The sequence below is a fragment of the Theropithecus gelada genome, chromosome 7b (genome assembly GCF_003255815.1).
Source record: "Theropithecus gelada isolate Dixy chromosome 7b, Tgel_1.0, whole genome shotgun sequence".
NCBI classification, from domain to species: domain Eukaryota; kingdom Metazoa; phylum Chordata; class Mammalia; order Primates; family Cercopithecidae; genus Theropithecus; species Theropithecus gelada.
This window is the reverse complement of record NC_037675.1, coordinates 60,717,965-60,790,053: the sequence shown is the minus strand read 5'-3', so window position 1 is coordinate 60,790,053 and position 72,089 is coordinate 60,717,965.

Here is a 72,089-nt window from a genome sequence, read left to right as displayed (position 1 = left end):
TAATATTATAGATGACACATTGCAAAGAATCTGGATTTTATGTCTTGTTTTAAAGGGCATTTATTTAAATTGCTAGAAGGTCCTCCAAATCCTTTCAGGCTTGGTGTCATTCTGTGTTAGAGTCAGTCTCTTTTGGTTTTGTCCCTTGTCCTAGCATGTGGCTCTTATTTTAAAACTTGGCTTTTATTTTGAAGGTATTTGTTGTCTTAAACGAATGCCTGAGGTGCTCAGTGAAATCTCTGCACTCTGGAGGGACTATCACATGTACGACATCATCTAGTCCAGTGTAATTTTAGGTATCTCTGTTCACCACTCACTCCTACAGTAGCCACTTTCTCCTAGTTCTCATGGTGATTTGTTCTGCACATGTGCAACCCAGCTCTATACCCAAGATTTATGGAGAGCCTCATTGCAGACATCTGTCTCCCTCCATCACATCACTCCTTTCTCTCTCGCCCACAAATTCCAGTCACTTCAACTGTCTTGAACTCTGATCTCTGTCTTCTCAGCTTGGGAAGACCACCATTTTCTACTGGAACTCTACCTCACAGGGTCAAAGTCTGAAAAATAGTCCTAGGTAGAAGGATGAAATAATTTACATAATGCATACGCCTATGAAGCGCTTAGCATGATGTCTGCACAGAGTAAATGGCCAATAAATGTTGATTTTTATTATGAAATCCGTATTTGATACACATTTTATCTATAATATTTTATTAAAGAAAAAAGTCTTATAAAATGGTATAGAGTAACCTCATTTTTGAAAACAAACATATTGAAATAAATTAAGAAGGATATCTACCAAATAATGTTACTATCAAGTAAGAATATCTTTACCAAACAATATAATTATAGATGCTCTTCAATTGTTAATAATTTACTCCGTTATATTTTTTATAATAAGCATTACTTTTTAAAATGAAAGAATTTATTTTTGAAGAAAAATAAATTACTAAAGAGCATTTTGAGGCGTCTGTATTGAAGAAGAAGAAAGGTGTAAGTCTCTCTACTTAGCCTTGGAGGGAGTGAAATAATTTACCTATCTTCTATACACACTGGGACCTCGGCGTTTTCAGTCGTGTTGGCTGGAGGTACTGCCATTTCTGCCTTTGTAGCCTCTGAGGGAGGCCTGAGTTACTGGCTTGGTTCCCTGACAATATACCAGACTGTAGGAACCCTTCTGAGTTGTGTATTTAACTAGTTAAAAATAATCCTGGAGAAAATTCAGTTAAGTTATAAACCAGTCTTATCTTTTTATTTTTAATCATGCTGTTATATGATCCTTCTCTCTTGGATTGAGATCATTTTTACATTTAACACTCAGTTCTTTCCTCGCCACATATGAGAGAAGGAGTAGAGTATAGCCTCACCATCACTACTCCCTTGGTTCTGACACCTGAATCTCCCTGTATCATTGGCTGAGAAAGCACAAGCCATCAGATTCAAACATAAAAGTTGAGCTGGCTCAGCTGGATTGCTGCCATCTCTCTCCCCAACCTCAGGACTTTTTGAGTAAGTCTATCTTTCTTAGAGGAATGTGCTCTGGTCAAAAGTAGAGAATAACTACATGAGATTAAAACAAAACATGCATCTACCTGATTCAATATGTTCAAGGGCCCCACTACATGGGGCAGTTTAATTGTTGTTTTTTGTTTTTGTTTTTGTTTGTTTTTTTTGAGACAGTGTCTTGCTCTCACCCAAACTGGAGTGAGGTGCAGGATCATAGGTCACTGTAACCTCTAACCCTTAGGCTCAAGCAATCTTCCCACCTCAGCCTCCCAAGTAGCTAGGACTACAGGCATGCACCATCATGCCCAGCTACATTGGACAGTTTAAAAGTAAAAACAATTGTCAATCTACCTGTTTTCTCTCCAGAGAACATAATCGATTTGACTGAAAAAAATTAATACTGGTTTATCTTTAGCTACCAGGACTACAGACAAACCAAAAAAAAAGGCAGCACAGATTTCCTTACTTCCTGGTAGTCATTAAGTTCCTGCTGGTTTCTGGATGTCAGGGGTCCAGAGACAAGTACATATTTTCTTGATAGCACTGCTACAGTACATCTGTTCCCATTGTGAAGGCAGAAAATTCAAACAGCGGTTCACCTGCGATTTGAAAGCCTGAAATACTGCTGATTCCCCACAAGGAGGCTCCATTATCAAGTACAACAATTTTCAAAGCGGGAATGCCTCAACCATTTTGAAGAGCAACACATCATAGCACATTAAACTTTCATAATCTTTAAATGCTTTAACATTCTTATTGATAACAGTTTGGCTCTAATTATTACATAAAAAATTAATCTATCATTTTAGTGCTATGCGAAGCCAAGACAAATGTCTCATATATTAAATACATAATTTAATTAATCTGAGTATTTAAACAAGACCGAGTTTTTTTCTCAGTGGGAGGAAGGGAGGATGATTGTTAATTATACTAAAAACAAATGTTCTTATGCTTCGGTTATTACATGTGATCAAAGAGTTGTCACATAGGTTCAACTTTGGTTTTCTAAGTCAGACAAACAAACAAAAGCTTTACCTTGGCTAAAATTCTTTATCTTTATAAGGCAAAACATATTGACTGTTAGCTCATTGCCTAATCGATAGCACATATGTCATGGCATTATTTTAATATCACTCTTTAACAATAAAACAGTTAATATTTCCTATTGGATGGTGTAACATCTTAAAATATTGGTGATAACAGTTCCAAATGGTTATAAATGTATTTGCAGTATTTGAACAGGAAATAGAGACTAAATATATACATAAAGAATTCGTTACAATTTAGATTTCTTTCAATGCATAATGTTGAAACTAGCTTTTCCTTTTGCCTCTTTAATTCTCTGAAAAAAGAACTTAGAATGACTTTTAGTGCTATAAGTGTTCAATTAACTTTTCATTTAAATTATTTATTTTATATGATGGATGGAATGCATCAGGGCAACTGAGAAATTAGGCAAATTTCTTACATTTGGAAAATAGAGTTGGGCTTGTGATTTGAAAGTTTCTAAGACTTTATTCTTTAGAGAGTAGGATTTTGGATGTATCTAGCATTTATTGATTGCCTCTATCAAGCCCTTTGCTCGTATTATCTCATATCAATAGGCCAGATATTACTATTCCCCATTCCATAGATGGAGAAGCTGAGACTCAAAGAAAAATAACTTGTTCAAGATCATATAGCCAGCTAAACAACAGTAGGACTGGGATTAGAACTCACAGCAGGGATGGATGGGAAGAAAGGCAGACAAGGGTGGAGGTTTGGGGATGTCAGAGTGTGGAGGAGGCAGGATGAAATCAAACAAGGGTAGAATCTTATCTGGAAGTTCACAAAAGTAGTAATTTATATCCCTTAGCATGCCTCCTTTATCCTTATCAGGACCTCTGCAGCTGGATGAATCTCTATTTTTCCAGTCAGTTTGAATCTTAAGCATCAATATTATATTTGAAACATAAAAGTGAAATTGCCTTTCTGTGACATCTTTTTAACTGATTACTGGGCGCTTAGGCAACCAGCTCCTGAATGTCTGTTTACTTTTAATAAAGATCAGGATTGCACCTAGCTAGCCTCACTAATAGAGTAGACCTTGTAGCCATCTTTCATAGCAGCCTGAGGCAAGTTGTCCCGAATTCACTGGAACTTGCTGATTTCCCCTGTGCACCTGAAAGAACCTGGTTCCCTTAGTGATGTCCAGTCAGCCTGAATAACTCTACTGCTTCCCCTCTGCCAGGACACCACCCACCCTGTCGACGGTGGTGAAAATCTGCAACCTCTTATTTACCTTCATATCTGGGGAGCCTCTCCTATCCTTCTCACAAGGATAAAAGGAGATTGCATTAAAACTCACTTTGATTACTCTTAGCTTACATACAGACCCACCTCTTTAGAGGAAAGGGAAGTTTCTCCCAGTTCTGTCTTTGGAAATGGGAGGTTGGTCTTGAAGTCTTAGACTAATACAGATAGATCATTCATCACAAAGACTGTCTCTGGAAACTGAAAAAGGTAAGATTCTCTTAGAAACTGTGGGGTGGGTGTGGTGGTACATGCTCACAAACCCAGCACTTCGGGAAGCCAAGGTAAGTAGATGGCTTGGACCCAGGAGTTCAAGACCAGCCTGGGCAACGTGGTGAAATGCCATCTCTACGAAATACAAAAAAAAAAAAAATTAGTTGGGCATGGTGGTGCATGCCTGTAGTCCCAGCTACTGAGGAGGTGGAGATGGGAGGATTGCTTGAGCCCGGGGAGGTTGACACTGCAGTGAGCCAAGATCATACCACTGCATTCCAGCCTGGGTGATAGAGTGAGATCCTGCCTCAAAAAAATGAGTAAATAAATGAAAAGAAAGAAAGAAACTGCACAATAAGACAAGGGCAGGGTGGAGAGTTTGTCTTAATTACACAAGACACCCATACAACACTACGACACCCCTTTAAAACATACAAAGTCACATAACTTCAGAATTTCAAGATTTGGTTTAAAAAAAGAGAAAAGAAAGGATGGAAAATGTGATACTGTATACATTTTCTGCTCTTTTTTTGCTACTGAACATTCTCTAATGAATGTCTCCTAAACATCTTTCTGTGACCTACTTTGAAAGGAGAAGAGAAGGGAGGGAAGAACAGAGAGGAGACTAAAGAGAGGTAAGAAGAGGGAAGGAAGAAGAAGGGGCTCAGGAGGGAGTGAAGAAGATAAAGAAAATTTACAAAAGAAAGGAAGAAGGAGAGAGTTGTCTGCAATTAGGGCATATCAGGTGAGCATTGAACACTTTGTGCATTTATTCGTTTGACACACAGTTACTGAGCATCTATTATGTGTCAGGCTCTCAGATCCCAGCGGAAAGTGGTGAAACAGATAGTTGTCTTATGAAGCACATAGACTGGGCGAGTCACAAAATTTTTAAAATAAAGTAAATTAGGTTGCAAATACACTCTTAGTTCACTTTATTTTTACATTATTCCTCTCATCCTCCATAACAATGCCTCTCATTATTCTATTCATAAACCCAAGTAAATATAAATGAGCCACTCTAGACTATCAAAATATACCATTGTCTCAAAAAATATTTTTCAATGTAAGTATATTTGTGCTTTTGCTTTCTTAATTGGAGCAGTGTTTTTATATTACTGCGTGTCTACACATTTTTTAAAGAGCTGATAAGATGTTTGTTCATTTCCATATAGTCAATCGGCCTATTTGCAAAAATTTTCCTGAAAAATAGGTAGTGGAAAAAAGTCAGAGTCAAGAGTGGATTTTATTCTAAGTCAATAATTGGGATAAATGCAAACAAAAATAATCAGAAATTACACAAAGAATATTGGATTTAACATGAGATGGATAACCTGACAGCCTCTTCTAAAACAAATAAAATACTCTTGTGTATCAAAGTGCTTAAGTCCATAACAGAGGTGAACTTGAGGTCAATGCTGTCAAATAATTTTTAAATAGTTTCCAGATTTTTTTTTTTACCTTTGATGCTGAAAAGGTTAATCAACTTTATATACTTACAACATACCTTCAATTTATCAAACTGCAGGTATAATAGTCAAAATATTTAACAACCAATATGGTATGAACACAGATGCTGCTTCTATATCTTAAAATGTATTTTTCAGCATCCTGGCTGAATAAACATACTCCCTAATTATGGGAAAAGTGGTGTGTTATTAGCATGGAATGAAGTTCCCCTCCTGACCCATTAAAAATTAAGCTATTCCTTTCACTAATTTTGTCCTCAAATAGTATAGCTTACATGGAAAAAGGGGAGAGGACATTCCTCCTGAACATATTCTCTGCTTTGGAGAACTTCTCAACCTGTCTAAAATATTGTGTTGGTATTCTGGTTATTGACATGATGTGGAAAAGATGTAGAGGATACAGTTGGAAAGAAATGTCAGTTTATTTAGTACACATTGAAACATCAATAGTCATGCTGTGAGACACAGAGCAAGAGGTTGAAATGTGGACTGTTAAGTGCTGGCTTCCACAGATGTGAGAACCTAGGTATGCTTTGGGACTGCATTTCAAACAACCACAGGTTCTGGGGGAGGCAGGACTGCTGTTCTACAATGGGGAAGGAGAGAATAGGTTTGCTCCATGTGATATACTGGGGCATCTCTTAGTGTTCTCCTGTCTAAAGTTGACAGTGAAGGAACAGTGCAGCACATTGGCCCTTAAGGAGGGCATAGTGAGCAGGGCTTCGATGGCACAGTAATGAGGGTCTGGGTCACCCCATAGACAAGTCACCCAGACTAGTGGAGGTGCCACTGAAAAGTAATGAAAATTCAAAATGGGTAATAGAGAGGAAAGATGTTGAATATTAGTTGCAACTCTGCACTCAGGTGCAGCAGTGGGGATTATACTTCATCCCACCAACTTTCCTTTTGTCAATTTCACTTGAAAAGAGACCAGCCGAAAGGAAGCTATTCCCAGGTGGTGTGAATGTTTTATAGAAAGCAAATGGGTCTGAGCAGTTCAAAGGATGGACTGAATGGATAATGTGGTGTCTTGCTCAGATACCTGCTTCGGGACCAAGGCATTCATTTCCCCAGCTGTCGGAATTATTACCTGTTGATGGCTCAGAGCAAATCCCTCCCCAAGAATTGCCTGCAGGTAAAAGGAATTTCTTCGCCCAACATTATGCCCACTCCCCAGGTGCAGCCCACATCCAAAGATTGGTCACTGTGGAGCTATACAAATCAGGCCCCCTTGCCTTAATTTGGAACAACCCCGAAAGGCCAGCGTAGCTTCCAAGCTCCTGTGGGATTAGCTGAGATGTGTTTTTGCAATTACGTCACAATTCAACTCTCTTTTTGCTCAATCCTGGTTCCTTTACATCTCACAATTTTTATCTTGAGACCATTGCACAATAAACTTCCCATACACAAATCTGTTTCTCTATCTTTATCCTGGGAAATATGACATAACAGAGTGTCATATTAAGTATTTTAAAAATATGTAGGAAATGGGCCGGGCGCGGTGGCTCAAGCCTGTAATCCCAGCACTTTGGGAGGCCGAGGCGGGCGGATCACGAGGTCAGGAGATCGAGACCATCCTGGCTAACATGGTGAAACCCCGTCTCTACTAAAAATACAAAAAAAACTAGCCGGGCGTGGTGGCGGGCGCCTGTAGTCCCAGCTACTCGGAGGCTGAGGCAGGAGAATGGCCTGAACCTGGGAGGCGGAGCTTGCAGTGAGCCGAGATCGCGCCACTGCACTCCAGCCTGGGTGACACAGCGCGAGACTCCGTCTCAAAAAAAAAAAAAAAAAAAAAAAAACAAACAAAAAAACAATAAAAATATGTAGGAAATGTATGTTTGTGACATATTTTATCAAAAATATGCTAGAAATATGCTATGCTTGAGTTTATTTTAACTAATTTAGCAAACCTCAGTAAAGCAAATGTAAAGATTTAGCAACAGAAGAATATTTGGCAATCAGCTGTAAATCACTGGACAGGCATTTAAAGCATGCTATTTGGATGGCTATGCTTCATTTTTAAGTAATTCATATGTGTTCAGCCAAATCAAATAAACTGCTTTAGTTCTTTTCATAACATTTGAGGTTAATAAAATAAGTAAAAGTGTTGATGAGCTTTCACTTTTCCATGTTTTTAATTTATGAAACATTTTTAAACTAAGCTTTGTAGTCATGAAACATGTTTTTACACTTAAGGTTTATTGATTTTCTACCTCATGCTTTCAATAGTTCGACTTACTTTGTCTAAATATGACAAGTTCAGAATTCATTAAACATTATTTTGTTGAAATTTTATTTCTCTAAATGGGAGGTTCTACATTAAATGTCTTTAAAAGTTCATTTCACAACTATATTGATGCTAACGAGGCCTGAGAGATAGTAAGTGATAAAACAAAACTGTAGAAGCTGTTCAAGCATGTTTGTTTTTTATAACAAGTCAGAGATATTATTCACAAACCATACAATTTATCCTTTAAAGTATACAATTCAGTGGTTTTTAGTATATTCACAGACTTGTGCAACTCTCACCGCTATCCAACTTCCTAATCTAAAAAGAAATCCCATACCCACTAGCTATTCCTCTGCATCTCCCTCTCCTTCCAGTCTCTATAGATTGGTATATTCCGGATATTTGATATAAATTAAGCATACAATATGTGGTCTTTGGCATCTGACTTCTTTCTCTCAGCATGATGTTTTTGAGGTCCATTCATGCTGTGGCTCATATCAGTATTTCTTTCCTTTTATTCCTGAATAATATTCTGTTTTTCAGATAAAAACACATTTTGTTTACTCATTCATTAGGTAATGGACATTTGAGTCATGCCCACTTTTTAGGTATTGTGAACAGTGCTGCTATGAACATTGTGTATGAGTTTTGTGTGGACATTTGTTTTCATTTCTTCTGAGTATATACCTAGGATTGAAATTGCTGGGTCATATGGTATCACTCTGTTGACCATTTTGAGGAACTGCAAAATCATTTTCCAAGGCGGTTGCACCATTTTACATTTCCACATGCAATGTATAAGGATTCCAGCTTCTTCACACCCTTGCCAATACTTCTTATGGCTATTGCTTTGTTTTGTTTTTAGTATTAGTCACCCTGATAGGCATGAAGTGATATCTTATTGTGTGGTTTTGACTAGCATTTCCCTAATAATAATGATGTTGAACATCTTTTTATGTGCTTGTTGGCCATTTCTATTTAATATGTCTTCTTTGGAGAAATGTCTATATAAGCATTTTCCCCATTTCTAAATTGGGTTGTCATTTTATTGTTGACTTGTAGGTGTTCTTTATATACTCTGGATACAAGCTCCTGTCATATATCAAGATTGCAAATATTTTCTCCCATATTGTGGATTGTCTTCTCACTTTCTTGATAAAATCTTTGATGTCCCCAAGTTTTTTATTTCTATGAAGTCCAATTTATCTTTTCTGTTTGTTTTATTACTTGTGCTTTTATTGGCATACCAAAATAGGCTTATCCTAAGTTCTCAAAGATTCACATCTGTGTTTTCTTGTAAGAGTTTGTTTTTTTTGGCTCCTTTATTTAGGTCTATTTTGAGTTGATTTTTATAGACAGTGTGAGGTAGGAGTCTAATTTTATTCTTTTGCACGTAGATATCTAATTGTCACCGTACCATTTATTGAAAAGATTATTCTTTCCCCCATTGAATTATCTTGGGACACTCACTGAAAATCAATTGATTATAAATATGAGGGTTTGTTTCTGGATTCTCAATTCCATTCCAGGATATGGGTTTATCCTTCTGTCAGTTTCACACTGTCTTGTTTACAATTGGATTGTAATAGTAAGCTTTGAAATTGTGAAGTGTGAGCCTTCCAGTTTTGTTATTCTTTTTCAAGATTGTCTCTGGGCCTCTTACATTTCCATGTGGATTTTAGAATCAGCTTGTCAATTTCTGCAAGAAAGCCAGTTGGGAATTTGATAGGAATTTCATTAAATCTGTAGTTTAATTTATAGAATATTGCCATTTTAATGATGTTAAATCTTCCAGTCAGTGAACACAGCTGTCTTTCCATTTGTTTAGGTGTTCATTCATGGCATTCAACATTTTTTTTGTAGTTTTCAGAGTACAAGTCTTGCACTTTTTTGTTGTTAAATTTGTTCCTAAGTGTTTTATTCATTGTGCTGCTATCATAAATGGAATTCTTTTCTTAATTTCATTTTGGATTTTTCATCATTAATGTATAGAAATACAACTGTTTTTAATATTATTTTTTAGCCTGCAAACTTGCTGAACTTGTTAATTAGTTTTTGTAGCAGATTTCTTATTCAAATACAATATCATGTCATCTGCAATAAAAATAGTTTTACTTTTTTTCTTTCTGACCTAGATGCCTTTTATTTAGCTATAATTGTGGTTTTTGCCAATAAAAAGTAATGGCAAAAACCACAATTACTTTTGCACCAACCTAATGTTTCATTTTTCTTACCTAACTTCCCTGGCTATAACCTTCAGGTTGAATACAAGTGGTGAGAGCAGACATCTTGTCTTTTTTCCTGTTCTTAGGGGGAAAGTATTGTCTTTTCCAGGTAAATATTAGCTCTGGGTTTTTAGTACATGCCTTTCATCTGATTGTGGAAGTTCTCTTCTATTCCTGTTAATAGTTTGCTGAATGATTTTTGTCATGAGAAGGCTTTGGATATTGTCAAATGCTTTTTATGCATCTGCTGAGGTGGTCATGTGGTTTTTGCCCTGGAGTCTTATAATACAGTTGATTGATTTTTGGATGTTAATCCAACCTTGCATTCCTAGGATAACTGGTATATAATGGTGATAATGGTATATAATCCATTATGGTTGAATTGTCTATTTCTCCCTTCCATTCTGTCAGTTTCTCCTTTATGCATTTTCAGTTTCTGTTAGTTGCATATTTGTTTATAATTGTTACATCTTCCTTTAGATTGACCCTTTTATCATTGTTCAGCATTTTTGCATGTCTGAGAAATGAATCAAGTGATAATACAGCAGATAACCTACAGAATTCTGCATCTGCTGAGCCAAATTTTCTGGTAATTTTGTTGAAATTGCATTCGGAGCAACAGATGGGAGTGCAAGAAAGAAGCATGTCTCCAAAAGGAGATTGATCGTTATACTAGTTAGGAAGCTTTCAGCTGTAAGAAATGGTAACCTCAACTCAAACTAGCTTAAACAATAAAGATGACTTATCAGTACACCCAACTGCAGAGTCAAATTGCTTTTGCAACCAGAGTTCCTCATTTGAACCACAGAACATAAAAGTAATTTGAGTGACTGTTTTCTCAGTTCTCCCAAGGATAGGACATACTTAGTACCATTCCAGTTGCATAGGACAGAAACTACTTTATTGCATGCAATGTATATCTTAGGGCTTAGTTCTTCTGTCTTTCTTCTATTGAACTTTGATTGAGAAAGGCTGGTCCCATAGTAATGCAAGCTTCAGATTTATTTTGATCAAGAACCCTGTTTCAATGTGAGTGTGGTGTTTTTGTTTAGTTATGTTTTGTTTAAATTCTGGTCTCTCTCATGTGTAGAGTTTATCTTCAAACTGGTTTTCCTCTGGATTAATAGGTGGGTGCAATAGCAGCCAGGGGAAGGAGATAGCTTTTCCCCTCAAAGCCATGGAAAAAAATGTCCTGCTCTGATGGTCAGCATTAAGTCATATGTCCATCCCTAATCAATCTTTGTGGCAAATTGAGTTCAAAGCAACCTGGGGGCACCCCTGGAGTTGGGAGTGAAGTCAACCCCACCCAATGCAACCTATATAAAAGGAGAGATTGAAACTGATGTTGGGGAGATACTACAATGTCTTCTACATTTATCTCCATATTTAAGGCTAAAATTTTAGGAGCTAGTTTCATGTTTGTGACAAATGCTGGTAGCTGCCTTAGTGGCATTCTATTTCAATGGTAATAAGAAAATAAACAACTCATGTTATGAAGAAATAGGATAATTCCTAGTATAGTAACCCCAATGAAGTTAATTATCTTAATTATCTTAATAATCAGAAGATAGAATAGCAGATTTGTCTACTGCCATTTGTGTTTCACATGTCTGTGTGAAGAGACCACCAAACAGGCTTCGTGTGAGCAACATGGCTGTTTATTTCACCTGGGTGCAGGCGGGCTGAGTCCGAAAACAGAGTCAGCAAAGGGTGGTGGGTTATCATTAGTTCTTACAGGTTTTGGGATAGGCGGTGGAGTTAAGAGCAATGTTTTGGGGGCAGGGGGTGGATCTCACAAAGTACATTCTCAAGGGTGGGGAGAATTATAAAGAACCTTCTTAAGGTTGGGGGAGATTACAAAGTACATTGATCAGTTAGGGTGGGGCAGAAACAAATCACAATGGTGGAATGTCATCACTTAAGGCTATTTTCACTTCTGTGGATCTTCAGTTGCTTCAGGCCATCTGGATGTACAGGTGCAGGTCACTGGGGATATGAGGGCTTGGCTTGGGCTCAGAGGCCTGACAATTTGGTGTGAAGCCCTTTGTACCACCAACGCTGCCTCTGTTGTATCTTTAAAGAGTCTAGTGACAGTAGATCCCTTTCTGCCACAGTTACCATGTGACAGCAAAGTCATTGGCAGGCAGGGGAGTCTTTTTGGATTCTGGTTGTTTTTAGTTTAGTGCAAATTCCTAAGTACAGATGAATTTTATCCCAGGGTGATGAACAAATATGGAGATGCTTTCGGAACTGCTATATATAATCTTCAAAACTGTTGGGGGTAGTTGATGTTAGGAAAATGGAGACACCTACTCATCCAGATTTTCAAAAGGTCAAATCCTATAAGATGATGTCATGTGCTAGAAAAATTCAAGAGCTCATTTTAAACAGATGGTGGAGGAACATTAGAAAATAAGTTATCACTAGGAGTCAAAAAAGTAGTTCAGTAGTTGTAAGACAGGCCAAATTATCCTCATTATTGATTTGTTACATCTGGGGAATGCCATACCTATAATGTACCATGACCAGCTTGGTTGGAAGTCTTCCAGCACAGCCTTCTGAAGAGGATGGAGAAATGCTGGCTCTTTATTGAACTGTGAGGTGGAGTCACAGCTGGCTGAACCAACACAATACCCTAAATATCTATGTAGCAGGATATCTCTTTTAGAGTATCACAGCGTTTAATCCTTACATTTTTTTCTATAAAACTTTTTTTATGATTACTTGGAAAAAGATACAAAAGAACATAGTTTGGTGTAATTATTTCAATGAAGCTAATGAGATCTCATGCCACACAGATGAATACAGAGCATTACCTTCATAACTGTTATAACCTGTTTTGGCAGATGACATCTGGAGTATTTGTCCTGGTCTGAACAATATATTATAAAACTCGTTTAGAAAAATTTGCAGCAGAGGAGATTAGTATGGCTAGATCTGCCTGGAAAATGACCTATGAAGGAAAGTTAAGAAAAAAATGTGTGTTTAACTTGGGGAAAAAAATTTTTGGAAGCAGGGCCTGTGATATAGTTTGGATATTTGTCTCTGTCCAAATCTCAGGTTGAATTGTAATCCCCAATGCTGGAAGTGGGCCTGGTGGGAGGTGTTCGGATCATGGAGGCAGATTCCTCATGACTTGGTGCTGTCTTCACCATCGTGAGTGAGATCCGATGATTTAAAAGTGAGTGGCACCTCCCCCAGCCCTTGCTCCTGTTCTCTCCATGTGATGTGCCTGCTCCCGCTTTGCCTTCCATCATGATTGGAAACTTCCTGAGGTTTCCCCAGAAGCAGATGCCGCTATGCTTCCAGTTGACAGCTTGCAAAGCCGTGAGCCAATAAATCTCATTTCTTATAAATTACCGAGTCTCGGGTATTTCTTTACAGCAATGCAAGAATGGTCTGATATAACCTGATACTATCTACAAGTCCTTAAAAGAGGACAGGATTGGGCCAGGCATGGTGGCTCACGCCCATAATCCCAACACTTTGGGAGGCCGAGGCGGGTGGATCACCTGAGGTTGGGAGTTCACCACCAGCCTGACCAACATGGTGAAACCCCGTCTCTACTAAAAAAATACAAAATTAGCCAGACATGGTGGTGCATGCCTGTAATCCCAGCTACTTGGGTGACTGAGGCAGGAGAATCGCTTGAACCTAGGAGGCAGAGGTTGCAGTGAGTGGTGATGGGGCCATTGCACTCACTCCAGGCTGGGGCAACAAGAGCGATACTCCATCTTAAAAAAAAAAAAAAGACAGGATTTTTTTTTTTTTTTTAATAGATAAATGATGAGTTGATGTCAGAGAGAGAGAGTTTTATTCTATATAAATTAACTGTCTAATGAATAGGTTGAACAGGGAGGGTGTAGGTTCCCATTCCCTAGGGATATTCAAGTAGATACTATAGAAGGATTCTGTAGGGCTGAGTTAGATGATCTCAGAGAGATACTCTGATGTTCTGTGGTTTGTAAACATGTGTGGCACATTTTAAAAGCATATTGTAATTATATTTTAAGCTACACATATGTAATCTCGGCAAGAACATTGTTTCTTCTTGAGTCATTCATATGTTAATAGGCACTCTCTGAAACACAGTCCTATGCCAGTTGGAGCCTGTGGGATGTGGACAAGAGAAGGTTCCAAAGCTCTTATATTAGGTGAATACCAATTCTATCTGGATTTGTCCTTCTAGAAGCCATCAGGAAACCATGTTGCTGACTCCTCAGGATTATACATCTTTTCTTTTCTTTGTCTTTTTTTTGAGAGGGAGTCTCGCTGTTTTGCCCAGGCTGGAGTGCAGTGGCGCGATCTTGGCTCACTGCTAGCTCCACCTCCCACGTTCACGCCATTTTCTTGCCTCAGCCTCCCGAGTAGCTGGGGCGTCCACCACCACGTCTGGCTAATTTTTTGTATTTTTAGAAGAGACGGGATTTCACCGTTTTAGCCAGGATGGACTCGATCTCCTGACCTCGTGATCCACCCGCCTTGGCCTCCCAAAGTGCCTGTATTACAGGCTTGAGCCACCCCACGCCCGGCCATACATCTTTTCTAAATGCTCCCAAACCACTGTTTAACAACATACTAAAGACTTTCTAGGGCATGAGAGATACCATGTTCTGGAATTTGCCTTTTTGAAAATCAGTATCTTCACTATTCTCACAAGTCTACTATAAATAAGGGGAGTAATTTAATTCCTATTATATGTATGTGCAGGTGTATGTACATATATGTATACTTTTATATGTGTATATATATGTATAGATATGTATATATTTTATATATAGCAATAATTACCTATTTAATGAATGAATGGTGATGATTTAAATGTAAAGGGAATGATGCCAGAGGTTATGAAAAAAAAAGCTGCCTTCAATATATGAAATAGAGAAAGAATAGAGAAATGCATGCCAAGCTCTAAATAATTTTTTTAAAATTGTTATTATACTTTAAGTTCTAGGGTACATGTGCACAACGTGCAGGTTTTTTACATATGTATACATGTGCCATGGTGGTGTGCTGCCCCCATTAACTCATCATTTACATTAGGTATATTTCCTAATGCTATCCCTCCCCCCACCCTCCCCACAATAGGACCCGGTGTGTGATGTTCCCCTTCCTGTATCCAAGTGTTCTCATTGTTTGATTCCCACCTATGAGTGAGAACATGTGGTATTTGGTTTTCTGTTCTTGCAATAGTTTGCTGAGAATGATGGTTTCCAGCTGCATCCATGTCCCTACAAAGGATGCGAACTCATCCTTTTTTATGGCTGTATACTATTCCATGGTGTATATGTGCCGCATTTTCTTAATCCAGTCTGTCACTGATGGATATTTGGGTTGATTCCAAGTCTTTACTATTGTGAATAGTGCTGCAATGAACATACGTGTGCATGTGTCTTTATAGCAGCATGACTTATAATCCTTTGGGTATATCCCCAGTAATGGGATGGCTGGGTCAAATGGTATTTCTAGTTCTAGATCCTTGAGGAATCGCCACACTGTTTTCCACAATGGTTGAACTAGTTTACAGTCCCACCAACAGTGTAAAAGTGTTCCTATTTCTCCACATCCTCTCCAGCACCTGTTGTTTCCTGATTTTTTAATGATTGCCAATCTAACTAGTGTGAGATGGTATCTCATTGTGGTTTTGATTTGCATTTCTCTGATGGTGAGTGATGATGAGCATTTTTTCATGTGTCTGTTGGCTGTATGAATGTCTTCTTTTGAGAAGTGTCTGTTCATATCCTTTGCCCACTTTTTGATGGGGTTGTTTATTTTTTTCTTGTAAATTTGATTGAGTTCTTTATAGGTTCTGGATATTAGCCCTTTGTCAGATGAGTAGATTGCAAAAATTTTCTCCCATTCTGTAGGTTGCCTGTTCACTCTGATGGTAGTTTCTTTTGCTGTGCAGAAGCTCTTTAGTTTAATTAGATCCCATTTGTCAATTTTGGCTTTTGTTGCCATTGCTTTTGGTGTTTTAGACATGAAGTCCTTGCCCATGCCTATGTCCTGAATGGTATTACCTAGGATTTCTTCTAGGGTTTTTATGGTTTTAGGTCTAACATTTAAGTCTCTAATCCATCTTGAATTAATTTTCGTATAAGGAGTAAGGAAAGGATCCAGTTTTAGCTTTCTACTTATGGCTAGCCAATTTTCCCAGCACCATTTATTAAATAGGGAATTCTTTCCTCATTTCTTGTTTTCGTCAGGTTTGCCAAAGATCAGATGGTTGTAGAGAGTGGTATTATTTCTGAGGGCTCTGTTCTGTTCCATTGGTCTATATCTCTGCTTTGGTACCAGTATCATGCTGTTTTGGTTACCATAGCCTTGTAGTATAGTTTGAATTCAGGTAGCGTGATGCCTCCAGCTTTGTTCTTTTTGCTTAGGATTGTCTTGGCAATGTGGGGTCTTTTTTGGTTCCATATGAACTTTAAAGCAGTTTTTTCCAATTCTGTGAAGAAAGTCATTGGTAGCTTGATGGGGATGGCATTGAATCTATAAATTACCTTAGGCAATATGGCCATTTTCACAATATTGATTCTTCCTATCCATGAGCATAGTATGTTCTTCCATTTCTTTGTGTCCTCTTTAATTTCACTGAGCAGTGGTTTGTAGTTCTTGAAGAGGTCCTTTACATCCCTTGTAAGTTGGATTCCTGGGTATTTTATTCTCTTTGAAGCTATTGTGAATGGGAGTTCATTCATGATTGGGCTCTCTGTTTGTCTGTTACTGGTGTATAAGAATGCTTGTGATTTTTGCACATTGATTTTGTATCCTGAGACTTTGCTGAAGTTGCTTATCAGCTTAAGGAGACTTTGGGCTGAGACAGTGGGGTTTTCTAAATATACAATCATGTCATCTGCAAACAGGGGCAATTTGACTTCTTTTCCTAACTGAATACCCTGTATTTCTTTCTCTTATCCTAGCCAGAACTTCCAACACTCTATTGACTAGGAGTGGTGAGAGAGGGCATCCCTGTCTTGTGCCAGCTTTCAAAGGGAATGCTTCCAGTGTTTGCCCATTCAGTATGATATTGGCTGTGGGTTTGTCATAAACAGCTCTTATTATTTTGAGATACATTCCATCAATACTGAATTTATTGAGAGTTTTTAGCATGAAGGGCTGTTGAATTTTGTCAAAGGCCTTTTCTGCATCTATTGAGATAATCATGTGGTTTTTGTCTTTGGTTCTGTTTATATGCTGGATTATGTTTATTGATTTGCGTATGTTGAACCAGCCTTGCATCCCAGGGATGAAGCCCACTTGATCATGGTGGATAAGCTTTTTGATGTGCTGCTGGATTTGGTTTGCCAGTATTTTATTGAGGATTTTTGCATTAATGCTCATCAAGGATATTGGTCTAAAATTCTCTTTTTTTGTTGTATCTCTGTCAGGCTTTGGTATCAGGATGATGTTGGCCTTGTAAAATGAGTTAGGGAGGATTCCCTCTTTTTCTATTGATTGGAATAGTTTCAGAAGGAATGGTACCAACTCCTCCTTGTACCTCTGGTAGAATTTCGCTGTGAATCTGTCTGGTCCTGGACTTTTCTTGGTTGGTAGGCTATTCATTATTGCCTCAATTTCAGAGCCTGCTTTTGGTCTATTCAGGGATTCAACTTCTTCCTGGTTTAGTCTTGGGAGAGTGTAAGTGTCCAGGAATTTAGCCATTTCTTCTAGGTTTTCTAGTTTATTTGTGTAGAGGGTTTATAGTATTCTCTGGTGGTAGATTGTTTTTCTGTGGGGTTGGTGGTGATATCCCCTTTTTCATTTTTTATTGCCTCTATTTGATTCTTCTCTCTTTTCTCCTTTATTAGTCTTGCTAGCAGTCTATCAATTTTGTTGATCTTTTCAAAAAACCAGTTCCTGGATTCATTGATTTTTGGAGGGATTTTTGTGTCTCTATCTCTTTCAGTTCTGCTCTGATCTTAGTTATTTCTTGCCTTCTGCTAGCTTTTGAATGTTTTTACTCTTGCTTCTGTAGTTCTTTTAATTGTAATGTTAGGGTGTCAATTTTAGATCTTTCCTGCTTTCTCTTGTGGGTATTTAGTGCTATAAATTTCCCTCTACACATTGCTTTAAATGTGTCCCAGAGATTCTGGTATGTTGTATCTTTGTTCTTATTGGTTTCAAAGAACATCTTTATTTCTGCCTTCATTTTGTTATGTACCCAATAGTCATTTAGAAGCAGGTTGTTCAGTCTCCATGTAGTTGAGCGATTTTGATTGAGTTTCTTAGTCCTGAGTTCTAGTTTGATCGCACTGTGGTCTGCGAGACAGTTTGTTGTAGTTTCTGTTCTTTTACATTTGCTGAGGAGTGCTTTACTTCCAACTATGTGGTCAATTTTGGAATAAGTGCAATGTGTTGCTGAGAAGAATGTCTATTCTGTTGATTTGGGGTGGAGAGTTCTGTAGATGTCTATTAGGTCCGCTTGGTGCAGAGTTGAGTTCAATTCTTGGATATCCTTGTTAACTTTCTGTCTCGTTGATCTGTCTAATGTTGACAGTGGGGTGTTAAAATCTCCCATTATTATTGTATGGGAGTCTAAGTCTCTTTGTAAGTCTCTAAGGACTTGTTTTATGAATCTGGGTGCTCCTGTATTGGGTGCATATATATTTAGGATAATTAGCTCTTCCTGATGAATTGATCCCTTTACCACTATGTAATGGCCTTCTTTGTCTCTTTTGATCTTTGTTGGTTTAGAGTCTGTTTTATTAGAGACTAGGATTGAAACCCTTCTTTTTTTGTTTTCCATTTGCTTGGTAGATCTTCCTCCATCCCTTTATTTTGAGCCTATGTATGTCTCTGCATGTGATATGGGTCTCCCGAGTACAGCAAACTGATGAGTCTTGACTCTTTTTCCAATTTGCCAGTCTGTATCTTTTAATTGGAGCATTTAGTCCATTTACATTTAAAGTTAATATTGTTATGTGTGAACTCGATCCGGTCATTATGATATTAGCTAGTTAGTTTGCTCGCTAGTTGATGCAGTTTCTTCCTAGCATTGATGGACTTTACATTTTGACATGTTTTTACAATGGCTGCTACCTGTTTTTCCTTTCCATGTTTAGTGCTTCCTTCAGGATCTCTTGTAGGTCTGGCCTGGTGGTGACAAAATCTCTAAGCATTTGCTTGTAAAGGATTTTATTTCTCCTTCACTTATGAAAGTTAGTTTGGCTGGATATGAAATTCTCAGTTGAAAATTCTTTTCTTTAAGAATGTTGAATATTGGCCCCCACTCTCTTCTGGCTTGGAGAGTTTCTTCCGAGAGATCTGCTGTTAGTCTGATGGGCTTCCCTTTGTGTGTAACCCGACCTTTCTCTCTGGCTGCCCTTAACATTTTTTCCTTCTTTTCAACTTTGGTGAATCTGACAATTATGTGTCTTGGAGCTGCTCTTCTCGAGGAGTATCTTTGTGGCGTTCTCTGTATTTCCTGAATTTGAATGTTGGCCTGCCTTACTAGGTTGGGGAAGTTCTCCTGGATGATATCCTGCAGAGTGTTTTCCAACTTGGTTCCATTTTCCCCGTCACTTTCAGGCACACCAATCAAACATAGATTGGTCTTTTCACATAATCCCATATTTCTTGAAGGCTTTGTTCATTTCTTTTTACTCTTTTTTTCTCTACACTTCTCTTCTCACTTCATTTCATTCATTTGATCTTCAATTGCTGATACTCTTTCTTCCAGTTGATCGAGTCGGTTACTGAAGTTTGTGCATTTGTCATGTAGTTCTCGTGTTATGGTTTTCATCTCTATCAGTTCTTTTAAGGTCTTCTCTGCATTGATTATTCTAGTTATCCATTCATCCATTCTTTTTTCAAGGTTTTTAGTGTCTTTGCGCTGGTTGTGTAGTTCCTCCTTTAGCTCTGAGAAGTTTGATTGACTGAAGCCTTCTTGTCTCAACTCGTCAAAGTCATTCTCCGTACAGCTTTGTTGCATTGCTGGCGATGAGCTGTGTTCCTTTGGAGGGGGAGATGCACTCTGATTTTTTGAATTTCCAGCTTTTCTGCACTGCTTTTTCCCCATCTGTGTGGTTTTATCTGCCTTTGGTCTTTGATGATGGTGACGTACTGATGGGGTTTTGGTATGGGTGTCTTTTCTGTTTTTTAGTTTTCCTTCTAACAGTCAGGACCCTCAGCTGCAGGTCTGTTGGAGTTTGCTTGAGGTCCACTCCAGACCCTGCTTGCCTGGGTGTCAGCAGCGGAGCCTGCAGAAAATAGAATATTGTTGAACAGCGAGTGTTACCATCTGATTCTTGCTCTGGAAGCTTCGTCTCAGGGATGTAGCCCACCGTGTGAGGTGTGAGGTGTCGGTCTGCACCTAATGGGGGATGTCTCCCAGTTAGGCTACTCAGGGGTCAGGGACCCACTTGAGCAGGCAGTCTGTCCATTCTCAGATCTCAACCTCTGTGCTGGGAGATCTACTGCTCTCTTCAAAGCTGTCAGACAGGGGCATTTACCTCTGCTGAGGTTTCTGCTACTTTTTGTTTAGCTATGCCCTGTCCCCAGAGGAGTAATCTACAGAGGCAGGCTGGTCTTCTTGAGCTATGATGGACTCCACCCAATTCGAGCTTCCCAGTGGCTTTGTTTACCTATGTAAGCCTCAGCAATGGCGGGTGCCCCTCCCCTAGCCTCACTGCCACCTTGCAGTCAGATATCAGACTGCTGTGCTAGCAATGAGGGAGGCTCCGTGGGCATGGGACCCTCTGGGCCAGGTGTGGGATATAATCTCCTGGTGTGCCGTTTTTAAGACCCTTGGTAAAGCACAGTATTAGGGTGGGAGTTACCCGATTTTCCAGGTGTTGTGTGTCTCAGTTTCCCTTGGCTAGGAAAAGGAATTCCCTTCCCCCTCGCACTTCCCAGGTGAGGCAATGCCTCGCCCTGCTTCAGCTCTTGCTGGTCAGGCTGCACCCGCAGACCAGCACCAACTGTCCAACATGCCCCAGTGAGATGAACCCGGTACCTCAGTTGAAAATGCAGAAATCACCCATCTTCTGTGTCGGTCACGCTGGGAGCTGGAGGCTGGAGCTGTTCCTATTCGGCCATCTTCTTATTCTTTTCTAAAATGAAGTCTTACTCTGCCACCAGGCTGGAGTGCAGTGGCGTGATCTTCACTCTAAATAATTTATTGTAATTTACTTGACTCTTGGTTTTCTAAAACTGAAATAAAGAGATAATATTGAGCTTAAATCTTAATGAGACTATGACAAACGATAGACATGCTTAATAAATTTTTTTTTAATTTCATTTTTTTTTTTTGTTGCGGGGGATAGAGTCGAGACTGTCGCCTAGCCTGGAGTGCAGTAGCGTGATCTCGGCTTACTGCAGCCTCTGCCTCCCATGTTCAAAGGATCCTCCTGCCTCAACCTCTTGAGTAGCTACAGGCCACTGTGCCTGGCTAATTTTCATATTTTTATTAGCAATTGGGTCAGGCTGCTCTTGAACTCCTGGCTTCAAGTGATCTGCGCATGTTGGCCTCCCAAAGTGCTGGGATTACAGGTGTGAATCACTGCGCCTGACCTAAAAATAATTTCTAATATGAGCTTTTTTACTGGCAGAGTACAAAAAAGTTAATTATTAGGGATTATACAATGTCTTGCTATGGGAGTTGACTGATTTTTTTGTTTTTGTTTTTGTTTTGTTTGGTAAGCTTTCAAGTGCACAGTCTACATAGAGTTTATAAGAAGTAAATCTTGCTTTCAAATTAGTATTTCAATAAAATTAAACACAAGAAAGAGTAAGCTATTGCTTCATCATATTTTCCCCTCTTTATTTTCTTCTACTTCAATTAATTTCTTGTTGCTATTGTAACAAATTACCACAAACTTAGTGATTTAAGAAAACACATTTATTATTCTCTTAAACTTTGGAGGTCAGAAATCAGAAATGAATCTTATAGGGCTAAAATCAAGGTGTCAGCAGGGCTGATTCCTTCTGAAGGCTTCAGAGGGAATATTCCTTGCCTCTCCCAGCTTCCAGTGGCTGCCAGTTTCCTTGGCTATGGCCATATCATTCCAATTTCTGCTTTCCTTAACAAATTGTCTTCTCTCTCTGAACTCCCTCCTCCTTTTTGTAAGGACCCTTGCAATTACATCAGGCCCACCTGCATAATACAGGCTAATCTCTCATCTCAAGATTCTTAACTTAGTCACATCTGCAAAGTTCCTTTTACCATGCAAGATGACATAGTCACATGTTCTGAGGATTAGGACATGGACCTCTTTGGAGAACTACCACTCAGCCTACCACAATATAGAACACCTATTTTTAGAATAACATATCCTAAATCACTTTTTGAAGTGAGGTAGGCACATGCCATGATCCAACCAACCAATCATCTCTCATTGATATTATCTCTTTCTTGCTTTCTCTGATTTATCGCTTAAATACCTATCTAGTTCAGAGGAGGTATGAACTTAAAACAAAACAAAACAAAAAACAGTAGGTTCATTTCCAGCACTGAATACTTCATTGATTCATGATATTAACTCAAGTAAGTGCTTTTTACTGGATTAGAAGGAGGGAAGCTGAACTTCACCTGGAACCTGACATTTGTCTGAAGGGCACACTGCCTTATCTAGAGTGATGCATGAATCAGTCTGGACAGGGTGAAACAAGTGACATCCAAGTTATAGCTGAACACAGGATTTAGAGAGACCATCTTTTTATGATTAAAATATTATTATAGATTTTTTATTCTGAAAAAGTTTTTGATTCCCATGCAGTTGTAAGAAACAATACAGAGATCCCAAGTACTTTTATTTTATTTTATTTTATTTATTTATTTTGAGATGGAGTCTTGCTCTGTCACCCAGCCTGGAGTGTAGTGGTGTGATCTCGGCTCACTGCAAGCTCCACCTCCCGGGTTCACGCCATTCTCCTGCCTCAGCCCCCTGAGTAGCTGGGACTACAGGTGCCTGCCACCACGCCCAGCTAATTTTTTGTATTTTTAGTAGAGATGGGGTTTCACCGTGTTAGCCAGGATGGTGTCGATCTCCTGACCTCGTGATCCGCCTGCCTCGGCCTCCGAAAGTGCTGGGATTACAGGTGTGAGCCACTACGCCTGGCTGATCCCATGTACTTTTAACCCAGTTTTCCCAATAGCAACATCTTGCAAAACTGTGTACACTATTACATCTAGAATATTGATGTAGATACAGACAAAATACAGGTCATTTCATCACCCGCACAGTCCTTCATGCCCTTTAAAGCCATTTCCACTTCCCTCCCACATTCTTAACCCCTAGAAAACGTGAATCTTATGTCCATTTCTATAATTTTGTCATTTTAAGAATGTCTATAAATGGAATCATACAGTACGCAACATTTTGGTATCAGCTTTATTCACATAATCATCTGGAGATTCACCCAGGTTTGATGTGTTAATGATTGGCTTCTTTGTATTGCTGAGTAGTATTCTATCATATAGATGTACCACAGTTTAACTTATTTATCTGTAGAAAGACACTGCACTCCAGCCTGGGTGACAGAGCAAGACTCCGTCTCAAAAAAAAAAAAAAAAAAAAAAAAAAAAAGAAAGACATCTAGGTTGTTTTCATTTGGGAGTTATTACAAATAGAGCTCATATGAACACTAGTGTACAGGTTTTTGTGTGAACATAAGTTATCACTTCTCTGGGATTAATGCCCAGGAGTGCAATTTTTTGCTTGCATAGTTATGTGTTTAGTTTTTTTAGAAACTGCCAAACTGTTTTCCAGAGTGGCTATACCATTTTACATTCCCACCAGTAGTGCATGAGTGACATGATTTATCCCTATCTTTGGCAGTATTTATATTATCACCCTTTTTTATTTTAGCTATTCTCATAGGTATGCAGTGATACCTCATTGTCGTTTTCATTTGAATTTCCCTAGTGGCTAATGATGGTGAACATCTTTGTGTATGCTCATTTTCTTATGTAAACTGCTGTCTCCAGAGCACCTTTGGTGTCACTATGAGGTGGACATGACAGCCAAGAGGGCTTGACCCAAGGCTTGTAATCTCTGCTTCCACCAAAGCTGCTCTGTTTATACCCATTTGACATATTGTACTTCTGAGCAATTTTATTTAAACAGAGTGTTCTTTATTTTGTTTTGTTTTTTGGGTTTTTTTTTTTAAAGATATGAAGTCAATGTACTTCATCTAGTTTGTAGGAAATGACTTGGCTTCCCAAAATCCTAGATGAAAACTATATTCAGAAGTAGGAATAAATACACTCAAATATATTTATATAAAACATGTTCAAAAACCAACTATTTAAGCTTATATGTTTTTCTTACTTTATTTCTTTATAGTAAATAACTACAAGCTGACTCTAATTTTAAAAAATGAAAATTGTATCTCTCACCAATTTTAAAATGGCTCAAACATCTCTCGTTAATAGTTTGTGATAGCTTCCTTTCATGCAGAACCAGCACACTGATTATCCTTCTACATGTCAGGCAGGGGGAGCTGCATTGTGGAAGAATAAAAAGTAGACACAACTTGATTATAAGACTTTAGTTATAAAAGTAATATACTTGTGACATGTAACAATGATGAACACGTACAAAATACTTGCATACAGTCTGGTTTTATGATTCTATAGATTCAGTATTAGAACATAAACCATTTCCAGGGAACACGAGTCACCCTGCAGTCGTGTATGCCTTTGAAGGCAACTTCCCCTAGAGACATTAGTATTTTGGCTCCCTCCCACCCCCACGCCCATGCTCAGGCCCTCTTGCTTTTTTTCCTTAAGGAGAGGTATGTTTTGAGCAAAGCTAAAAAACTTGTCATACTCTTTAAAAAGCTATTCCTACTACATTTTTCTTAGTCATTTTCGCAGCCCAGCAGTAGGAGTGTCAGAGTCTCAGTGCTCTCAGAGGGGGACACAGGAAGACATTATATAGCTCGACTGTTGCTAACTTACCGGTAACTTATTCTGCCTCAGTGAGGCCATCTGAGGTGACAGTCTGCTGTGGGACCAAAGCCAGAGAACCAAAAGCCAGAGGTCAGTCCATCCCAGCTCCCAGGGAGCAACCTGACCTCCCCAGCTGCTTCACGGGCCAACCAGGGCTCCCAGCTGCCCGTCCACGTGCATATAAGTGACTCTCTGGAGGAACACAGACTGGCCACAGTGGAACATTTTTCTCGCATGTTATCATCCGTCCTGATTCTTCAGCTGGGAAATCTGTGAAAACTCAAGGATAGGTCTGCTGAAAAGAAAATTAAAACAAAATACGTGCCTGCACCTTCATTCTGTCCATGTGCCTTCCCCGGGCATTGCTCTCCCCACAGCTATATTTAAACTCAAGGATAGGTCTGCTGAAAAGAAAATTAAAACAAAATACGTGCCTGCACCTTCATTCTGTCCATGTGCCTTCCCCGGGCATTGCTCTCCCCACAGCTATATTTAAGGGTTTCATACATGGTGGTCAGAAGCTCTCTGGAGAAGTTCCCAGCTATTGGCTTGTACATGGTTTTCCTTTTCTCTGTGTGTGGTAGAAGAAATCAGTGGGGGGTAATCTCTTTTGGAATCGTATGTTTTATGGTCCCATTGGACCTTGGGTTCAAAAGCATAAATAAATGTTTAGAAGGAGTGTTTGCCTCAAGGTAGGACTGAGGCTGCTGGCTGAGTGTACCCTGGGGAAGAGTTTGGGCTGCCTGATCTCACGCTTCATTGGATTTCCCTCTCTAGGCACAGCCAGGACCACAGCAAAACTGGAAGGGAGAAACAGGGTGCCGGCCAATTTCATCTTTCCCATGAAAAAGTTAATGACATTCCCACTAAATGCACTTTAACACCAGTCAGAAGATATTAGGGCTGGCAAAGCATTTGCTCTTTTTCCTAAGGAGAGTGGAAGACCCTAGTACCTAAAAAAAATGCAAGACTTGAGCCCATCCCCAAATAATTATAGACTCAAGTCAATGATAGTATCCATCTGGTCCTGGCCCTTCTAAAATAAATGTGGCTGAGGGTTTTAGCAGAAGAGTAGTGCTGTTCTAAAGCAGTACACTATCAATTTGTGCCCTGGTTTTAATAATCTACATGTACCAGTAGCCAGATAATTATGTGAGATACTTTGAAAAGAATGATTAAAAACTAGAATTGGGCTTTTGTATGTATCTCATTTAATCTTCATAACCACCTATCAGAAGGTATTCTTATAAGCCCTGGTTTACATATGCAGGGATTGAGGGTGGCATGGCTAAATAACTTTCCCAAGGTCACACAGACAGCAAGATGAAGTGCTGGAAATTGAACACAGAGTCTGACGTCAGAACTCTCACTCCTAACCACTCAGGAATAGCCCCAAGAAGCCCAACATGAAGGGGTGTGGGGGCTCAAGGGAGACACCCTGACAGACTGGGTGTGGGCATGAGGGCTGAGACAGAGAAAATTCTCCTAGGATTTAAAACTTGTGTTCAGTCTTGAAGGGTGGAAAAAAGTTAGAAAGGGGAAGAAGGGTCGAAAGTGAGAAACAGGAAGATCAAGCCAGAAAACGCAATGGGATGTACAAATATGCAGAGGCCATGAAGAACACGGCAAGGCTGAAGAAAGCTAGGCAGAGTGGTATGCTCAGATGATTGAACGTGGGTTGAAATGAGGAAAGGGAGTGGGGACAGAAGTAGAGGCTAGAATTAATGTTGGACAACTTTCTTTTTATTTATTTATTTATTATGATACTTTAAGTTTTAGGGTACATGTGCACAACGTGCAGGTTTGTTACATATGTATACCTGTGCCATGTTGGTGTGCTGTACCCGTTAACTTGTCATTTACATTAGGTATATCTCCTAATGTCATCCCTCCCCGTCTTGCCCACCCCTCGACAGGCCCCGGTGTGTGATGCTCCCCACGCTGTGTCCAAGTGTTCTCATTGTTCAATTTCCACCTGTGAGTGAGAGCATGTGGTGTTCGGTTTTCTGTCCTTGCAATAGTTTGCTCAGAATGATGGATTCTAGCTTCATCCATGTCCCTACAAAGGACACGAACTCATCCTTTTTTATGGCTGCTTAGTATTCCATGGTGTATATGTGCCACATTTTCCTCATCCAGTCTATCATTGATGGACATTTGGGTTGGTTCGAAGTCTTTGCTATTGTGAATAGTGCTGCAATAAACATACGTGTGCATGTGCCTTTATGGCAGCATGATTTATAATCCTTTGGGTATATGCCCAGTAATGGGATGGCTGGGTCAAATGGTATTTCTAGTTCTAGATCCTTGAGGAATCGCCACACTGTCTTCCACAATAATTCAACTAGTTTACAGTCCCACCAACAGTGTAAAAGTGTTCCTATTTCTCCATATCCTCTCCAGCACCTGTTGTTTCCTGACTTTTTCATGATCACCATTCTAACTGGTGTGAGATGGTATCTCATTGTGGTTTTGATTTGCATTTCTCTGATGGCCAGTGATGATAAGCATTTTTTTGTGTGTCTATTGGCTGCATAAATGTCTTCTTTTGAGAAGTGTCTGTTCATATCCTTTGCCCACTTTTTGATGGGCTTGTTTGGTTTTTTCTTGTAAATTTGTTTAAGTTCCTTGTAGATTCTGGATATTAGCCCTCTGTCAGATGGGTAGATTGTAAAAATTTTCTCCTATTCTGTGGGTTGCCTGTTCACTCTGATGGTAGTTTCTTTTGCTGTGCAGAAGCTCTTTAGTTTAATTAGATCCCATTTATCAATTTTGGCTTTTGTTGCCATTGCTTTTGGTGTTTTAGGCATGAAGTCCTTGCCCATGCCTATGTCCTGAATGGTGTTGCCTAGGTTTTCTTCTAGGATTTTTATGGTTTTAGTCTAACATTTAAGTCTTTAATCCATCTTGAATTGATTTTTGTATAAGGTGTAAGGAAGGGATCCAGATTCAGCTTTCTACATATGGCTAGCCAGTTTTCCCAGCACCATTTATTAAATAGGGAATCCTTTCCTCATTTCTTGTTTTTGTCAGGTTTGTCAAAGATCAGATGGTTGTAGATGAGTGGTATTATTTCTGAGGGCTCTGTTCTGTTCCATTGGTCTATATCTCTGCTTTGGTACCAGTACCATGCTGTTTTGGTTACTGTAGCCTTGTAGTATAGTTTGAATTCAGGTAGCGTGATGCCTCCAGCTTTGTTCTTTTTGCTTAGGATTGTCTTGGCAATGTGGGGTCTTTTTTGGTGCCATATGAACTTTAAAGTATTTTTTTTCCAATTCTGTGAAGAATGTCATTGGTAGCTTAATGGGGATGGCATTGAATCTATAAATTACTTTGGGCAGTATGGGCATTTTCACAGTATTGATTCTTCCTATCCATGAGCATGAAATGTTCTTCAATTTGTGTCCTCTTTTATTTCATTGAGCAGTGGTTTGTAGTTCTCCTTGAAGAGGTCCTTCACATCCCTTGTAAGTTGGATTCCTAGGTATTTTATTCTCTTGGAAGCAATTGTGAATGGGAGTTCACTCACGATTTTGCTCTCTGTTTGTCTGTTATTGGTGTATAGGAATGCTTGTGATTTGCACACATTGATTTTGTATCCTGAGACTGTGCTGAAGTTGCTTAACAGCTTAAGGAGATTTTGAGCTGAGACGATGGGATTTTCTAATATACAATCATGTCATCTGCAAACAGGGACAATTTGATTTCCTCCTTTCCTAATTGAATACACTTTATTTCTTTCTCTTGCCTGATTGACCTGGCCAGAACTTCCAACACTATGTTGAATAGGAGTGATGAGACAGGGCATCCCTGTCTTGTGCCGGTTTTCAAAGGGAATGCTTCCAGTTTTTGCCCATTCAGTATGATATTGGCTGTGGGTTTGTCATAAATAGCTCTTATTATTTTGAGATACATTCCATCAATACCGAATTTATTGAGAGTTTTTAGCATGAAGGGCTGTTGAATTTTGTTAAAGGCCTTTTCTGCATCTATTGAGATAATACTGTGGTTTTTTTGTTGGTTCTGTTTATGTGATGGATTATGTTTATTGATTTGCGTATGTTGAACCAGCCTTGCATTCCAGGGATGAAGCCAACTTGATCGTGGTGGATAAGCTTTTTGATGTGCTGCTGGATTCAGTTTGCCAGTATTTTATTGAGGATTTTCGCATTGATGTTCATCACGGATACTATCTTTTCTTGTTGTGTCTCTGTCAGGTTTTGGTATCAGGATGATGCTGGCCTCATAAAATGAGTTAGGAAGGATTCCCTCTTCTTCTATTGATAGGAATAGTTTCAGAAGGAATGGTACCAGCTCCTCTTTGTACCTCTGGTAGAATTCGACTGGGAATCCATCTGGTCTTGGACTTTTCTTGGTTGGTAGGCTATTCATTATTGCCTCAATTTCAGAACCTGTTATTCATCTATTCAGGGATTCAACTTCTTCCTGGTTTAGTCTTGGGAGGGTGTATGTTTCCAGGAATTTATCCATTTCTTCTAGATTCTCTAGTTTATTTGCATAGAGATATTTATAGTATTCTCTGATGGTAGTTTGTATTTCTGTGGGATCAGTTATGGTATCCCCTTTATCATTTTTTATTGCATCTGTTTGAGTCTTCTCTCTTTTCTTCTTTATTAATCTTGCTAGTGGTCTATCAATTTTGTTGATCTTTCAAAAAAAGCAGCTCCTGGATTCATTGATTTTTTGAAAGGTTTATTTTTGTCTCTATCTCATTCAGTTCTGCTCTGACCTTAGTTATTTCTTGCCTTCTGTTAGCTTTTTAATGTGTTTGCTCTTGCTTTTGTAGTTGTGATGTTAGGGTGTCAATTTTAGATCTTTCCTGCTTTCTCCTGTGGCATTTAGTGCTATAAATTTCCCTGAACACACTGCTTTAAATGTGTCCCAAAGATTCTGGTATGTTGTATCTTTGTTCTCATTGCTTTCAAAGAACATCTTTATTGTGTCTTCATTTCGTTATTTACCCAGTAGTCACTTAGGAGAAGGTTGTTCAGTTTCCATGTAGCTGAGTACTTTTGAGTGAGTTTCGTAATTGAGTTCTAGTTTGATTGCACTGTGATCTGGGAGACAGTTTGTTATAATTTCTGTTCTTTTACATTAGCTGAGAAGTGCTTTACTTGCAACTATATAGTCAATTTTGGAGTAAGTGTGATGTGGTGCTGAGAAGAACGTATATTCTGTTGATTTTGAGTGGAGAGTTCTGTAGATGTCTATTAGGTCCACTTGGTGCAGAGCTGAGTTCAATTCCTGGATATCCTTGTTAACTTTCTGTCTCATTGTTCTGTCTAATGTTGACAGTGGGGTGTTAAAGTCTCCCATTATTATTGTGTGGGAGTCTCAGTCTCTTTGTAGGTCTCTAAAGACTTGCTTTATGAATCTGGGTGCTCCTGTATTGGGTGCATATATATTTAGGATAGTTAGCTCTTCCTGATGAATTGATCCCTTTACCATTATGTAATGGCCTTCTTTGTCTCTTTTGATCTTTGTTGGTTTAAGGTCTGTTTTATCAGAGACTAGGATTGCAACCCCTGCTTTTTTGTTTGGTTTTGTTTTCCATTTGCTTGGTAGATCTTCCTCCATCCCTTTATTTTGAGCCTATGTGTGTCTCTGCATGTGAGATGGGTCTCCTGAATATAGCACACTGATGGGTCTTGACTCTTTATCCAATTTGCCAGTCCATGTCTTTTTATTGGAATATTTAGCCCATTTACATTTAAGGTTAATATTGTTATGTGTGAATTTGATCCTCTCATTATGATATTAGCTGATTATTTTGCTCGTTAATTGATGCAGTTTCTTCCTAGCATTGTTGGTCTTTACAATTTGACCTATTTTTGCAGTGGCTGGTACCGGTTGTTCCTTTCCATGTTTAGTGCTTCCTTCAGGAGCTCTTTAAGGCAGGCATGGTGGTGACAAAATCTCTCAGCATTTTTTTGTCTGTAAAGGATTTTATTTCTCCTTCACTTATGAAGCTTAGTTTGGCTGGATATGAAACTCTGGATTGAAAATTCTTTTCTTTAAGAATGTTGAATATTGGCACCCACTCTCTTCTGGCTTGGAGAGTTTCTGCTGAGAGATCCACTGTTAGTTTAATGGGCTTCCCTTTGTGGCTAACCTGACCTTTCTCTCTGGCTGCCCTTAACATTTTTTGCTTCATTTCAACTTTGGTTAATCTGACAATTATGTGTCTTGGAGTTGCTCTTCTCGAGGAGTATCTATGTGGTCTTCTCTCTGTTTCCTGAACTTGAATGTTGACCTGCCTTGCTAGGTTGGGGCAGTTCTCCTGGATAATATCCTGAAGAGTGTTTTCTAAGTTGGTTCCATTCTCCCCATCACTTTCAGGTACACCAATCAGACATAGATTTGGTCTTTTCACATAGTCCCATATTTCTTGGAGGCTTTGTTTCTTTTTACTCTTTTTTCTCTAAACTTATCTTCTTGCTTCATTTCATTCATTTGATCTTCAGTCACTGACACCCTTTCTTCCATTTGATCAAATCGGCTACTGAAGCTTGTGCATGCGTCGTGTAGTTCTTGTGCCATGGTTTTCAGCTCCATTAGGTCATTTAAGGACTTCTCTACACTGTTTATTTTAGTTAACCATTTGTCTAATCTGTTTTCAAGGTTTTTAGCTTCTTTGCAATGGGTTCAAACATCCTCCTTTAGTTCAGAGCAATTTGTTATTACCGATCATCTGAAGCCTTCTTCTCTCAACTTGTCAAAGTCATTCTCCGTCCAGCTTTGTTCCTGTTGCTGGCAAGGAGCTGCATTCCTTTGGAAGAGAAGAGGCACTCTGCTTTTTAGAATTTTCAGCTTTTCTGCTCTGGTTTCTCCCCATCTTTGTGGTTTTATCTACCTTTGGTCTTTGATGATGGTGATGTGCAGATGGGGTTTTGGTGTGGATGTCCTTTCTGTTTGTTAGTTTTCCTTCTAACAGTCAGGACCCTAAGCTGCAGGTCTGATGGAGTTTGCTGGAGGTCACTTCAGACCCTGTTTGCCTGGGTATCACCAGTGGAGGCTGCAGAACAGCAAATATTGCAGAATGGCAGATGTTACTGCCTGATCCTTTCTCTGGAAGCTTCGTCTCAGAGGGGCACCCAGATGTATGAGGTGTCAGTCGGCCCCTACCGGGAGGTGTCTCCCCATTAGGCTACTCAGAGGTCAGGTACCCACTTGAGGAGGCAGTCTGTCCGTTCTCAGATCTCAGACTCCGTGCTGGGAGAACCATTACTCTCTTCAAAGCTATCAGACAGGGACGTTTAAGTCTGCAGAAGTTTCTGCTGCCTTTTGTTCAGCTATGCCCTGCTCCCAGAGGTGGAGTCTACAGAGGCAGGCAGGCCTCTTTGAGCTGCGGTGGGCTCCACCCAGTTTGAGCTTCCTGGCCGCTTTGTTTACCTACTCAAGCCTCAGCAATGGCACACACCCCTCCCCCAGCCTCACTGCTGCCTTGTAGTTCAATCTCAGACTGCTGTGCTAGCAGTGAGCGAGGCTTAGTGGACGTGGGACCCTCTCAGCCAGGCGCGGGATATAATCTTCTGGTGTGCCGTTTGCTAAGGCTGTTGGAAAAGCACAGTATTAGGGTGGGAGTGTCCCGAATTTCCAGGTACCATCTGTCAGGGCTTCCCTTTGCTAGGAAAGGGAATTCCCTGACCCCTTGCACTTCCCAGGTGAGATGATGCCCCACCCTGCTCCGTGGGCTGCACCCACTGTCTGACAAGACCCAGTGAGATGAACCTGGTACCTCAGTTGGAAATGCAGAAACCACCCCTCTTCTACGTCGCTCACACTGGGAGCTTCAGACTGGAGCTGTTCCTATTCGGCCATCTTGGAACCTTTCTGGTAGTGCCAAGGCTGGACAACTTTCTAAGTCATACCAAAGAGAAAGGAGTTTTGAAGACTAAGAGAAGCCAGTAAAGGATTTTAGGCAGAGAGCAGGGTTACAAGATTTGCATTTAAGAAAGATCATTCTGCATGTATAGGAGATCACTGTCGGGAAATTAGAGCCTAGGACATGGCAACAGAGTTAAATGTGAGACAGCAAGACCAGTTAGTAGACAATGTTTTAATCTGGTAGGAAATGACAAGGGTAGAGATTAAGAGAGTAGCAATGGGACTGAAGAGGAGGGAACTGATTTGAGAGATATTAAGGGAAGTGCAAGGGCTCTAATGATTGATTCAATGTGAACGCAAAGGGCCAGAGGTGTACTGATGAAATAACATTTATGCATTTCATATAGACATAATGGTGGTACTCATTCATATGGACAGAGCAGGGTGGAAGAAGAGGACAGGCTGGGAAGGAGAAAGGTAGTGAGAGCAATTTAGAACATACTGAGTCTGAAGTAACCACAGGGCATGCAAAGAAATATTCCAACAGGGGATTGGTTAAAAAAACCTGGGATTCAAGAGAGAAACTTGGGCTAGGGAAACAGGTTGTTGAATCCTCCAGTGTGTGTATGTATGTATGTAGGTATGTATTTATTTTTGAGACAGAGTCTCCCTGTTGCCCAGGCTGGAGTGAAATGGCATGATCTTGGTTCAATGCAACATCCACCTCCCGGGTTCAAGTGATTCTCCTGCCTTAGCCTCCTGAGTAGCTGGGATTACACATCCAGCTAATACTTACATTTTTAGTAGAGATGGGGTTTCACCATGTTGGCCAGGCTGGTCTCAAACTCCTGACCTCGGCCTCCCAGAGTGCTGGGATTAAAGGCATGAGCCACCGTGCCCAGCCCCTTCCAGTGGTATTTGAGGCTATGGAGTTGTGCCCATTTTTATCTTTTCCTCCAAATGTACTCTCCGTACATGCTTTCTGATGCTGGAGCTGGGACTCTGCAAACCACATTTCTGCTTGACCATTTGGCTTTTTCTTAGGCTGTGCCAATAGAGGGAAGCTGCAGGGCTGGAGGGAAGATGGGGTGTGATTCTCCCCACAACCTCACTGCTTCCCTCCAGCAGTTGCAGATCATTCTAATAACAGCTGTTGGGGCCAGTGTATAGTTTTTCTAACACTTGCAAAACCAGCTTCCTCTTACCCCTGCTTAGAGACACTAGCAGTGACGAACTACGGCCCTCTTCCAACGTCTGGGTCCCACCCTAGACAGTCTGTTTTCTACATTCTAGTTTGAGTAATGCCAGCTTCTTCCTTTGTCCTTTCAGCCCCAGAGGTGGAGTTCCTTCCTGCAGATGCTACTTTTGCCATATCTTAGAGTTTGCTTTTCACTCTTTGGGTTACTTAGTTAACAAGTTTATACCTAGTTAACAATTCTTCGTATTAATTTATCTCAGTTAATGTAACTGGCGTGATTCCATCTCCTGACTAAACCCTGACTGTTACAGGGTAAATATGGAGATATCAAAGAAAAGTATAGAGAATAATAAAAGAAGAGAGCTTTGAAAACAACTGGGACCACCTACATTTAAGGACTGTCAGCCCAAGATGTGGACCAGAGAGGTGGCAGGAAATCCAGGAGAGTCTGTGTCTGCTAAGAGAAAGAATCAATCAAGGAGAGACAGAACATTCATGCCAGAGAGATAATAGTTAATGGAACAAGGTTCCTGAGGGAGGTGGAAGGAGTAGCCTTGTCCCCTGGAATGAAAGGAAAGGAAAAAAGGAATGAAGGTGGGTGAGGAGTAGATTAGCTTGTGAGCGGGGAGGTCGTTGGTCAAGAATAGGGATGGAGGGAGGTGGTTGGGTCTGAGGGAGGGGGAGACTTTGAAGAGGATGGAAGAGAAGGCTGCCAAGGGCATCCCGTGGGACAGCTCTAGGGCAAGGGGAGGGGAGAAGTCCGAGAACATGAACTTGAAGTGGCTCCAATCCATGTGACTGTGTGTTTTTTTTATTTGTTTGTTTGTTTGTTTGATTAGGACATAGCGGTCCTTTGTGGGATGTTGAAAAGTCAGACAATGGGATTAATCTAGGGAAGGAATCTGCTCCAAAGAGACCCAGGTCTCAGCAGGAAAGGGATGAACATGGGGGACCCTGGGCCTAGGTTGTCTAAAATATGAAGTGATGGGGGGTGATAGAAAAGAAAAACCCCACACAACTCTATGTGTGTTCATGAGAGTTTGTGTAGAGGTCAACTCTCTTCTTTAACTAATGCCATAAAAGGAAAAGTTTTCAAATGTGCTCTGGCTAGAGGGAAAAATATTCCCCACAGAGACTGGACACTAGTTTTAATCTTCTCAATAAAACCATCGTAGTTCCTCCTTAGGTCCAACCTATTTTACAAATTACTCTTGTCAAATGGCTTATAAATCAGTATATTTTAATTTCTTTTTATTCTAGGTAAGGAATCTCATTGGAGAGGCAGCATGATAAAAGAGCTCAGAAAACTTCAGTGCTCCTCAAATCTGAAGAATCAAGGATATTGCTGTAATGATGTAGGTCTTCTTTGAACGCTGTTTTACTACTTCAAATTTTCTTAGGGCTGAGATCAAGTCTGATAAGCACCTTAACTTAGGCAAATAATCATGGTAATAAAAGATTATGCCACAGTGCCCAGGCTTCCAAACTTTTCCAACTATTTTTTTGTAAATACATTTGTACAGCGGTAGTTTTCCCCTAGGACAGACCATAATTTTAAAAACCTGTATTCACTGCAGTCCTATAAACTACTGTTTCCCCTTAATGTTGGAAAGTAGTGATTTATTTTAGCAAAATTGCAGACCTCACTAAGGCATGCTTTATGTGTATGTACTTCCCTAGGGCAAGGAGACCTGTTCAGCATACTGTTTGGGGAAAGCATGAAAACTATTAAATTAATGTACATGTACATTCTTAGTTTACTCTGATTTATCATATATTTTGCACAAAATGGCGGTTTTATTTGCATTATCCATGAATAACTAAAATATACAATTTAAAATAATTTCTATCTTTCTAGAATAGAATTTATTATTGCTAAGCACTTTCAAATTTATTTTTTTCATGTTTGCAATTTTGATTATGAAATAATATTCTGTAATAATATACATAGAGCTGGGCATAGTGGCTCATGATTGTAATTCTAACAACTCAGGAGGCTGAGGCAGGAGGATCTCTTGAGCCCAGGAGTTTGAGGATGCAGTGAGTCATGATCATGCCACTGCATTCCAGCCTGGACAACAGAGCAAGTCCCCATTTCTAAAAAAAACAAAGTTATATCAAAGTACTTAAAAAGTACTAATAACGATGTACCTGCTCACTGACATGAAATTGATTTTAACCCTTCTCTTGTCACAGATTCATCTAAGAAGAGTATAGGAAAAATAGTCACACTGAAATAGGAGTTGATTTCTTTAATTCAATCATAGAGGCATTTGAAAATAAAATACATCCAGAACAATATATGGAATGATGAATTTAGTATAAATGGTGAAGTGCTAAATGGTTTAAGAAAAAAATAAAAGATCCAATGCCATGAAGTACAGTTTCCCCACTAGCTGTAGTCTGAGGATCGATGCTCGGGAACTGTCATGGTAAACATTTGCAAGAATTGTCACAAATCCGACAGAAAGAAGTTATTTAGTAGAAAAAACACAGGAATTCGGCAAATGAAGATTCATCTTCTAGCTCAGCCACTTGCTAGCATTTGACCTCAAGAAAAGTTAAGAAAAGTTAACTTTTCTTAGTCCTTGTCTGAAAATTGTAGATAAAGTAACGAAGTCTTACAGCCCTTGTGGGAAACCGCGGGGATTACAAGTGTCAGGTACTGGCACCTGGAAAGCTTGGTGCCAACGCCTGACACTTGTAACCTCCTTCCCTTACGGTGACCTCCTTCCCTTATGGTCCCTGACTTCTGGGCCTCAGGTTCTGACCTCCCAAATAACCATCTAGGGAGATATCAGAAAAATCTGGCTAGCACTTAGGGGCCAGTGCTACTAACCATCCTTTGACTGGTTACAAACTTTAAAATGTGGAACTATTTATACTTGAAAAGACCTGATGCAAAATGTGTGATGGGAGAAAAGGAGTTTATTCCCGAAGTTGTTTCTATCAAAGAAAAGGACAGTAGATGGCACCATTGATTCCCATACCAATGCCTTGCCATCAAAGACCCCAGGGATCATTACTTAATTTGGATAAATGGCTGAACGTACAGACTCAAAGAGCAGTTGACATAATCAAGAACATTGGAATGACCAGCAAGTTATTTGAAGCATTCAAGAGCAAATGTTCTTGTCAAAAAACCTTGTCTTCATGACTCCTTTGCCATCACATCCTACCCAAGGGACTAGCAGTGTGATTAATCCATTTGACTGTTTATGAGAACTATCAAAAAATCACAGTGGTACCGTTGGTTCAGGAAAGGGCTCCCTGTGGCCTTCTCCACAGCAGCTGTTCATTCCTCTGCTTCTCATCAGCTTGAGTCTCTGCAGTACTTGACAGTTTATGAAGGGCTTTCCTCTTAGTAACCTCTTTAGACACGCAGGACTGGTCTCATGCATGTCTCAGTTCCTGTTTCTCTTCCTCTTTACAGCAGTCTCAATGCTCTTGTAGGATCTGTGTCACCCACCCCTCGCTTCCACCAATAGTTCTTGGCGGGTGACTCCAGAGTTTCTAGCCAGGACCCTTCTTCCGTGCTCTATTGTCCTTTCTGTCCACAAGACACCTTCACACAGATGCCTCACAGGTACCCCAAACTCTTTGGAGCCAAAGTATTATCTCATTATCTCTCCTCTTAGCTCATTCTTCCTGGCTAATGACATTATTATTCTCCCAGCTATGCAGGCTCAAAAGTTTGCCTTCTCTTTTGCCTCCAAAATGTAAGCAGTCACTATATTCTGCATCGCCCACCTTTATAAAGCCTTTTGAAGTGACTCCTCATTTTAATTTCTATACTTCCTGCCTTATCTCAGGTCCTCATTACCTTTCCCTAGGACTAATCCCATGGCCTTCTGAAGTCTCATCCAATTTTATCCCATTCTATATGCTCCTGCCCAGTGGAACTCTAATGAGGTCGCTTTCTTACTCTAAAATCTCTGTAATTCCTTCCTGCTTATGGTGGAATTTCCAGCTTCTCATCCCACATCAAGGTTCTCTGCAATATGGGTCCAACCTACTTTCTACTCTCTTACATCTACCTAGAATTCCAACCAATTACCTGGAAACTAACTTTTATTGAGCATTTATTATGTCTTAGACACTGTAATGAACATTTAAAGTATATTATTGTTTAGTCCTCACAGCATATGATGGCATTATTTTGCCCATTTTTAAAATGAGGAAACAGTTACTTGGTGAATTCAAGTACATTACAGGTAAGAATTCAGGTAAGTATTACGGCTAGTAAGCAGTATCGAGGGAAATGAAATCTGAACTACCCGTAATAGACCCTTTGCTTTGCTTATCTGCCTTTATTCATGTTATTTTCTTTCAGTTTCCAATGTTCTCTCCACATACATTTACATATCAAAATCTTACTCATCTGCCAACACATGTCAAATGCCACTTTTTCCTTGAGGTCTCTCTTCATGTCTCCAGCTGATGGCGCTTTGTCCTTCATCTGAGCGGCCATGCACGAATGTGTGCCTGGCATTAGTGATTGGTGAGCTCGTCCAGTCTCATCCTCATCACTGGGCTGTGGGCTTTGTAAGGAAAGTAACCATGTTTGAGTGATATTTTTACCCCCTGCACTAATCAAATCCTAGATGCTCAGCATTGAAATAAATTGTCTCTTAAACAGATGAGGTGCAACATTAATGTCAAAATAATGGCAAACACTCTCTATACTGCAGTCTGTATTCCCTGAAAACCATGGCATTGTATATAGCAATTAAACAATTAATATAACACAAAACAGGTGAGAGTATCTTGCTAAAGACTGACTTTTGACATCAAATACCTTGTCTGTGTGGTTTGTACATCTGCATAACATAGAGGCTTCCTTAGATAATTAATGGACTCAGTTGCTGACTGATTGATTTTTCTTCTATAAGTGATAGGTTGTTACCTAGTTTTTGTTTTGAGCAAAATAATTATGTAGTAATGTTGAAATGTTGTCCGCAAAATGGACTCTTCTCTAAGTCCATACATTTTCCTGTGTTCATCAGTTGTAAAATCTGGAGGCATCCTTGTTCAACATTGAAAAACAGTCGACATGATATGACCCAGCAGGTCTACACCATATGGAACATATGAGAACACATGTCCACACAAAAATGTGTGCATCATTATTCATAACAATCAAAAAGTGGAAACAACCTAAATGTCCATTAACTGACAATGGATAAACAAAAGTGGGGTATTATTCAGTAATAAAAAGGAATGAAATGTTAATACATACTGCAGCATTGGTACACTGTGAAAACATTATGCTAAGGGAAAGAAGAAAGTCACAAAAAATGGCAGAATATATGATTTCATTTACATGAAGTGTCTAGAATAGACAAAATCTATAGACACAGAAATAGATTGGTGATTGTCTAGGGCTGGAGGGAAGGGGAAGGGGGAAATTGAGGACTGACTGCTAATGGGTATTCTTTTTGGAGTGATGCAAATGTTCTAAAATTGATTGTGGTGATGGTTGCACAGTTTTGTGAATGTACTAAAAGCCAATGAATTGTACATTTTAAATGAATACATTAGATGGGATGTGAACTATATCTTAATAAAGCTGCTATTTTTCAAAAGCAATTGAAATGATATCCAGGATTACTATGAGATGAGGAGCTATGCTAGTCAGCAGTGACCTAAGATGCTAACAATTCTGCTTGAAAGAAGAAAGTCAGCATTTGAGCAGGCACCCATCAAACCATCTCCTTCTCAAAACAGATGCTAAGGAAGCAGAAGACCTGGGAAGAAAAAGGTATTTTGTTTTTTGCTCAGTTCCCTGGGACATTTTACTTTTATCAAAGATTATACTTTGGTTTAGATCAGTCAGGAAATACTTTTTTTCCAACATCTTTTTTACTCTCCTATATCTTAAAAAGGCAAAAATGACTATTTTATTGTTTGGACAATGGGAAATTTTTATTTTTAGCTTTTGTGTTAAATTTGAAAGGCACTTAGCCCAAATGAGCACTTTTCTCAGCTAGATACTTTTTTTTTTTCACACAAACAGTTTAAAACTTATCTAAGAGTGCTTAACAACTGGGCTGTACACTGAGACTATAAAACAAGCAGCTGTGGTGTTAATGACTATTACGCACCCTGGCCAGCTGGGGCTTGACAGAACATTGAAGCACAGAAACCCTGTAAGTGAATAATATAGGAAACAGTCTGTAAATAGGAAGAATATCAGTTATTCGCCAAAACACACAGATTCTGGTGTGACCACACAGGAGTAGGAACACTATCAAGATTTCTGACAAGCTGACTGAACCTTGGACACGAAGACAGCAGTGGAAATGTTATTTTCTCCTGAGCAGATGTTAGGGACTAGCTTAAACCTCATCTCTTCATTTGGTTACTTTCCAGCTCTTGAGAGGGGAAAGCAGGGCCTGGAAATCCTGGCTACTCATCAGTGGGTGAGGAGGACTTTGACTCTTGAGCAGGGTTTCCTGGGTTCTCTAAAAACCCAACACATTGGGAGGCCGAGGTGGGTAGATCACCTGAGGTCAGGAGTTCGAGACCAGACTGACCAGCATGGAGCAACTCCGTCTCTACTAAAAATACAAAAATTAGCGGGGCATGGTGGCGCATGCCTATAATCCCAGCTAGGGTGAGGCAGGAGAATCTCTTGAACCTGGGAGGTGGAGGTTGCGGTGAGCCATTGCACTCCAGCCTGGGTAACAAGAGTGAAACTCCGTCTCAAAAAAAAAAAAAAAAAAAAAAAAGCCAACACATAGGAATGGGGTTGGCACGGTTCTGGTTGCGGGACCATCCACTTACTTCAGAGATGCTGAAGGAGTCTGGGGAACCTGGAGAGCCCTCCTGGCCAATGTTCTTCCAGCAGGGAAGTTTCATCCTGCTCTGCCATCTGCTTCTTAGGATGGTGCGCAAGGCCGCTTGACTTTCTCCCCCACTGAAGTCCTCATCATTTCCAAACATACTTCGTTTGATACTTCCGTCTTTTGGCACGTATTATTCCTTTTAGTTGGAATTTTCCTCTTCTTCGTCTGGTAACCTCCAACTCATCCTTTTAAACTCACCTTTTCTGTGAAGCCTCGCAGTTCCCTTAGGCAAAATTAGCCATCTCTACCTATATATTCCTAAAGCAATCTCCATCATAGCCTAGAAATTATGCATGATTCTCCCTCCCCAGACGATGTATGTCTCAGACACAAAGATTACATCTTATTTGTTAAAATCTCTATTGCTTAGCATGTCTGACAAATAATAAGTTAATAAATGTTTGTAAAATCTACTGGATTGAGATCCCGATAAGCAGCCTAAGAATACAAAGGTGAGTAAACCAGCTGCCTGGCCTAGAAGGAGCAGTGAGAGAGAGAGAGAGAGAGAGAGAGAGAGTGTGTGTGTGTGTGTGTGTGTGTGTGTGTGTGTGTGAGAGAGAGTGTGTGTGTGTGTGTGAGAGAGAGAGAGTGTGTGTGTGTGTGTGTGTGAGAGAGAGAGAGAGAGAGTGTGTGTGTGTGTGTGTGAGAGAGAGAGAGAGAGTGTGTGTGTGTGTGTGTGTGTGTGTGAGAGAGAGAGAGAGACAGAGAGAGAGATTAAGTAAGATAGTGTTAAATTGAGTAGCCAGAGACGAAAGACCGACTCTCTTTAATGAGAGTAATTCTAGGCACCCAGAGAGGAGAGGTGGTTTCAAATCATACGATAGTGGATGTATTAGTTTGCTAGGATTGTAATAACGAAGTACCTTAGAATGGGTGGCTTAAACAGCAGAAATTCATTTTCTCACAATTCTGGAGGCTACATACAAATTCAAGACCTGTCTGTTGGCTTCATTCTGAGGCCACTCTCCTAGGTTTGTACCTGGAAGTCTTCTCTCTGTTCCTGTCCTCACATGGTCATACCTTGGTCTCCGTGTGTCTGTGTCCTAATCTCCTCTTCTTCTTAGGATGCCAATCATACTGGATTAGGACCCACCCCAGTCACCTCATTTAATCTCAAGCATCTCTTTAAAGGACCTATTGCCACAAAACACAGTCATGTTCTGGAGTACTGAAGGTGAGGACTTTAACATAAATTTTGGAGGCGGCTTCAATTCAGCCGGTAACACTGGGTAACTACTTTGCCTGAAGTTAAGGCCTGCCTCGTGGATCAACTCTGCACACTCGTACTTTCCTCGGACTTGATCTTGAAATCTAAGCAATGTTGACAGGGGCTCTGTAAGCACACGATTCGATGTAATTGGAACTGGCAAATGCGGAGCCGGATGTTAACACAGACTCCAGCTCTTCTCAGTGCTGCATTTGACGGAAAGACCTAGCCTGGGGGGCCTTTACCAGAATGTCAAAAGGTAGGTACACAGTCCCTGACTTTACAAGCTGCAGTCTGTGTGGGCTGCTTTTGTACCACAAATGAATATGCCTTGGAACATTCTATGCCAGCATTTGCTATCACAGCTCTCTGTTCAGCAGCACACAGCACCAAACCATAAGCCTGGAGAGAGAGAGAGGACCCACTATAGTCTCTGCACCATCCTTACAAAACTAGAGTCATGCTCAGCTAAAGGATTCCATCCCCAGCGCTGGACTAAAAGCTAGGCTGATGGCAGCAGCACATCATTCAAGGAGTTCTGACTCCAAGTGCAGATGTTCATTTTCACATGGAAAAAAAGAATCATCATACTGTTCTGAAACTATTCAGAGTAGATTCCTCATGGAAAGAGCAACGGGAGTGATTTCCTGAAATAAAATAAATTTAGGTTTATAAGGTTGACACTCTGGAGGTGTTCTTCCCCTGCCTTAGTTTACTATTTCTCTAAGTGAGGTACTAGGCCACCTGTGTGGGACTCACATGGGGTTATTAATCAAAATGTAAATTTCTGTTCTGCCCTACCTTGTGCCGACTGAGTCAGAATCTCTAGGTGGATGTAGGAATCTTCTATTCTTGTCTCAGGTAATTCTTGTGCATACTAACATGTGTGAGCCATTGATTTAGTAACTACTGGAAGTGTAGGAGGGACACCACCAGGTGAGTAGTTCTACCTGATCCACCAGACTTCCCATGGATGTGGCTCGCTAAGACTCTGAGAGACTCAGCCACGAGGCCAGTGCCTGGTAGGCAGGTGCCACTGACTCAGCTCCTGATTCACTCCAGAGATCTGCCCACAACTCCATTTTTCCTCTCCTCCCTTGGTTCTTTAAAGTCACACCTTGGATGATCCCTCATTTAAAAAAAAAAAAAGAAGTGCCTAAAAGTTGTTTAATTCTGATATTACTCAACATTATGATGGTGTGGTTAGTAGAAGGGAACTCTCACACCCAACTGCTGGGAGTATAAACTGGGATGATACTTTCCAGAAGGCATTTTGGTAATCTATAGTGAGAAACTACGAATTCTATTTCTAGAAGTGAACCACAAGGGAAAAACAAAAGATTTGATTGAAGATTTACATTCAGAACATTCATCAGAGCCTCATTTATAATGGTGAGACATGTTCAACAGACATGCAACTGGTCAAATTCAAAAAATTAAGATATTAGGAAGTCATCTAGGTTGTCACAAATTACCTAGCAGGTGGAAAAATACAGTTTACTAAGCTTTAAAAAAGGTTAACAGTCTATATATAATAATTTTATTTTTAAAAAAATTATTTCTCTCTGAAGAGAAATGTACCTAGTCATTAAAAATGACCATTATCAGTCACGGGTTTCCACAGAGGAAAGGGCAAGAACCAGGAGGATGTCACGACCCAAATCTTCAGTAAAATCACATTAATTTGTTGCTCAGCCAGCTGGAATGAATAGGAATTTGGATTTGGGGTGGAGGTCAAAGTATGCAATTAGAAACTAAAATTCTTGGGACAGTGGCTCTCAAACCTCAATGTGTAAAAGAATCACCTGGGGGAATGGGTTAAAATGTAGCTTTCTTGTCCCCACTTCTAGAAATTTATATTTATGAGATTGGGCTTAGTAGTCTTCGTTTTAATAAGTTCCTGGATACCACCGACTCAGCTGCAGGTGGCCTGAAGGTAGTAGTTCCTGAGGGAAGCACAGTCAGAGAGAGAACCCCAGGGGATACCAAGGGAAACAAAGGGCTCTAGGAAGCTGGGGTGAGGGGCAAAGACAGGGGTATCAAATTTCAAAATCTTTCTTTATACCTTTATTAGGACTGAACAGTACCGTCTGAAAGCCTTTTGTAGGCTAAATTTGAAGACATGGCTATTAATTTGAACATGAATTCCAATGGAAGTTATACTTCAAGTTTTAAATAACTATCTTGTAAACTTTTGAAATGCAGTATGTTCCTATCTGCTATGTCCACCGAGCTGTAAGACTCCGAGCTGGAACATGGGCAAGTACTCCAGCTCTGATGTAACTGACTCTATTTGGGAATCCTTCAATTTTCACATGACATTAGCTCATGTATTAAAATAAAATAGAAAGAGGAACCTGGTTTTGAGAAGAGAGGACAGGGGTCTGCTGTTAAATAGTGGATTACATTGCATCTCAAGCCCAAAGGTTCACATATCAGTTTGAGCTTCTACTTCTTTTCATAAAGACATTTGGATTCTTGCCTTTTGAAAGAAGGATAGTATGAGAAGTAGGGAATTTATCCATTTTGGTCGGCCTCTTTAGATTTAGTTTTGAATTTGGAATGGTCTCTTCAAATTTTATAAACTTCAAATTCAACAAACTTAAAGAATAAATTGAGTTGAACAAACCTCTTTTGACAGGCATGGAATAGAAAATCATAAAATTTGCTAACATTAAATATGGACAAGCAAATGTGCCATTGTACATTTACAACTTTGTGACAGTAATAAGTTATCTAGGCCGGGCACAGTGTCTCATGCCTGTAATCCCGGCACTTTGGGAGGCCGAGGTGAGTGGATCACGAGGTCAGGATTTCGAGGCCAGCCTGGCCTACATGGCAAAACCCCGTCTCTACTAAAAATACAAAAATTAGCCAGGTGTGGTGGTGGGTGCCTGTAATCCCAGCTACTCAGGAGGCTGAGGCAGGAGAATCGCTTTAACCCGGGAGGCAGAGAGGTTGCAGTGAGCCGAGATCATGTCATTGCACTCCAGCCTGGGTGACAAGAGCAACAATCTGTCTCAAAAATAAACAAATAAACAAATAAATTATTTAAAGGAAAGTTCAGATGTGATTTGGAAGCAGGTTTGAAAACGTTGTCATTGAAGGTGAGTTGAAATGGCAATTATTTCCCAGTCTGTCTCTTGATTGGGTACAAATTGTTGGATAATTAAAGGGACTCCTTAGGTGCCATTTTCTCATTCTAGGCATTTTAGTTAATTTTCAAAATAAATTAGTATAAAAAACTAAATTAAAGGATCTAAGAGCTGGGCTGGATGATCACAATTTGAGCTACCGAAGACTGAGGGTGCTTGAATTAGATTAGTGACATTTCAAGTTTTTCTTTAATAACAAAATGTTTGGTTCAAACAGATCACTTTTGCTTAAGCAGAAATGGGGGCCCAGTGCCTTGCTTATCTGGCTCATCAGCCCTATGAAGACCCCAGATTAGTCATTTGCATCAGTTAGGACCTTCACTTGCAAACAATGGAATCTGACTTCGGCCAGTTTTCAAAATTGCTAGGAAAGCTAAAGAATTAAGCTTCAGAAAGGAAACCAGAATCAGAGAAGCTCCTGGGTTCAGAGACACAGGAACTAAAGGGCAGTCTCTTCAGGAATTGTCATCAGGACCAGACTTGGTGTTCCTTAGTGCTGATTGCCTTGCTTGGGCCACATGTCTATCCTGTGGTCTGGGGGTGTGGGACGTTTTGATTGCTCATCTGATCCGGCAGGGGATGCTTAGCAGAAAAGGGGGATGTTAGGAGAATAAAAAAAAAGTGTCTGCTATAGGGCCTTTGAGGTCCCCTCCAAGCCCAGGATTCCATGGCTGTTCCATACTTCTACTGTTCCATCATTAAAGAATTCCCATTTGAGAACCAAAGTGATGCCTTGGCTCCAGAGAACTCGCTGCAGGCTCTGTTCTCATTTCAAGGTTTAAACTTGTAAAATAGCAGCATCAACACAGAAGACAAAAAAAATTAAGGAGATAATGGCAGTTTCTTTTGTGGTTCTTTTTTTTTTTATTCAGTATTTGTTAAGAGCCCAGAGTTTCAGTTAGATCACAATTAAATTATGTATGATGCAGATTAAATATCTTAATTTTCCTGAGCTTCTGTTTCCTCATCTGCAAAATCTGACCAAAAATACTTCATTGGCGGTTTTATTGGGTTGTTGTGTGGGAAATGCTTGTTTCAGTGCCTGGCCTTAATAAGTGGCAGTTATTACTATTTTTCTGTAAGGGAATTCCCACTCAAATGTTAGTCATGGAAATTTATATGGTCATATTTTAATGAGTTCATTTTCATTAATTCACTGAAGCTTGGAGGCATGGGAACAGGTATATATTCTTGGATTCTCAACAACCAAGCCCAGGAGACTAACAAAATGAATGGTGAAAATTCAATGAAGCTACAGATTTGTGCTCCGTGAACCCAAAGGCATATCACAGGGATATATCCAGGACTGTAATTAGTATATATATTTGACAGCAAATGGGGCAGCATTATAGAAGGTGCATTACAAAGCTCACTCTGAAAATTTGCCCCAGCTTTTTCTGAAAGGGTTTCCTCCCTGGTGACTTCCATATAATGGCATGAATACTATATTTCTGTAGAGTTTTGATTATATTCTGTCTATCCTCTGTCCTTTGGCAAACTGGAGCGGTTGCTATGACTCCCTGGTATATCATTGTGATGACTAAAGTAAAAATGAGTTTCAGGGAAAAATGTGTACTGGGAATTGTGAAACCACATGCTTCTACAAGAACACACTAAAGGAAGATTTTAAAACAAAGAGTGACTGAAGTCTGGGGAGAGAATTTTACTCACTTAGTTCATCACAAGCACTTTATTAAGAATGGGAAATGGGGAAAAGAGCTGTTTCTAATGCAGATTTACAAATTATCCTGGTGTTACCAGAATTATATCTGAGAGGGGGAGATTCCTGCCCCTTTGTCAACAGAACATCCTTCCTGTGGAGATTGTGAGTAGAAAAGTCTATCCTTCCCTACCAGAAACAAAAGCTGGTATTCAGAAGTTGAGTCAATCCTTCAGAAGTCTTCCATCTCATTATTTCTTAAACCAATGAACCAAAAGCATTTATTGACCACCTACCTACCTTTTTATTCATCACCATGCTGCCTGCCTGAGCTCTCAGAAGAGAAGAGTGATTCCAACACTTATGGATTGTATATTCTACATGGGGAGACAAGATGTAAACACACAAAATATTAAGGCCAAGTAGAAATCCATTTGAAATGAAAACTCATTCCTGTGGCTCCCAGCCCGTTAAAGCAGGATAACTGGCAAAAATCCGTTGCTCAGCTGGAGGAGTTTTCAATCAGCAGGCTTTTCTGTACCTAATGGAACAGAGTCCAAATTTGTCAACAGACCACGTTTGAAGGAACAGGCAATTTGTTGAAGTCATTTCGGATGCAGGAAATCCTGTGTTTACTACCTAGGAAATACTACATAAAAATTTGGATTTTTTTTCTCCTTGTAATGCTCTTTTGAATTGAAATTTGGCAACAGAGCCACTGCTGATAGGAACATGGCTCAGGAAATGACAACACAGTGATAGAAGATCATACACAATAGACCTTGCTTCTTTGTTTTCACTCTGATTCTCAAAGATAGTTGATAGACTTGAATCCATCAGGGAGTCCAGACACTCCCAGGTTCATTCTAAGCCCATGTCTCTAGCACTAATGCTTCTGAGAGGCATTGCTGTCTCCCTGAAAATGTCTCAAGGACATAAAGAAATGTCTTGGGGTTGCTGGCAAGATGGCCAAATAGGAACAGCTCCGGTCTGCCGCTCCCAGCAAGATCAATGCAAAAGGTGGGTGATTTCTGCATTTCCAAGTGAGGTACCTGGCTCATCTCATTGGGACTGGTTAGACACTGGGTTCATCCCACAGAGGGTGACCCAAAGCAGGGTGCGGGGGGGGTCACCTCACCCAGGAAGTGCAAAAGGTCGGGAAACTCCCTCCCCTAGCCAAGGGAAGCCATGAGGGACTGTGCCATGAAGAATGGTGCATTCTGGCTCAGATACTACACTTTGCCCATGGTCTTCACAACCTGCAGACCAGGAGATTCCCTCAACTGCCTACATCACCAGGGCCCCGGGTTTCGAGCACAAAACTGGGCGGCCATTTGGGCAGACACTGAGCTAGTTGCAGGAGTTTATTTTTTATTCCCCAGTGGTGCCTGGAACACGAGCGAGACAGAACCATTCACTCCTCTGGAAATGGGGCTGAAGCCAAGGAGCCAAGTGGTCTAGCTCAGCAGATCCCACCCTCATGGAGCCCAGCAAGCTAAGATCCACTGGCTTGAAATGCCCTAGAACTTAAAGTATAATAAAAAAATAAAAATAAAAATAAAAAAAGAAATTCTTGCTGTCAGCATAGCAGTCTGAAGTCGATCTGGGATGCTTGAGCTTGGTCGAGGGAGGGGCATCTGCCATTACTGAGGGGTGGAGGAATATTTACCAAGCAAATGGAAAGAAAAAAAATCAGGGGAGTTGCATTCCTAATCTCTGATAAAACAGACTTTAAACCAACAAAAATAAAAAAAGACAAAGAAGGGCATTACATAATGGTAAAGGGATCCATGCAACAAGAAGAGCTAACTATCCTACATATATATGCACCCAATACAGGAGCACCCAGATTCATAAAGCAAGTTTCTAGAGACCTACAAAGAGATTTAGACTCCCACACAATAATAGTGGGAGACTTTAACACCGCACTGTCAATATTAGATCAACGAGACAGAAAATTAACAAGGATATTCAGGACTTGAACTCAGCTCTGGAACAAGTGGACCTAATAGTCATCTACAGAACTCTGCACCCCAAATCAACAGAATATACATTCTTCTCAGCATCACATCGCACTTATTCTAAAACTGACCACATAATTGGAAGTAAAATTCTCCACAGCAAATGCAAAAGAACAAAAATCATAACAAGCAGTCTCTCGGACCACAGTGCAATCAAATTAGAACTCAGGATTAAGAAACTCACTCAAAATTGAATAACTATATGGAAACTGAACAACCTGCTCCTGAATTACTACTGGGTAAATAATGAAATGAAGGCAGAATAAATAAGTTCTTTGAAACCAGTGAGAACAAAGACATAATGTACCAGAATCTTTGGGACACAGATAAAGCAGTGTTTAGAGGGAAATTTATAGCACTAAATGCCCATAGGAGAAAGCAGGAAAGATCTAAAATCAATACCCTAACATCACAATTAAAAGAACTACAGAAGCAAGAGCAAAGAAATTAAAAAACTAGCAGAAAACAGGAAATAATTAAGATCAGAGCAGAACTGAAGGAGACAGAGACACAAAAACCTTTAAAAAAAATCAATGAATCCAGGAACTGGGTTTTGAAAAGATAAGCAAAATAGATAGACTGTTAGCCAGACTAATGAAGAAGAAAAGAGAGAAGAATCAAATAGACACACAAAAAAATGATAAAGGGTATATCACCACTGATCCCACAGAAATACAAACTACCATCAGGGAATACTATAAACACCTCTATGCAAATAAACTAGGAAATCTAGAAGAAATGGATGAATTCCTGGACACATACACCCTCCCAAGACTAAACTAGGAAGAAGTTGAATCCCTGAATAGACTAATAACAATTTCTGAGATTGAGGCAATAATTAATAGCCTACTAACCAAAAAAAGCCCATGTCCAGATGGATGCACAGTCAAATTCTACCAGAGGTACAAAGAGGAGCTGGTACCATTCCTTCTGAAACTATTCTAAACAATAGAAAAAGAAGAACTCCTCCCTAACTCATTTTATGAGGCCAGCATCATCCTAATACCAAAACCTGGCAGAGACACAGAAAAAAAGAAAATGTCATGCCAGTATCCTGATGAACATTGATGCAAAAATCCTCAATAAAATACTGGCAAATTGAATCCAGCAGCACATCAAAAAGTTTATCCAGGATTCCCATTCCAAGATGGCCAAATAGGAAAAGCTCTGGTCTGCAGCTCCCAGCGTGATCAACGCAGAAGATGGGTGATTTCTGCGTTTCCAACTGAGGTATCTGGTTCATCTCACTGGGACTGCTTGGACAGTGGGTGCAGCCCACAGAGGGCAAGTTGAAGCTGGGCAGGGCATCGCCTCACTCGGGAAGCACAAAGGATTGGAGGATTTCCCTTTCTTAGCCAAGGGAAGCTGTGACAGACTGTACCTGGAAAAACGGGACACTCCCGCCTAAATACTGTGCTTTTCCAATGGTTTTAACAAATGGCACACCAGGAGATTATATCCCACACCTGGCTCAGCGGGTCCCATGCCCATGGAGCCTTGCTCACTGTTAGTGCAGCAGTCTGAGATTGACCTGTGAGGCAGCAGCCTGGCAGGGGGAGGGGCATCCACCACTGCTGAGGCTTGAGCAGGTAAACAAAGCAGCTGGGAAAGTTTGAACTGAGTGGAGCCCACTGCAGCTCACCAACACTGGCTGCCTCTGTAGACTCCACCTCTGGGGGCAGGGCATAGCAGAACAAAAGACAGCAGAAACACCTGCAGACTTAAACCTCCCTGTCTGTCAGTTCTGAAGAGAGGAGTGGTTCTCCCAGCATGGTGTTTGAGCTGAGAATGGACAGACTGCCTCCTCAAGTGGGTCCTGACCCCTGAGTAGCCTAACTTGGAGACAGCTCCCAGTAGGGGCCAACTGACACCTCATACAGGTGTGTGCTCTTCTGAGATGAAGCTTCCAGAAGGAGGATCAGGCAGCAATATTTGTTGTTTTGCAATCTTTGTTGTTCTGCAGCCTCCGCTGGTGATACCCAGGCAAACAGGGTCTGGAGTGGACCTCCAGCAAACTCCAACAGACCTGCAGCTGAGGGACCTGACTGTTGGAAGGAAAACTAACAAACAGAAAAGAATAGCATCAACATCAACAAAAAGGACATCCACACCAAAACCCCATCCATAGGTCACCAAGGTCAAAGACCAAAGGTAGATAAAACCACAAAGATGGGGAGAAACCAGAGCAGAAAAGCTGAAAATTCTAAATATCAGAGTGCCTCTACTCCTCCACAGGGTCACAGCTCCTCACAAGCAACGGAACAAAGCTGGACAGAGAATGACTTTGACAAGTTGACAGAGGTAGGCTTCAGAAGGTTGGTAATAACAAACTTCTCTGAGCTAAAGGAAGATGTTTGAACCCATTGCAAGGAAGCTAAAAACCTTGAAAATACAATTAGATGAATGGCTAACTAGAATAAACAGTGTAGAGAAGACTTTAAATGACCTGATGGAGCTGAAAACCATGGCATGAGAACTACGTGATGCATGCACAAACTTCAGTAGCCGATTTGATCCAGTGGAAGAAAGGGTATCAGTGATTGAAGATCAAATTAATGAAATAAAGTGAGAAGACAAGTTTAGAGAAAAAAGAGTAAAAAGAAATGAACAAAGCCTCCAAGAAATCTGGGACTATGTGAAAAGACCAAGTCTACTTTTAATTGGTGTGCTGAAAGTGATGGGGAGAATGGAACCAAGTTGGAAAACGCTCTTCAGGATATTATCCAGGAGAACTTCCCCAACCTAGTGAGGTAGGCCAACATTCAAATTCAGGAAATATGCAGAATGCCACAAAGATACTCCTCAAGAAGAGTAACCCCAAGACACATAATTGTCAGATTCACCAAGGTTGAAATGAAGGAAAAAATGTTAAGGGCAGCCAGAGAGAAAGGTCAGGTTACCCACAAAGGGAAGCCCATCAGATTAACAGTGGATTAATCTTCTCAGCAGAAGCTCTATAAGCCAGAAAAGAGTGGAGGCCAATATTCAACATTCTTAAAGAAAATAATTTTCAACCCAGAATTTCATATCCAACCAAACTAAGTTTCATAAGTGAAAGAGAAATAATATCCTTTACAGACAAGCAAATGCTGAGAGATTTTGTCACCACCAGGCCTGCCTTACAAGAACTCCTAAAGGAAGCACTAAACATGGAAAGGAACAACCAGTACCAGCCACTGCAAAAACATGCAAATTGTAAAGACCATTGATGCTAGGAAGAAACTGCATCAACTAATGGGTGAAAATTGACCACATTGTTGGAAATAAAGCACTCCTCAGCAAATGTAACATAACAGAAATCACAACAAACTGTCTCTCAGACCACAGTGCAATCAAATTAGAATTCAGGATTAAAAAACTCACTCAAAATTGAACAACTATGTGGAAACTAGCATCATAATGAGGGGATCAAATTCGCACATAAAAATATTAATCTTAAATGTAAATGGGATAAATGCCCCAATTAAAAGACACAGACTGGCAAATTGGATAAAGAGTCAAGACCCATCAGTGTGCTGTATTCAGGAGACCCATCTCACATGCAGAGACACACATAGGTTCAAAATAACGGGATGAAGGAAGATCTACCAAGCAAATGGAAAAAAAAAAAAAAAGCAGAGGTTGCAATCCTAGTCTCTAATAAAACACACTTTAAACCAACAAAGATCAAAAGAGACAAAGAAGGCCATTACCTAGTGGTAAAGGGATCAACTGAACAAGCAGAGCTAACTATCCTAAATATATGTGCACTCAATACAGGAGCACCCAGATTCATAAAGCAAGTCCTTAGAGACCGACAAAGAGACTGAGACTCCCACACAATAATAATGGGAGACTTTAACACCCTACTGTGAATATTAGACAGATCAACAAGACAGAAGGTTAACAAGGATATGCAGGACTTGAACTCAACTCTGCACAAAGTGGACCTAATAAACATCTACAGAACTCTCCACCCCAAATCAACAAAATATACATTCTTCTCAGCATCACATCACACTTATTCCAAAATTGACCACATTGTTGGAAATAAAGCACTCCTCAGCAAATGTAACATAACAGAAATCACAACAAACTGTCTCTCAGACCACAGTGCAATCAAATTAGAATTCAGGATTTAAAAACTCACTCAAAATTGAACAACTATGTGGAAACTGAACAACCTGCTCCTGAATTACTACTGGGTACATAACAAAATGAAGGCAGAAATAAAGATGTTCTTTGAAACCAATGAGAACAAAGACATAATGTACCAGAATCTTTGGGACATATTTAAAGCAGTGTGTTCAGGGAAATTTATAGCACTAAATCCCCACAAGAGAAAGCGGGAGAGATCTAAAATCAACACCCTAACATTACAATTAAAAGAACTAGAGAAGCAAGAGCAAACACATTCAAAAGCTAGCAGAAGGCAAGAAATAACTAAGATCAGAGCAGAACTGAAGGAGATACAGACAAAGAAAACCCTTCAAAAAATTAATGAATTCAGGAGCTGGTTTTGTGTAAAGATCAACAAAATTGATAGACTGCTGGCAAGACTAATAAAGAAGAAAAGAGGCCAGGCGCGGTGGCTCAAGCCTGTAATCCCAGCACTTTGGGAGGCCAAGACGGGTGGATCACGAGGTCAGGAGATCGAGACCATCCTGGCTAACACAGTGAAACCCTGTCTCTACTAAAAAAAATACAAAAAACTAGCTGGGCGAGGTGGCGGGCGCCTGTAGTCCCAGCTACTCAGGAGGCTGAGGCAGGAGAATGGCGTGAACCTGGGAGGCGGAGCTTGCAGTGAGCTGAGATCTGGCCACTGCACTCCAGCCTGGGTGACAAGGTGAGACTCCGTCTCAAAAAAAAAAAAAAAAAAGAAGAAAAGAGAGAAGAATCACATAGACGCAATAAAAAACGATAAAGGGTATATCACCACCAATTCCACATGAATACAAACTACCATCAGAGAATACTATAAACACCTCTATGCAAATAAACTAGAGAATCTAGAATAAATGGATAAATTCCTGGACACATACAAACTCCCAAGATTAAGCCAGGAAGAAGTTGAATCTCTGAATAGACCAATAACTGGCTCTGAAATTGAGGCAATAATTAATAGCCTACCAACCAAGAAAAGTCCAGGACCAGGCGGGTTCCCAGCCAAATTCTACCAGAGGTACAAAGAGGAGCTGGTACGATTCCTTCTGAAACTATTCCTATCAATAGAAAAAGAGGGAATCCTCCCTAACTCATTTTATGAGGCCAGCATCATCCTGATACCAAAGCCTGGCAGAGACACAACAAGAAAAGATAATTTTAGACCAATATCCCTGATGAACATCAATGCGAAAATCTTCAATAAAATACTGGCGAATTGAATCCAGCAGCACATCAAAAAGTTTATCCACCACGATCAAGTTTGCTTCATCCCTGGGATGCAAGGGTGGTTCAACATACGCAAATCAATAAACGTAATCCATCACATAAACAGAACCAACAAAAAAACCACATGATTATCTCAATAGATGCAGAAAAGGCCTTCAACAAAATTCAACAGCCCTTCATGCTAAAAACTCTCAATAAATTCGGTATCGATGGGACGTATCTCAAAATAATAAGAGCTATTTATGAAAAACCCACAGCCAATATCATACTGACTGGGCAAAAACTGGAAGCATTCCCTTTGAAAACTGGAACAAGACAGGGATGCCCTCTCTCACCACTCCTATTCAACATAGTGGTGGAAGTTCTGGCCAGGGCAGTCAGGCAAGAGAAAGAAATAAGGGTATTCAGTTAGGAAAAGAGGAAGTCAAAATGTCCCTGTTTGCAGATGACATGATTGTATGTTTAGAAAACCCCATCGTCTCAGCCCCAAATCTCCTTAAGCTGATAAGCAACTTCAGCACAGTCTCAGGATACAAAATCAATTTGCAAAAATCAAAACATTCTTATACACCAATAGCAGACAGAGAGCCAAATCATGAGTGAACTCCCATTCACAATTCCTACAAAGAGAATAAAATACTTAGGAATCCAACTTACAAGAGATGTGAAGGATCTCTTCAAGGAGAACTACAAACTACTGCTGGATGAAATAAAGGAGGACACAAACAAATTGAAGAACATTCCATGCTCATGGATAGGAAGAATCAATATAGTAAAAATGGCCATACTGCCCAAAGTAATTTATAGATTCAGTGCAATCCCCATCAAGCTACCAATGACTTTCTTCACAGAATTGGAAAAAACTACTTTAAAGTTCATATGGAACCAAAAAAAGAGCCCGCATTGCCAAGACAATCTTAAGCCGAAATAACAAAGCTGGAGGCATCACGCTACCTGACTTCAAACTATACTACAAGGCTACAGTCACCAAAACAGCATGGTACTGGTACCAAAACAGAGATATAGACCAATGGAACAGAACAGAGGCCTCAGATATAACACCACACATCTACAACCATCTGATCTTTGACAAACCTAACAAAAACAAGCAATGGGAAAATGATTCCCTATTTAATAAATGGTGCTGGGAAAACTGGCTAGCCATATGTAGAAAGCTGAAACTGGATCCCTTCCTTATACCTTATACAAAAATTAATTCAAGATGGATTAAAGACTTAAATGTTAGACCTAAAACCATAAAAACCCTAGAAGAAAACATTGGCAATACCATTCAGGACATAGGCATGGGCAAGGACTTCATAACTAAAACACCAAAAGCAATGGCAACAAAAACCAAAATTGACAAATGGGATCTAATTAAACTAAAGAGCTTCTGCACAGCAAAACAAAACTACCATCAGAGTGAGCAGGCAACCTACAGAATGGACGAAAATTTTTGCAGTCTACCCATCTGACAAAGGGCTAATATCCAGAATCTACAAAGAACTTAAATTGACAAGAAAAAAACAAACAACCCCATCAAAAAGTGGGCAAAGGATATGAACAGACACTTCTCAAAAGAAGACATTTATGCAGCCAAAAGACACATGAAAAACTGCTTGTCATCACTCGCCATCAGAGAAATGCAAATCAAAACCACAATGAGATACCACCTCACACCAGTTAGAAAGGTGATCATTAAAAAGTCAGGAAACCACAGGTGCTAGAGAGGATGTGGAGAAATAGGAACACCTTTACACTTTTGGTGGGACTATAAACTAGTTCAACCATTGTGGAAGACAGTGTGGCGATTCCTCAAGGATCTAGAACTAGAAATACTGTTTGACCCAGCCATCCCATTACTGGGTATCTACCCAAAGGATTATAAATCATTGTACTATGAAGACACATGCACATGTATGTTTATTGCAGCGCTATTCACAATAGCAAAGACTTGGAACCAACCCAAATGCCCATCAATGATAGACTGGATGAAGAAAATGTGGCACATATACACCATGGAATACTAAGCAGCCATAAACAAGGATGAGTTCTGTCCTTTGTAGGTACATGGATGAGGCTGGAAACCATCATTCTGAGCAAAGTATCACAAGGACTGAAAACCAAACACTGCATGTTCTCACTCATAGGTGGGAATTGAACTATGAGAACACTTGGACACAGAGGGGAGAACATCACACACCATGGCCTGGTGTGGGGTGGGGGCCTGTGAGAAGGATAGCATTAAGAGATACACCTAATGTAAATGACAAGTTAATGGATGCAGCAAACTAACATTGCACATGTATAATTATGTAATAAATCTGCACGTTGTGCACATGTACCCTAGAACTTAAAGTGTAATAATAATAAATAAAAAAGCTTACCCACCATGATCAAGTTGATTTCATCCCTGGGATGCAAGACTGGCTCAACATATGCAAACCAATAAACATAAGCCATCACATAAACAGAACCAATGACAAAAACTACATAATTATCTCAATAGGTGCAGAAAAGGCTTTTGATAAAATTCAACACCGCTTCATGCTGAAAACTCTCAGTAAACTAGGTGTTGATGGAATATATCTCAAAATGATAAGAGCTATTTTTGACAAACCCACAGCCAATATCATTTTGAATGGGCAAAAGCTGGAAGCATTCCCTTTGAAAATTGGCACAAGACAAGGATGCCCTCTCTCACCACTTCTATTCAACATAGTATTGGAAGTTCTGGCCACAGCAATGAAGCAAGAGAAAGAAATAAAGCATACTCAAATAGGTAGAGAGGAAGTCAAATTGTCTCTGTTTGCAGATTACATGATTGTATATTTAGAAAACCCCATCATTTCAGCCCCAAATCTCCTTAAGCTGATTAGTAACTTCAGCAAAGTCTGAAGGGATGTGAAGAACCTCTTCAAGGAGAACTACAAACCACTGCTCAAGGAAATAAGAGAGAAAACAAATGGAAAAAAATTCCATGCTCATGGATAGGAAGAACCAATATTGTGAAAATGACCATACTGCCCAAAGTAATTTATAGATTCAATGCTATCCCCATCAAGCTACCAATGACTTTCTTCACAGAATTAGAAAAAAAACTACCTTAAATTTCATATGGAACCAAAAAAGAGCCCATATAGCCAAGACAATCCTAAGCAAAAAGAACAATGCTGGAAGCATCATGCTACCTGACTTCAAACTATATTACAAGGCTACAGTCACCAAAACAGCATGGCACTGGTACCAAAACAGAGATATAGACCAATGGAACAGAACAGAGGCCTCAGAAATAATGCCATACATCTACAATCATCTGATTTTTGACAAACCTGACAAAAACAAGCAATGGGGAAAGGACTCCCTATTTAATAAATGGTGTTGGGAAAACTGGCTAGCCATATGCAGAAAACTGAAACTGGAGCCCTTCCTTACACCTTATACAAAAATTAATTCAAGATGGATTAAAGTCTTAAACATAAAACATAAAATCATAAAAACCCTAGAAGTAAAACTAGGCACTATCATTCAGGGTATAGGCATGGGCAAAGACTTCATGAATAAAACATCAAAAGCAATGGCAACAAAAGCCAAAATTGACAAATTGGGTGTAATTAAACTAAAGAGCTTCTGCACAGCAAAAGAAACTATCATCAGAGTGAACAGGCAACCTGCAGAATGGAAGAAAATGTTTGCAATCTATCCATCTGACAAAGGGCTAATATCCATAATCTACAAGGAACTTAAACAAATGTACAAGAAAAAAACAAACAACTCAATCAAAAAGTGGGTGACGGATATGAACAGACACTTACTTCTCAAAAGAAGACATTCATGCGGCCCACACACCTATGAAAAAAAAAAAAGCTCATCATCACTGGGAATTAGAGAAATGCAAATCAAAACCATAATGAGATACCATCTCATGCCAGTTGGAATGTCAATCATTGAAAAGTCAGGAAATAACAGATGCTATAGAGGATGTGGAGAAATAGTAATGCTTTTATACTGTTGGTGGTAGTGTAAATTAGTTCAACCATTGTGGAAGACAGTGTGGTGATTCCTAAAGGATCTAGAACCATAAATACCATTTGACCCAGCAATCCCATCACTGGGTATAGACCTAAAGGATTATAAATTATTCTACTATAAAAACACATGCACATGTATATTTATTGCAGCACTATTCACAATAGCAAAGACTTGGAACCAACCCAAAGGCCAGTGATAGACTGGATCAAGAAAATGTAGCACATATACACCATGGAATACTATGCAACCATAAAAAAGGATGAATTCATGTCCTTTGCAGGGACACGGATGAAGCTGAAAACCATCATTCTCAGCAAACTAACACAGGAACAGAAAACCAAACCACTGCATGTTCTCCCTCATGAGAGGGAGTTGAACAGTGAGAACACATGGACACAGGGAGGGGAACATCACACACTGGGGCATGTCGGGGTGTGGGGGGAAGAGGAGGGATAGCATTAGAAGAAATACCTAATGTAGATGACAGGTTGATGGGTGCAGCAAACCACTACGGCACATGTATGCCTATGTAATAAACCTGCACATTCTGTACATGTACTCCAGAACCTATATATATATATATATCCCAAAGTGCTGGGATTACAGGTGTGAGCCACTGTGCCCAGCTATAATGGTGATTAAATAACTTCCATCAGTCAAAAGATGAGTGACTGTACCCAAAATCTGACTGACGTGGTCGGGCGCAGTGGCTCACGCCTATAATCCCAGCACTTTGGGAGGCCAAGGCAGGCGGATCACGAGGTCAGGAGATCGAGACCATTCTGGCTAACACAGTGAAACCCCATCTCTACTAAAAATACAAAAATTAGCCGGGCGTGGTGGTGGGTGCCTGTAGTCCCAGCTACTTGGGAGGCTGAGGCAGGAGAATGGCGTGAACCTGGGAGGCGGAGCTTGCAGTGAGCCGAAATTGTGCCACTGCACTTCAGCCTGGGTGACAGAGTGAGACTCCATCTCAAAACATTTAAAAAAAAAAAAAAAAAAAAAAAATCTGACGTAACACAGCGTGATGATGATGTGCAGTTATATATCTAAAGGAAAAAGACATCAACACTCTTGATGGAGCATCTAGAGTGGTGAGTAAATGTTAAGCTTTATTAGAATGTATCCATCACTGTCCAAGGATCAAAGAACTTGGAATATTACAGTCCTATCAGCAAGGCTATTACTAGAGCAGGCAAGGGTTTCTTCTGCAAATTAATTTAACTGTGGGAGCGTCCTTTAGATTATTTATATTTGTTTTCTTTCATTTTATTTTATCATTTTCTAATTTTTCAGTTAAACTTTAGTTCATTTTTAGTCATTTCTCCTTTTAAGAAATGAAGGCATTGACAAACATACCTTTGTCTCAGTACAGTTTTGGCTGTGTTCTATAGGTAGTGGCTATAGTTTTATACGTAGCAATCTTACACTCATTATTTTATAAATTGGAATTGCCAGATTCAGCAATTATGGCAATTCTCCTGTTAAATTAGAATTTCAGATAAACAACAGATAAATATCTGGTGTAAGTATGTCCCAAATGTTGCATAAGACATACTTAGACTAAAAAAATTACTCATTGTTTATCTGAAATTTGAATTTAACTGGGTTCCTATATTTTATCTGGCAACCTTATAAAAAATAGATCTTAGATGTTGTTTCGGTTAACTTTTGACCCAATATTTTTGGAGAATTTTTTTCCAATTGATTGTGACATTTTTTGTTGAAACTTTTCTTATTAAATTATGTATTTTTGGTGTGTATATGTGACTCAATTTTAGGAATTACCATAGGCGGCTAGTCTCCACTAGACAATGTCTGGAGACATTTTTGGTTGTCCTGACTTGAGAATGGAAGAATATTGATTGTACTAGCATCTAATTGGTAGAGGCCAGTGATGCTGCTAAACATATTAATGTACACTGTAATATGAAAGCCCCCACAACAAGGAATTATTTGACATAAAATATAATAGTTGCTGTTGAGAAACCCTGCCATAAACATTTGAAAATAGGGGTTTATCTTTTCAAATATATCTCTGTTTAAAATAGATCTATTAAATCCATCTCATCAATTGTTTTATGCATATCTTCTCTATTTTTTTCATCTTTGACCTATCAAAGAAAAAGAATGTCATACTGAAGTCATTCATTCAATTTAATAAACATATATTGAAATACCCCAGTATGTCAGACCTTATTCTAACTGGGAATACTCAGTAAATGAAACAGACAAACATTTCTGAATTCATGGAGCTTATATTCTAGTGTGTGGGGTAGGATCAGGAGATGTAATAAACAAATTATAGGCAAAATATATGATGATAAGTGTTACACAGCAGAACAGAGCAGAAAATAGGGATGGACTCTGGGATGGGGACATGAATTGTAATTATAAATTGGGTCGTGGGAAAGTTATTGCTGAGGTCACATTAGAGCAAAGACCTGGAGGAGATGACAGAGAAAGTGATGTGATATTTAAGAATATGTTTCAGGCAAAGGAAACAAAAATGCCAAGCCTCTGATGTGGGTTGGTGCTTGGTATGTTCTAGGAAGAAGAGAAAGCCAGTGCGGCTGAAGAAAAGGGAGGAAGAGGGGAAGTGGTGGGGACAAGGTCAGAGGGTTGATGGTGCTGCACTGGTGTTCAGATCATTTAGGGAGGAGGAGGCCATTGTGAGAACTGTGGCATTTGCTTCTATGTGAGATAAGAAGCCACTGGACAGTTCAGAGTAATATGGTTTTGTATACATTTTGAAAGCCTCACTTTGACTGTTTTGTTGAGAATAGACCACTGGCAGGAGACGGGAGGGCAAGGCTGAAGCAGAGAGGCGAGTTAGGAGGCCACTGCAATAACCCGAAACAGAGATGATGATACTTTAATAAGGACAGTAACAGTGGAGACTGTGAGGACAGATCGAATTCTGGAGTGTAGGTAGAGCCACAGGAATTTGCTATAGGAGTGTGTCTGGGCTGTGTGAAGACAGAAAGAGTTAGTGATGACCTCAAGATTTTTGACCAAAGGAAGTAGAAAGATGGAGTTGCTATCATTCGAAATCTAGTAGACAGAATAGGAGCAAGTTTAAGACAGATCAGTTTGATTTTGAATGTGTTGGGTTTGAGACATCCACTAGACTTTCTACTTCAGAAATTGAGTAGGAAGTTGGATATATAAATCCAGAGGCCTGGACTGGATATGCAAATATGTGAGTTGTGAGTATACGTATGAGATTTAAAACCTCCTACGTATCATTTTTTACTCTACTAATATGAAAACTTTAAATAAAAATATTTGAAACTCAGTTTTTCTGATTTCAAAATAAAAACAAAGCCAGGTGTGGTGGCTCATGTCTGTAATCCCAGAACCTTGGGAGGCTAAGGCAGGTGGATCACTTGAGCCCAGGAGTTCAAGATCAGCCAGGGCAACATGGCAAAACTCTCTCTCTACAAAAAATGCAGAAATGAGCTGGGTGTGGTGACATGCACCTGTGGTCCCAGCTACAAAGGACGCTGAGACAGGAAGATGGCTTGAGCCTGAGTGGTTGAGGCTGCAGTGAACCATGATCCTGCTACTGCACTCCAGCACTGATGACAGAGCAAGACCCTGTCTCAAAAAAGAAAAAAAAAATTAAAAAAATGACAACATATCCCCAAATTATGCCTTATAAAAAAATTGGGAAATTGTCTTGCATTTACTTCAAGATTTATTCCTTGAAAGTACCTGTATTTATCCATTTCAGAATTCTTAAATTTTATTAATGTTTTGGTTGTCCAGAATATATGGAGTATTATGTTTAAGAAACTTAGGAGGAAAGGGGCCAGGCACTGTGTCTCACATCTGTAATCCCAGCACTTTGGGAGGCTGAGGTGGGTGGATCACCTGAGGTCAAGAGTTCAAGACCAGCCTGGGCAACATGGTGAAACCCTGTCTCTACTAAAAATACAAAAATTAGCCGGATGTGGTGGCATGTGCCTGTAATCCCAGCTACTCGGGAGGCCAAGGCAGGAGAATCGAGGGAGGCGGAGGTTGCAGTGAGCTCAGATTGCGCCACTGAACTCCAGCCTGGGCAATGGAGTTAGACTCGGTCTCAAAGAAAAATAAAAAGAAAGAAAGAAAAAGAAACTTAGGAGGAAAGGGCATATGAAGGATGCCAGGGTCTCTAAGGGGATTCCCAATAAGTAACACCTCTCTTTCTCGCTTTCTCTTCTGGGTTTTGAAAAAATTGAAGACAGACAGATGGGAAATGTTATGGACTGATTTTTTTCCTCCCAAAATTCATATATGGAAGCCCTAAGAGCCATATAACTATATTTGAAGAGAGAGTCTTTTGGGAGATAATTAAGGTTAAATGAAGTCAAAAGGGTGGAGCCTAATCCAACAGGACGGGCGTCCTAATAAGAAGAGGAAGAGACACCGGAGTGTACTCTCTCTGTTTCTGCGCGCACAGAGAAAAGGCCAGGTGAAGGCAGCAAGAAGGTGGCATCCTGCAAGCGAGGAAGACAGTCCACACTAGAAACCACTCTGCTACCTTGACCTTCAACTGCTAACATCTAGAACTGTGAGGAAGTACATTTCTGTTGTTTAAGCTGCCTAGTGTGTGTTATTTTGTTATGGCAGACAGCAGACTAATATAGAAGACTTTTTTAAAATTGTACTTTTATTTGGCTTTCTGGTTGGAGGATGTAGCTTAAAATGAGAACAACTAAGCCTGCTAACTGTGCCCTAGAAAAAAGCAGCCCATCCAGTGCAAGGGATCATGGGCTCACAGCAGGCCTCTCCATGAGGCAGAGCCCCTCTGGGCATCTTGTTCTCAAGAGAAAAATGGTCAGAATGAGATTAGAGTAACCTGTTGTTATTCTGAAATTTACCAATCCCTAGGGTAGAGTGAGTAAATGGGTAGGGAGAGGCCAGAAGAAAACTCAGTCCTCATGGGAACCGGGAGAAGGGAAAGAATTCTCCCTCTAAAAACGTGTGTGCTTTCTGAGCTCTTGTGTGTGTGTGATAGAGGACAAAGTCAAAAGGGTTTGGCGCTTCCTGGTGGGCTCCAACTTCTTTTCTTCTTCCAAGGGGAAGGAAACGGGAGAGGGCTGGCGGGGTGTTTAAAATCCCTTTAGGGCATAGCAGTTTAGAGAACTTATTTATAAAGGGTTAGGTCCTGAGGAGTGTAATACTCGTTCAAATGGTTGTTTATTAGGGCATAAATACTAAGCCATAAGGGCCCCTTAGAGTACACTTGTTTCCATCAATCATCATTCATCTTTCTGTTGTCAGCTAAGTCTCATCCTTCTTCCCCTTCTCTTCTCTCTCGCCCTCCCATCACTCATTCTTTCCCTGGGTTCCTCTCTCCCTCTCTCCCACTCCCCATCCTTCTCCTTTGGAGTCTATCTCCTGTAAATGTCTTGTTGTAATAAAAAAATCAAGAGGTAGTTTGGGGACTTTACTTTGCCACCCCCAAATCTTCTCAATTTCTATAATCCACCCCAAGTATGACACGATTTAAGTACAACTAGCGTGCTTGCTCTTCGTTTATTCAGGTAACCATCCATTCATTCCACACACATGGGCGGAGGTCCCCAAATGTACTGGGTACTTTTTCCAAATACTGAATATTCCAATAAACAAAATAGGTAAAAAAAAAAAAAAACCCCTGCCTTTGTGAATCTTATATTCTAGTATGGGATGGGAGGACAGATAATACACAAAGTATATACATTAGATGTGTGTGTTAGAAAGCAAGTCCTATAGGAAAATAGAGCTGTATAAGTGAGATTAGGATTTTGGGGTCAGTGGAATTTTAACTAGGGTGCTCAGAGCAGGGTAGGCCTTACTGAGAAGGGGTCTTTTGAATAAAGATCTGATGGAAGCAGGAAGGAGAATCCCATGGAAAATGACGGGAAAAGCATTCTAGTCCGAGGGAGATGCGGTTCAAAGGCTCTGAGGTACACACCTACGAAAGAAAGCAAGGAAGGCTAGGCTCAGTGGCTCACACCTGTAATTCCAGCACTTTGGGAGGCCAAGGTGGGCGGATCACTTGAGGTCAGGAGTTTAAGACCAGCCTGGCCAACATGGTGAAATCCTGTCTCTACTAAAATTACAAAATTTAGCTGGGCATATTGGGAGCCACCAGTAATCCCAGCTACTCCGTCTCAAAAAAAAAAAAAAAAAAAAAAAAAAAAAAAAAAAAAAAAAAAAAAAGAAAAGAAAAGAAAACAAGAAGGCCACATGGCTGGCATCAATGAGCAGAAATGACTCAGGGATGACTTGAGAGAGGCATGGAACAGGGCGTAGCTCACATAGGGTCTTGTTCATTGTAAAGCCTTTGGCTTTTACTCTGAAGTAAATGGGGACTATTGATTGATGAAATGGGAATCTTTGATTGCTATATCAGCACATAATAAAGATAAATCCTCTAAGACCAGTGACTTTCTCTTTTTTTTTCTCTCTCTCTCCCTCCCCCTACCCCTTTCCCTCTTGCAACCTGATTGCCACCTCTAAGCCTTATTAAATAGATGTGATTAAGCCATCTCTGCTTGGGTTTGAGTCAGAGTCCCTGAGATGCTAGAATGGTCAAGACCATGTATGCTGGGAATTTTTGGTATAATAAACATAATTCAATCTGGTTACAAAATTTGTTTTAAAGTTTACATTTGATACGAAAATGTTTCCTCCAAATATCTAGGTTTTGGTTTCTTTTTACTAATTTTACCTGTAACAGAGATATTTTCTTTTATTTACAAACTTAGGTCTTTGACTCACTAATAGGAGGAATAATGGCCTTCTAAAGACAACCATGCCCTAATCCCTGGGACCTGTGAGTGTTATTTTATATGGCAAAAGGGGCTTTGCAGATGTGGTTAAGGTTATGACCTTGAGATGGGGAGATTTTTGTATAACAGATTATTTGAATGGATTTGCTCTGATGAGATGAGTCCTTAAAAGTGGAGAACTTTTTTTACATGTAATCAGAGAGAGAGATGACCATGGAAGAAGGGTCAGAGAGATGCAATGTGAGGAGAGCTCATGGCTCACATTGTGATTTATACTTCCTTTAAGCTGCTTAGTTATACTCTTTACCACTTCCAAAGCAGAATTTAATTCCATTATTTGGATTCTTAAACTCATCACAAATTTTCTTCTTTTTACCAGCAGCTTTTATTTTTAGTTATCTTTCATCCAGATCCATTTTTATTCATCTGATTACTTTACATTTCATCTAATTTTATAGAGATCATGTTTACTTGAATTTTAGAAAGAATGCAACATAGAAGCCTCCTAAAATTTACATCTATTTCCTATGGCAGACTTTCTTCAAGAGATGGGCTTTCCCTTTGCATCTCAGTTATAATACTCCCACTAGTTTGTGGTACACAGAATATTTTTCTAGGTCCCAGTACTACGTTATGAGAATAGTATACCACAATCAAGGGAAATTTATAACAGGAATACAAAGATGGTTCAATGTTAGGAAATGTATTAACATAATTTACTGCATTAATAGGTTATGGAGAACAATCACATGTCTATTTTCATATATAGTAAAAAAGACTTTGACAAAAAATTTACACCTATCCTTAATAAGAACTCTTGGAAAATAGGAATGAATGGTTATTTCTTTAATATAATAATATGCATATTTCAATCCAAAATCTTATATGATAGGGTAATACTGAAAGCATTCACTAAGGCCAGGAACAAGGCAAGGATCCCACCTGTCTCCACTACTATTTAACATAGTTAAATAGCAATTGGACTAGGAAAAATTAGAGGCAAAAGAATAGGAAAAAAATTAAAATGATTTGTACCATGTTGAGTAGCTGGGTTAAAAAAATTGTATTTGCAGATGATACAATCATATACCTGGAAAACTCTAGAACTGGGGTCAGCAGACTATGACCTGCAGCCCAAATCTGGCCTACTTCTTGCTTTTATAAGTAAAGTTATATTGGAACACAGTCATACGCAATCACTTATATATTGACTATGACTGCTTTTGTGCATAAATGACAGAGTGAATAATTGTGACAGAAACTCCTTAGCACTCAAAGCAAAATATGTTCTATGTAGTCTATTATATACAAAGTTTGTCAACCCCAGCCTAGAAGAGAAATGACAAAATTAATTCAGATAATAACAAAACCCAGCAAGGTATCAGGATATAAAATTAACGTGCAAAAATCAAGCTCTCATATATTCAAATAATGACCAGGTAGGAGATATAATGAATGAGACAACTTTTATAATAGCAACAAAAATGATAACACACATAGGAATAAAGTTGACAAAGAATTTTCAAAACCTCTATGAAGAAAACTATATAAGACTTGTGAAAGACAGAAAAGGAGAACTGAACAATTGAAAAGATGTCTCTTATTCTTGGTTAGGATGTCTCACCATTATTTAGTCATAAGTTAACTTATAAATCTAACGAGATCTCAATACAAATGCTAGTAAGCTTTTTAATATAGCTAGACAAGTTGATTCTAAGGTCTATATGGAAAAGTAAACACATAAGGATAACTAGGAATACACTTAAGAAAGGCGGTCACCAGATATTACAACATATTACAAAATGTCTTTAAGTACAACAGGATGATACTGGAGCATAAACAGATCAATGGAATAGAACAGAAAATCCAGAAATAGATCCAACTATATATAAAAATCTAATATATGATAAAAGTGGTCTCTCAAACCACTGGAACAAAAATTGTATTTTTAGTAAACAGTCTTAGTTTGTTGTATATTTTTCTGAAAAATATAAAATTAGGCATATCCCACAGGCCTTACTCAAGAATAAACTCCAGCCTGGGCATGGTGGCTCATGCCTGTAATCCCAGCACTTTGGGAGGTCGAGGCAGGTGGATCACTTGAAGTCAGGAGTTCAAGACCTGCCTGGCCAACAAGGTGAAACCCTGTTTCTACTAAAAACAAAACAAAACAAAACAAAAAACTAACTTGGCATGGGTGGAAGGCGTCTGTGATCCCAGTTACTAGGGAGTCTGAGGTAAGAGAATCGCTTTAATCCAGGAGGCAGAGGTTGCAGTAAGCAGAGATAGTGCCACTGTGCTCCAGCCTGGATGACAGAGCAAGACTTCATCTCAATAAATAAATAAATAAACTCCAAATGAATTATATATATACATTTGAAAAACAGAACCATATAATAACTAGAAGAAAACCTGGGTGAATTCCTCTTTAACCTCAGTATAAGAAACGGCTTTCCAAGTACAGCAAAAGAAAATGGTAAACTCTTTTTGAGGTGACCAAAAAAAAAAAAAAAAAAGATTGACAAACCTGACTACACAAAATCACCAAACTTTTATATGGGAAAAAACAACCTAAACAAAGTCAAAGGCAAATGAAAAGCTGAGAAAAAAGTCTTCACTATATATATTAAAGTAAAAAGATCTAATACATTATTTATAAAGAACTCTTAAAAATTGAAAAAAATTACCAAAACTCCCGTAGAAAAGTAGGAAACAGGTACGAAGAGACACTTTTTAAATTAAGAGATGTTAAAAATGGTCCTTAAACATAAAAAGATACTTAATTTGCTTACTAAAAAAAGAATTGCAAATTAAAACTTCATTGAGATATGTCTTATCCATCAAATTGATAAAAATTCACAAGCTTAGCAAGGCTATGAGGAAAGCTTATACCTTGATATCAACACTATCAACACTTATACATTGATAGTGGGAATGCAAAATTGTACAATGGTACCTATGAGGAGAATGTAGCAATATTTAACAAGAGGACATGTGTACACATCTACTCTTTGACCTAGTGATCCCACCTCTAGAAATTTATACTGGAAACATACCTCCACCTATAATAAATAGATATGCACAAGGTTGCTCATTACGAAGTTGTATGTAATTGGAAAATATTGAGGAATGATTAAATAGACTATGAAAATACTATGAAGTACTATGCAACCTTAAAGAAGAATGAGGATGAAGATCTTTATGATTGAATGTGGGCTGATTTCCAGCAGATATTATAAAATATAAAAACTCACTGCAAAAGAATATATGTAATATGCTACCTTTTGTGCAAAAGCAAAGGAAAGCTAAGAAAACATATATATTCATTTATATTAATATAAACATATACATACATACATACGTGTATTCATCGTTACACAAGAAACAGAGGAAGAAAAAACCAGAAAATACTGAGGTTGGATACTTACAAGGCAGGATGGTAGAGTGGAGATGGGGATAATGGAGAGGAAGAAAGACAAGAAAGAATGACAGTTCTTTGAGTATACCTTTTCATACAGTTTTGACTTTGAAAGTACAATCATGTGCTGCTTAATGACATTTCAATCAATGCATATACAATGGTGGTCTCATAAGTTTATAATGAAGCTGAAAAACTGCTATTACCTAGTGATGTTATAGCTGTTGTAACATAGTAGTGCAGTTACTTTATTTTTTATAAATGTAATCTAGGCTAGATATACAGTGTTTGTAAACTCTACAGTAGTGTACAGTAGTGTCTTAGGCCTTCACATTCACTCACCACTTACTCACTGGCTTGCCCAGAGCAATTTCCTGTCCTGCAAGCTCAATTCATGGTCTCACTCTGTTTCCCAGGCTGGTCTGGAACCCTCGGCCTTAAGCAATTTTCCTGCCTCAACCCCACAAAGCACTGGAATTATAGATGTGAGCCACTGTGTTGGCCCCAATTATCTTGTAGAGTATATTTTTTACTGTACCTTTTCTATGTTTAGATACACAAATACTTACCATCGTGTTACAGTTGCTGACAATACTCAATATGGTAACATGCTGTACAGGTTTGTAGGCTAGGAACAATAGATTATGTCATATAGCCTAGGTGTATGGTAGATTACATCACCTAGGTGTGTGTAAGTGTATGCTATGGTGTTTGCACAATGATGAAATCACTTAAAGACCCATTTCTCAGAATGTATCTCTGTCATTAAGGGATGCATGACTGTATGTTACTAGCCTACATATGAAAAAAAATCAAATCAATCAATAAGAATGGGAAGAGGTGGAACAATATGGACAAATAGAAGCCTCCACCAATTGTCCTCCCCACAGGGACACCAAATTGAACGACTATCCACACAGAAAAGCATCTTCATAAGAACCAAAACCAAACAACAACAACAACAAAAAGAACCAAAACCCAGGTGAGCAATCATGGTACCTGATTCTAATTTCATATCACTGAAAGAGGCACTGAAAAGGGTAGGAAAGACAGCCATGAATTGCTAATGCCATCTCTCCCCTATCCCTTGGCAGCATTTGCATGGTGCAGAGAGAGAATCTGTGCAGCAGGGGAGAAAGAGTGCAGTGGTTGTGGGACATTGTATTTCAACTTAGTGCTGCGCTGTCTCAGCAGAAAGCAACACAAGGCAGAACTCAGCTGGCACCCATGGAGGAAGCATTTAGACCACCGCTAGCCAGAGGGGAATCTCCCATCCCAATGGTCGGAACCTGAGTTCCAGCAAGCCTCACCACTGTGGGCTAAAGTGCTCTGGGATCCTAAATAAACTTGAAAGGCAATGTAGGCCACGAGGACTGCAATTCCTGGTTAGGTGTTGGTGCTGTGCTGGGCCTGGAGCCAGTGGACTTGGAGGGCACATGAACTAGTAAGACAACAGAGGAGGCACCAAGAGGGTGCTTGCTCCACCCCTTCCCCAACTGCACGCAGTGCAGCTCACAGCTCTGAGAGAGACTCCTTCCTTCTGCTTGAGGAGAAGAGAGGGAAGAGTAAAAAAGGACTTTGTCTTGCAACTTGGGTATCACCTCAGCCACAGTAGGATAGAGCACTAGGTAGAGTCCTGAGGCCCCCATTCCAGGCCCTACCTGCCAGGTGACATTTCTAGACACACTTGGGCTGAAAGGGAACCTGCTACCTTGAAGGGAAGGACCCAGGCCTGGCAGGATTATCTACTTACTAAGGAGCCCTTGGGCTCTGAATAATCGGCACTGGTACCCAGGCGGTACTTGCTGTGGACCTTGGGCAAGATTCAGAGAGGTACTGGCTTCAGGTGTGACACTGTACATTCCCAGCTATGGTGACTTCGAGGAGGGACTCCTTCTGTGAAGGAAAGGAGAGGTAAGAGTAAAGGAGAATTTGTCTTGCAGCATAGGTACCAGCTGGGCCACAGTTGGACAGAGTATCAAGTGGGCTCTTGGGGTACCCAATTCCAGGCCTTAGTTCCTGGACAGCAATTCTAGACCTGCCCTGGGCAAAAGGAAAGCTCACTGTCCTGAAGGGAGAGTCCTTGGCCTTGTAGCATTTATCACAAGCTGGCTAAAGAGCTCTTGGACCTTGAATGAACATTGGTGGTAGCTAGGCAGTGCTTGCCATGGGCCTGGAATAGTACTGGCCACAGGGAGAGACCCCTCTGCTTATGAAAGAAGAGTAAGGACTTCTTCTTGTGGCTTGGGTGCCAACTGAGCCATAGTAGAATAGAGCACCAGATAGATTCCCAAGTTTCCCAACTTCAGGCTCTGGCTCTGGGATGGCATCTCTGGATCCACCTGGGAGCAGGGGAAACTGACTGCACAAAAAGGAAGGACACAAGCCTGGCTGGCTTCATCACCTGCTGATTGTAGAGCCTTAGGGCCTTGAATGAACATAGGTGATGACCAGATAGTGGTTACTATAAGCCTTGGGTGAGACATGCTGGCTGCAGGTCTGACTCAGCACAGTCCCAGTGGTGGTGGACCACAGAGGTACTTGTGTCATTCCTCCCCCAGTTCCAGGCAGCTCAGCGCGCGCACACACACACACACACACACACACACACACACACACACAGAGAGAGAGAGAGAGAGAGAGAGAGAGAGAGAGAGAGAGAGACTCCATTTGTTGTTTGGGAGAATGGAAGGGAAGAGAGCAAGAGTCTCTGCCGGGTAATCCAGAGAATTCTTCCAGACCTTATCCAAGACCATCAAGGTGGTGCCTCTACAAATCTATAAGAGCCACAGCATTACTGGGCTTGGGGTGCCCCCTGAGGCATATATGGATACAGTGCCCCCTGAAGGGCACTTATATTAAACTTAGACTTAGATCACAACACTCACTTCCCTTTGAATAATTGGAAAGCCTTTCCAAGAAGGACAGGAACAAAAAAGCCCAGACTGTGAAGAGTATAAAAAATGCCTAACTCTCCAACATCCAGACACTGATGAACATGCACAGCCATCAAGACCATCCAGGAAAACATGACCTCACTTAACAAACTAAATAAGGCACCAGTGACCAAACCTGAAGAGACAGAGAAGTATAACCTTTCAGACAGAGAATTCAAAGGGACTGTTTTAAGGAAGCTCAATGAAATTTATGATAACACAGGGAAGGAGTTCAGAATCCTATCAGAAAAGTTTGACATTGAAAATAATTTAAAAGAATCAGGCAGAAATTCTAAAATTGAAAAATGCAATTGACATCCTGAAGAATGTATAAGTGTCTCTTAACAGCAGAATTGATCAAATAGAAGAAAGAATTACTGAGCTTGAAGATAGGCTATTTGAAAATATGCAGTCAGATGAGACAAAAGAAAAAATAAAAAAGAATGAAGCATTCCTACAAGGTATAGAACGTAGCCTCAAATGGGCAAACCGAAGAGTTATTGGCCTTGAAGAGCAGGTAGAGAGAGAGATAGGGGTGGAAAGTTTATTCAAAGGGATAATAACAGAGAATTTCTCAAATCTAGAGACAAATATCAATATTCAAGCAAAGAAGGTTATAGAACATCAAGCAGAATTAACCTGAATAAGACTACCTCAAGACATTTAATAATCAAACTCCCAAAAAGCCAACAATAAAGAAAGAATCTTATAAGCAGAAAGATAAAAGAAACACATAACATATAATGGAGCTGCAATATGTTTGGCAGCAGACTCTTCAGTAGAGACCTTATAGGCCAA